The sequence below is a fragment of the Gymnoscopelus microlampas genome, assembly GCF_963454915.1.
Source record: "Gymnoscopelus microlampas genome assembly, chromosome: 6".
NCBI lineage: Eukaryota > Metazoa > Chordata > Actinopteri > Myctophiformes > Myctophidae > Gymnoscopelus > Gymnoscopelus microlampas.
Window position 1 is genome coordinate 37333653 of NC_139943.1, and position 72089 is coordinate 37405741.

Consider the following 72089-nt stretch of genomic DNA (forward strand, 5'->3'; position numbering starts at 1 on the left):
AAAAAATAACAAGAAATAACAAATCAAACTGTGCCTTCTGTTGCTCATCACACAGTGTCTTATCACTGAGCCTTTAGTACAGGTGAACTACAATGTTTTTAATTTGGAACCCAGTAGTTTGTGTCTTGACTAGCCTGGACATCGCTGTGATTCCTTATTATGTCTAAAAGCACTATAATTGACTGATTGACCATATTCACACGATGGCCTCTTACCTCATACTCGGGGGTAGGAAACCCCTCCCCATCGGGGTGCGAAATGGCCACCATGTTAACATAATCAATGCAGTGCTGTATGTGCACATGTATGCTGGAAAATAATTCTGTAATATAATAATTGTGTCTGCACATATTCACAAATATTTACCCTGAGAGAGGAGAGTGCCGGTTGATAACAGTTAACTGTCCAAGTTCTAATACGGCTAGTTGACCAATCAAGCAGAAGTTTGATTGGCCAACCCGACCTGTTGGCTTAAATGAATGGCCGAGCTTCGCGTAAAGTTTGTGCCGCATAGCCAATATAAGTGACAGTGAATGCAATGGAACAGAAAGTGGACAAAAGCCATAATATGGAAGTATGTGATAGAATTGCAGTAATGTTGGGATGGAGGAGGAGAAGAAAGGTATTTATTTACTTTTCTTCATCAAATTCAAAGAAAAGTGGGAGAGAACAGAAAGCACAGTTTGGGAAGTTTGAGAAAGGAGGTTATCATAACATGGATGATGACCATACTGTGTTACCGCCTTCCATCGTTGAATGAATATAACTAGTTATAGTAATACAGATAGATACATATACATACCTCTCTTTCTCTCTCTCTTTCTATCACTCACTCAATCACACACACTCACTCTTTTCTCCACAGATACTAGCAGAGCTGAGGAAGAACAGGAAGAGCTTCCAGATGCCACCTCAGGCCAACATGCTTAGAGGGTCCAGCACGGAGTCTCAGTAGAAACCACACTGGGTATTTACCCAGACACAAAACCCACAATCACAGATCATTACTTTGCGAGGGGCCAGCCTATCTGCATTTTCAAAAAGTGCCTTTTCTTTAGCACAACTTTGCCTTATTTGAGAAAGCAGTGCTTTTATTGACTAGAGCTCGACCGATACCAGATTTTTGGATCAGACACTGATCATCTGACCACCAATTACCAATGCTTTGTCAAAAATGCAACAATTTGATTAAAGTTTATATTTGACAATATTGAACTTGTAGGCAAACAAATAAATACAATAACTTTTGTGAATTGTAAATTAAGTCATCTTCAATATGTGAAAATAGCATTTAACTTTAATTATATAATTAAAAATGAATTACACAAATTAACTGAACATTTTATTTAAAAAAAAAATACATTTTTTTTTAACTTCTCCATGATTACCAATACTGATGGCTGATATATCGGCCAGACCGATATGGCCTATCGGTCTGGAATCTATAATAAACTTACCTATCTCAAGGTTATGTTGTTTAGTTTTGGTTGTCTGTCACCATATAATAATGGCAGTTAAGTAAACAAATAAGATCAGGTATTTTCATCAGGTATTTTCGGTGTTGGCACATGGTCGTGCGACACAGTATTAATCAGAGAGCTAATAAATGCATATCCTTTAAATGGAAGGAAGAGAACCCAGCACTGTGCTCTCTCTGGCTCAGCCAACTAACTTCCTGTTATCCCAATGAGAGAATACAATCTGAGATTCAGGGCTCTATTAAAGACTTCTTATTGAAGACCTGGTCTTATTACTTAATTTAAGACGTGGAGGCGTGACCAATGCCATTTTGCTATTATGTGTGCGGTAATCTGCGCACTGCACCAAGGCGCTATGCGGTAAAATGGCCCTGAATTAGTCATGGGTATGTTTGGGCGTTACTTTAATCAATCCAATCAGAGTACCCGCTGCCATTCCCTTTAAGATCAGCGCAAGACGCAGTGCTATTTTCCGTGCACTAAGTGGTGAGAGCAATGCTCACATTGAAAGGACCAAAGAGACTGAAATATCTGATCTCCAAGCAGTGGTGTAATTTGCCTAGGGTTGCTGGGTTATGAGAACTCATACACGGGACTTCCACGCAAGGGGGCCCTCCAGGAGAGGATTAATTAATTAATTTAAGTTTATTAATTTATGTTTTTAATAAATAAAAATAGCCGCTCATATTACACAGTGAAGGCATCTACTATTATAATTATTTTGGTCATTTCCAATATATTATGTAGCCTATAGGATTATATCACCATAATAGTATTCATATTATTTCCGAGATGAGACGAGAAGAGCACCATTCCGCCGGTGGTAACTGGAACGCTAGCCCCATTTTTTTTTGCGGACCGAGGCCGCCGGATTAGACCCGGGGCGAGGGTGTTTTAGGACGCGCGTTCTTCTATTCCATTCCGGAATGGAGAGAGGCGCATGAAAGAAAAAGGCGGAGAACACGATCCACTTCTCAGCTAAAAACAGCTGTAAAGACCTTTATTTTATTTTATTTCATTGGATTAATGGAGGAGGAATAAACCTTTGAGATGCCACCTAGAGTGGAACTGGAACACGAGTCAGATCGGATGGATTGAAACGTGCGAGTAGGGCTGTCTGTCCATACTGTACATGCGTAATACGTGCCCTGTCCCTGTCCCGTGCTCCATGTTTCCTTTTCGCTTGATATTGTTTGATGGAGAGACAAGAAAATCATGATTCATACACCTAATAAAAATAGACCCTTCACAGATTATAGAGAACTTGACATTTTAACAATCGGATCTGAATTGAATGAGTACGGCTATAGACGAATCCACAGAGCGCTGCGGTGTCAGACTCCTGCTGCGGTGTGCATTCTGACACTCTATAGTTAAATGTGAAGCTCTTGCTGACTATATATATATCCACGCTCTGTGCGCCCAATGTTTCCATTTCGCTTGATATTGTTTGATGGAGAGACAATAAAATCATGATCCATACACCCAATGAAAATAGACCCTTCACAGATTATAGAGAACTTTAAATTTTAAAAATCAGATCTGAATTGACTGAGTACGGCTATAGTTAAATGTGAAGCTAAACGACTATATATATATATCCACACGCTCTGTGCGCCCGATGTTTTCTTTTCGCTTGATATTGTTTGATGGAGAGACAATAAAATCATGATCCATACACCTAATGAAAATAGAGACTTCACAGATTATAGAGAACTTTAAATTATAACGGTTCAGAATTGAATGAGCACGGATTAGTTAAACTGCCGGCTTACAACCAAACATTTCTTTTTGCACTTGAAACGTGGTCTGACCACGTCTTAGCGGTATGCGGTGAATATGTTTAAGTCAAGGTGCATAATAGCAGATACCGCATTGCGCCCTTAATTAACATATGAACACTCCCCCATGCGTAAAATATGCTGGCGAGTCTTATTACTTAAGTGTTTGCGTTCAGCGCAACTTGCATAATAAGGATTGCACATAAGATGGTGGGGTTATAATTATCACCTAAGACGTGGATTTAAGACTTGCATAATAGGGCCCTCAGAGGTCTAATGTAATTGAGGGAATCTGGCGTAACTTGATTGACTTTGTACTGCATCTACTGTAGATGATTGAGGAGTCACGGGAAGACAAAATGCTGTTGCATTCCAGTCCATTTTTAAATTAGTAATGTATGCATTTTAATATTTTTTTTTATATATGTATACAGTCTATTTTTCTGGAGCAGTTATTGTGACCTTTAATACTTTGCATACTGATTATCTTTGTATTTATTTCTGTATGTCTTTGTATTTTCTTGTTTGCTAATGTGGCTTAATGTTACTTAACAGCCACATGAAGACAATTACAAATTGAGGATACTATCACCTTAAAGGTAGGATAGGTGATGTGTTTTGCTATAGAGTGTCTTCTCTCTCCTGGTTGGATGAAATTGGTATCCCGACCTGAAAATGTATTTTAACAAAAACATTTAACTTTAAATACCCTACCTTTAAGAATATATGAAGGATTAAAAAAATGTCTCAGCTGGATTTGGAAAATCTTGGATGCATTAATCTTCAGTAGACATGGTGTCTCCCTAAAAATCAATGAGACAGCTGTTGTTGATTCAGAACACTGATGCTCGAGTCCTTACTAATTCTGAGGAAGTAGATCATATCACTCCAGTTCTTAGATCTTTACACTGGATTCCTTTCCCAAATTATGTTGTTGGTCTATAAAGCACTGAATGGTTTCAGGCCAAAATACTGTACATCTCTGATCTTGTGCTACACCATTAAATGTCCAGGCCTCTCAGCTTGTCTGGGACATGTCTACTTTCTGAACCCAGAGTCAAAACTAAACATAGTGAAGTAGCGTTCAGCTTTTACGCATCACATATATCTGGGACAAACTCACAGAAAACTGAAGGTCTGCTACAAATCTCTTTTTTTCCTCTCTTTTCTTTTCTTTTCTTTTCTTATCAAAGCTGAATACATATCTGTTTGACGCTGCCTTTTACTGAGGTTTTTGTCCTGCATTGTAATTGTTTTCTCTTTTTTCAATGAAATTGTATTCTCTAATGTTTTGTGATAAGCATTTTGAATTGCCTTGTTGAAATGTGCTATGCAAATAAAGTTGCTTTGCTTTGACTTTGATTGATTGATTGATTGATTGATTTGATTGGACATGACATGACACTGACATGATACTGATAATGTCAGTTATGGTCAGTATCATGATCAGTATCAGGGTCTGACATCCCTGTGGCAGAGCTGGTAACATTCTACATGCTACCAGGCCAAGGAAGAAATGCCACCCTACATTTTTCAAGTCAGCCTCATGGTGGCCCTGTAACAGGCAGATTCACGTTTTGGCTTATACAGTTCAACAGTTATAAGTAGTGGGGATGTGCGTACAAAGTTTCACAGAAATCGGAGGCTGCGTTCATGACTATTTACCAATGGACAGAATGCCCCCGTCCCCCTAGTTAAAAATCACTAAAATCACTATAACGATAGAAAGGAATACATGTTTTTTTCATCTTTTAATTATTATCATTACAAACTAATAAAATAACCCTTGTTGTAAAAAAACAAAGTTGTCCTTTAATGTTAAATCTGATATTTGTAAATTGATGAGATGTTTTCTAATTTATATAAGTGACACAATTAGGGGGCACTGGCACAAAAAAGGTTGAGAAACACTAGCTTAGGCCATGCCCCTAATTTTTGTCCTTAAAGCCTACTCAGTGAGTTATCTCTTGTGAATGATTTGCCAGACATGACAGACATGTGCCAGTGTTGTGTGAGTATGCCGCAGAGGTGCAGAGAAAGGTGAAGTTAAGGTAAATGGATTTAATCAAATTCTTGGTAGTCCACAGTGAGTCATGTGATGATCCCAGTGCTGACTGTGTCTGTATCAGAGGGTGAGACCAGGTCATCCCCACAGTTCAGTTATTGGTTGTGCCTGATTTGTCAGGGTGGTACGTTCATCCGTTCCTGATTGGTCCAGTTTAACTCTCCCTCTGTTTTGAAACTGCTGCGAGGGGAGAAGGGAATGTCAGTTGATTGTCAGCTGTGTTCACCTGTGTCTGGTTATTATATATTATATTATATCTCTGCTGCCTGGCATAAACCAGCCAGAATGTGGAGGTAGGAGGTTTTGTTCATCATTGATAAGAACAGCTAAATGGACCTCCAAGCTCACAATTAGGTTGGAGGTCAAAAGGGGGCCTGCAAAACCAGCCCACTCCACCCCCCTTTGAAGGAGTTAGCTGGTTTAGCAGAACGTTTGAGGATCCAATGGAGTTAGCTGGTGTTGTCAGAAGCGCTTTTTAATACATTTCATTGGTTCAATATTTTTTTTTACCAACACACAGACGTAAAGGGTGTTCAATAGCACTGATTAATGGAAAACTAGAAAAAGTGCTCCTCGGAGCAAAGGTCTCCGCCAGGTCGGGTAGGTTATTGTGGGCCAGCAATGTTTGGAATTCGCTAACCAGGATGGAATATGAAAAATCGGACAGAACCATCTTGATCCCTTGACTACATGACTCACATCACATGACTATAGACATCATGTGTACCGATTTGCGTGAAATTTGCATAAAATCTGAAGGCTTAATATCAAAAAGATTGTTTTACATAAGTCGGCCTCCTGGTGATGCTATAAAAGGCAAATGTGAAAAATGCAGGGCAAAGGTTTTTTCTTGGCCTCTAGAGTGTGCATACAAAGTTTTACACAGATCGGTGAAGTTATAGGTAAGAACACGAATCGGCCTGCTATAGCGCCACCATGAGGCTGATTTGAAACATTTCAAGAGGCATTTCTTTCTCAGCCTAGTGGGAATGGGTGTGGAAAATGTCACGGAAATTGCAAGCTTTGTTCATGATTTGAGAATAATTCCTTTTGGAGTTAGGAGAGATTGAAGTTATACTTAACGTTTAACCACTTGAACCCCAGCATTCCTATTCTGGGGTGGAAATTAGCCAAACATAACTGATCTACAAGCTCACAACGTGTCGCAAGGTCCGTTTTACTAATTCAATCCAGAGGGTCTAAGTGGTTAAACTGAAGTGATATTGATGAATTCAAAATATTAGTATCCTGCTGTGGCACCCCTGGACTTGTGTCACGGCACCCTAGGGTGCCACCGTCTGCCACGGGGCACTTTGAGAAACCCTGCCCTGGAAGGTAGTTAGTTATTGCTCCACACTCCCTAGGAGCAGGGAGAGAGGGGCGGGCTTTTTAAGTCCTCCAATTGTCGGGCTCCCCCCCCCCTTCACACACACACACACACACACACACACACACACACACACACAGTCTCTGCAATGTTTTGGAAGTAAAAGATCAAAATAAACAACTCATAATATAACGTTACTCCAGATGAACGTTGAGTAGAGTTGTCAGTGTTTACCAGAGTGGTGAAAGCTGCAAAGACACACGTGTGACAAGACTGTTTCTCCATCTGACCAACCTGAGGTGAGTTTCTGCAGGTGACTTAGCTTAGCTAATTAGCTGCTTTACTGCTTAGCATTAAAGGAATTGATGGAATTGTGTGTAATTTCACTTTTATTTTACTTGGTAAAGCAACAACTAGTCAGGATGCAGCATTGTTGTGTTGTGTGATGTGATGTGATGTGATGTGATGTGATGTGATGTGATGTGATGTGATGTGATGTGAAGTGAATATGTTATATTGTTGAGCTGTGTTTGATTGTGATGCTAAGACAGGCTACAGTATGCAGGCCTAGTCAGTGGTGTTGTAAACCAGGGGTTCTCAACCTTTTCAGGCCGCGACCCCCAAAATAATGATATTATTTCCCGCGACCCCCCGCGTGCACGCGCGCGGTCCCGTTCGCGCGCGCGAAGGTTATTTAATTATAATAGGTTATTTGATAATTGCTTATTATCAAAACATTTTTGCAAAAAGTGGGTAAATTCAGTACATTAACTGATAAAACATGAATTAATGATAACATAAAAAAATATTTTGTTAAAAAAAAAGTTTTTTTTTTTTTTTTTTTTTTTCAAATTCACCAAAAAATCTGGTGACCCCCCCAAATTATTTGGCGACCCCCCTGGGGGTCGCGACCCCCAGGTTGAGAACCACTGTTGTAAACTAAAGTAGTACAGAAGTACATGTACTCAAGTACTATACAATTTTGAGGAGCTTTTACTTCACTGGAGTATTTTAAAATACTTTTACTTCTCCACTACATTCCAGAGACAAATATTTTACTTCTATTCCACTACAATTATTTGAAAACTTTAGTTACTAGTTACTTTGTAGATTTGGATTATTAATACAAAACATACCACTTCAGCCCTATAGCCTATATAGTTTGTCTATTTGAAAATAGCCGATCTACAAGATCACAACGTGTCACATCGTAACACGTTGTGCATAATGAGTACTTTTACTTTTGGCACTTTAAGTATATTTTGATGCCAATACTTTTGTACTTTTACTCAAGTACATTTTGAATACCAGACTTGTACTTGTAATAGAGTATTTCTAAACTGTTGTTGGTACTTTTACTCAAGTAAAGAATTTGAGTACTTTTTACACCACTGCTCCTAGGCTAGTAAACCACTTTACACATTCACCAGGATTCTGGATGGCTTGGTTCCAGGCTTAACATAATTTATAAAAAATATTTCGGAAATCTAAAATGAATTGGTTTGACACCACAACATGGGCGCCACTGCTATGCCCTGTATAAGTGTATACAGGGTATTTGCACATTCTAAAGTTACAATTTAATGACTTTAATACTAAATTGGCCAAATGGTCAAATATTATGTAAGAAAGAGGCAAACATTGTGATATTGGCAGATCTACAAGCTCATGTATACGTATACTAGGCTGTGTATGCTGTGACAGGATACAGTATACGTATACTAGGCTGTATGTTGTGACAGGATACAGTATACGTTTACTAGACTGTATGTTGTGACAGGATACAGTATACATATGTGGCTCTCGGTTACTTGAATGAATCTTTCTTTCTTTCTTTCAGATACTCAAGGCTGGCAGAGGTGTTGCAGGGGACACACCCCCCTCTTCATTATAAGCCTGGACTATAGACCAATTATTTGTTTACTAACATTGAGCCTGGACGCACAGGTGATTGTTTCACGCAATCAATTCCCAACCTGTTTCGGGGTGCACTGGTTTCAGCACACCCCAACCCCCTCTTGTGTGTGTTGGCTAGTGAGACGCGTCCTAACGAGACCTGATATAATGGGTTTCGTTGCGCGCATACTGGCTGCACGCAGCCAGTATGACGTCGTCTGTTAAGGGGTCTATGCATTAAGACATCAGTGGAGGAGGGGAGCAATAACTGGGCTTCACTACTACAACTAGGAGGTCTAGATGGCTCCCTGATGTAGTCTTTTACATTTTTATAAACACACACACACACACACACACACACACACACACACACACACACACACACACACACACACACACACACACACACACACACACACACACACACACACACATACAGTAAATATGACGATACAGATGACATCTGCATCGTCAATGCCCAGAAGACTGAAGTTCTCACCTGCAGTGTAACAACCTCCCAGACCATCCACTTCTAATGAAGTACTTGTGAAACTAACCAGATGTATGGAGGATGGAGATGGCGGGAGTCGCCGCTGGAAGGCTCATCCAAGGATGCCCTGCCCTAGAGAACGAGATCTGGAGATCTCTCTCTATCCATGGGTTTGTCTGCATGGGGGATTTCTCCAAAGACTTGGTCCGCACAGTCGAACGGCCGAAGACCTCGTCCTTCTCAGGGTTTCCCCTGAAGATGGCTGATGAAGACGGCTCAAAGTAGGAACCTCTCTAGGACAGTCACGATTATGACATTTTACTTGACGATTAATTGTCGCTCAAATAATTGCGATTAACGATTTAAATGTGTATCTGTCGTGCTCTGTCGATCATGTAATAATTGTGACATGCCTAATTTTTCCTTTTCCTTTGCTGGATGCTGCTGCAGTTTGTTGTATGCTGTTTGTGTCATGTGCTGATGTGGTTCAAGATGTAGCTCTGTTGGGGCCCGGTGTGGCAGTGAAACATGTTCAGTGACTGTTTGTTTGTGGCTCTGGAATTGAAGGCTGATTGGCTGTGTTGTGGCTGTGTGTGTGCGTGTGTGTGACAGAGAAAATTTGCATTAAATACTTTTTAGACATAGGCCTCTGTAAATCCGGGCCTGGACCTGGTCATTTGAAAGGTCACTTTTTGGTAGGTACCAAAAGGTCAAGGGGACTGTGTAAATCCGGGCCTGGACTTGGTCATTTGACCTTTCACACTAGTCACTGCAGCTACATTCATCAAGACATCAAGACAATCTACTTTTTCATTTAAAAGTTTAATAGACCAATTTTTTGTTTACAAACATTGAGACTGGACGCACAGGTGACTGTTTCATGTAATCAATTCCTAACAGATCCCCAAACCTGCTCTTTTGGGGTGCGCTGGTTTCACTTCATTCAACCTCCTCTTGTGTGTTGGCTAGTGGGGTGCGCCCCAGCGAGACATATACTTCATCGCACAACGGTATTGTGCGGCGAGAACAGCTGACATACAAGCTCACAACTGCGTCGCGGATGTCTGGTCTGCTATTCTCGGCTGTTCTCTGCGCGCGGGACGGAGCATAAATTAGGCTCAGCTGCGCGAGCCAAGCAGGTTCTGGTGCCATGATCATAGAGCGCTCCCTCCGTTCTTATGACAGCCACTGGAGGTGGGGTTTGGGGGACAACTGCTTTGAATTGTTATTGTTTACACACAACAGAAACCAAGGATTATGTATTTCAAGAGCATGATCATATGACTATTGAGATCATGTGTACCGATTTGCGTGAAATTTGGATAAAATCTGAAGGAGTAATATCCAAAAAATAGTTTTACATAAGTCGGCCTCCTGGTGGCGCTATAAAAGGCAGATGTGAGAAATGCAGGGCAAAGGTTGTTCCTTGGCCTCTAGGGAGTGCACATACAAAATAGAGTTCTAGGTAAAAACACAAATCGGCCTGATATAGGGCCACCATGAGGATGATTACAAATAATTCAAGTGGCATTTCTTCCTCGGCCTAGTGGGAATGTCCGTGCAAAATTTCACGGAAGTTGCACGCTGTGTTCAGCGGCATTTTGTTTGAAACTGAGTACTCCTGCAAACTTTGGAAGCCATTCCTAGCCAATCAGGATAGAATATGATCTATGAACAGAAAAATCTGTTTTGTTTAATGACTATAGAGATACTGTATACCGATTTGCGTGATGTTTGGACAACATCTGTAGGAGTATGGTCAAAAAATGTGTTTTGCAAAAAGTGGCCTCCTGGTGGCCCATGTGAAAAATGTGGGGCAGAGGTTCTGAATTGGCATCCAGGGAGTGTGTGTGCACAGTTTCACTGAGATCAAGCCAACGGTGCCGGCCTGGCGGAGAAAAAATGCAAAAGCGTCAAAGTGGAGTTGGCTGATTTCTACCCGACAGCAACGATATTATATATCCCTGTGTGTATCCTCAGTTCCTTATGTACTCTGCCATTTTTTAAATGTTGTTGCGGTGTGCTGTTCTACCTCTTGTTCTCCTAATCCTTGTGCATTTGACCCTCTCAGTCTGTTCTGCATTTGTCTCGCACCCTGACAATTCTGTATCTAGTATGCCTAGAGTTAATGATCTTGGGCTAAAATGAATATTCTCTGGACTCACAATCACACATGGATGCGTGTGTTTATTCTTTGTGTGTGTGTGTGTGTGTGTGTGTGTGTGTGCACGCGCGCGCGCGCACACACACACACACACACACACACACACACACACACACACACACACACACACACACACACACACACACACACACACACACACACCATCTATATGACACTTGTACAGTGACCACCCATAAAGAGAGCAGGAGTCTGACCCAGGAAAAGACCCCCTGTTTACCAGCACTGAATTGCATAGGATCGTATTTCAGTTATGGGACAGGGGTCCCAGGGGCTCACCAACACATGTTGTATTATTGTTATCACCACCCAACCGTTCTTTATTTTCTGTTGCCAGTCAAAAAGTTCATTAATGATACGTAGAGACAAGAGGCCGGTGTACTCTGGCTTCATTATTTATGTCACCATGCTTCTAATGAGATTTGGCACTAATTGTGTTCTTTACATTGTTAAAATAAGAGAGACTGTTCTGGCAAAAATAGGAAAGCAGTTATTGTTGTTGAGTAGGCTACTAGTCATGTACGTGAACACCAGGAATGTCCTAATAAGTTATTAAGAAGATAATTGGACTTTTTTTGTCTAAACCTGTGTTTTGGTACTCCATTCATCCATCTTCATCCACTTTGGGGCGTGGAGGTATCAGATCCAACAGAATCTCACCAGACTTCCATTTCCTGGGCCACATTAGCCACTTCTAACTGGGGGATCCTCAGGAATTCCAAGGCCAGCGTGGAGATATTGCATTTAATTAAATAGCTGAATTAATGAAAGTTCATATTTGTTTCTAATTCTCTTATAAACGCCCCACCCTCCCCCTCTTGGATGGGCTTTACAATAGTTATTCTACTGTAGCTGTTTACGCTGGCAGGGCTGCGTTTGTTCACGCTGCCTGTGGCAATCATTAAAATTAGCTCCACAGGGTCATAATATTGTACAGCTGTCACTGCAGAAGCAGGAAGGGGAAAGTTCAACATTACTCGAATGTTTGGCTTCAGACAGGGTGGAGGGGAAGACGATAGTGACACCAATGCCAACGTCTCTGTGGCATGGTGCACTGACAAACAAACACCCACTGCCCTGCATTTCATGGGAGGTTGTACAGGAAATAAATTCACCCCCTCTTTTACACCTGTAAACTTGTGATGTGACAATAAACTTGAAGTTAAAGGTGAATTTGGTAACCATAGTATCTTCTTGAATTATTATTATTATATAGTTATAACCTGTTATATCTGACATGTATAAATTAGGCTTTTAAGCCCGTTTTGATATGTCATGAGAACATATTTGTAAGGTTATTGTAGGAGGGGAGTTTAAAAAGAAAATACTTTTTTTTTGTGGTTGTTTTATGACAGTGACCGCGCTTTATACACATGAGTAGTGTATTGTTGTTGATACGCAACCTTAGACACCAGGGCCGGACTGGGACCAAAATTCAGCCCTGGCATTTTGGTCCGGACCGGCCCCCCCCCCCCCCCCCCCCCATTTTGCGAAACGGGGGGGGGGGGGGGGGCGTTTCACTGTTTCAGCCCAGCCCTGCACATGAACTCTGCGGCCGCACTGAGGCGCCTGCTGGAAAGCATCCCAGCCCAAACATTAACGTAACTAATAATTGGGCTGCGCGACTCGGATATGACCGTAATAAAACATTTTTAAAAATATATTTTTCAATTTTTCAAATATTTTTTGTTTGGCCCAGTGGCCCAGCGGCCCACCGGGCATTTGCCCGGTACGCCAAATGGCCAGTCCGCCGCTGTTAGACACATTTAGATGAGGGCCATTTAGGAAGTCACGTGTTAGGGCTGTGTGAATTCAGTTATGGTCAGAATGTGTGTACACACTCCAAGGACAGAGGGCTGTAAGAGTCCTGCCACCTCACTGGCTGAACTCTTATCACAACCTGTGCTTCATTATTTGCGAGAGACAGGTGTGCTGGCTTTAAAACACTTACAGGATGTGTTTTGTTATTATTAACAAAGAAAATGTTTTGGTCATGTTAAATTATAGTAATGTCAAAATATTAGTTGGCTGAATAAGTAACCTATAGTGGATCTGAAATGAAAGTCACTAAACGCAATCCCCAAACTTTCTAAGTTGCTGTGTGAGAATTGATCTGACTTGTGTCAATACAGATATTGATCTTCCACAGTCAATCGATACAATCTTGGCCAGTCTTCTTTCTTCTCAAGGGCTAAAAATTGTGATGCTGAGTTCCTGGCTTGACTGATGAATAAACCCACCCTCTAGTGGGAGGGGAAATAGTAAACAAATCAGTTTACTGTTATTTATGTATATGAATAAACTTTGTGAAGACTGGCATATGACTGGCATGTGACTTCCTATGTCATGCTGAGAAGTTCAGAGTTATGGTCACATGGTTATATCAGACCACAACACCCCACAAGCATCAGCATACCATGAATAGCCCTCAATGACACATAGCTACAGTATCTACACGTTTGTTTGCTATTATTGTGTTGTCTTATGCATGCAAAATGGGTAAAGTATGATTTGTTTAGTGAAGATGTACGATAAACTCATAAGAAATTGCCATCATTAGAATGTCTATGCAATATTAACTATTTTCTCCAAATTATGCACTTAAACTCAACATGCTCACAAATTAGTCTTTGTTCTCTGGTTCCTTGCTTTACTTTGGAAAATATTCATCAATTGTCTTCCAAGCTCATAGAAATAATCAATATACTGTATATTTTGTGTCATGGCTGTTTTACATGACTGTGTCAGCTGTCAATTTTTCCATAATGTTAATGTGATAACCTGCAGGCAATAATTATGTGTTTGCATAAGCAGGGTTAGTTTGGGTTTTGGATTCTGTCTTTTCATCTATTTAAATGTGAGGTGGGAGAGCCGAAAAAAAGGAGGAAAAAAGGAAATTATTGTCATGTGCGACACTGACACAAAGAATTGTATTCATAAAAATAAACTGTATGACAATAATGAAAGCTTTAGAAAATGCACATGCGGGTGTTCAAAACATCTTCTGAATCCACCATCGAGCACTTTCCTTTGTCATTATCCTCTATTTAATGTTGCACTCCTACACTACAAGTTAAATCGCATTTCCAACAATGACAGCCCATTTTACCTTTTACCACTCTGTTCTACATTCAGGTCATAGGTCAATACAGTCGACACTTAACCACTTTCAACCTGGCGTCCCTATTTTTGTCATGATGTCATTATAGGTGAACATAAAAGAAAGAAAAAAATAGGGTTTACTGTAAGAGGTTAATGAGAACAACACAAACAAAGGCGGCTCTCAGAGATTACTGTTTTAATAGTGGTAGTTTATGCAACTTCTGATTTTAGAATAGTTTCATTGACCTTTTATTTATTAGTTCTTCCTAAAGGAAACTTGTAAAAACAAGTACAATGAACTTGAGTAGAAAAGTCAGACTGCCTGTCTGAATACCCCTTGTTCCACCCTGACCCGTTCCCCCTCCCTTTGTGGCAGCAGCAGTTTGATTCCTACTGGCTCTTTGAGTCATGGCTTAAGCATACTTCGGCATACAACAGTGTCCCGTGCCGAAAATAGACGATCTACAAGCCCACAACGCGTTGTGTGAGCTCGATAGGCTATTTTCGGTGCTTGAATAAAAAATAAAAAAGTATAAAGGCTTTAGTGGTCAGGAGGGGCAGCCACGTGTCCACACATGCCTCAGCCCCCAACTGGATGGGCGCCAGTCTGAATCCAACGTCAGCGCTCAATGCCGCTCATAAAGTATAGTCCACCCAGGGTCATGTTACAGCTGTCAAGCCCAGGCGGTCAGTTTTTTTAAGCCTGTGATGTTGTAGTATTTGTTTACTTAATAGAAAAATGTCAAATAAAATAATTAAAGGCACCAAAGTATTTATACAAAATGTTTAGTGACATTTGCATATGACTGCACATCAACAAAACAAAGTTTGATCATGGAAACTTGCTAGCTCATTGCTTTTAGCCTACCACTGATGTGAAAATGTGCAGTATTGCTACACAGTTGTATAGATCAGGGGTATTTTCAGGCCAAGGAGAGAGATGAAGCAGGGACCCCCACTACTGTCTATCGTAGTATCATGGTCATGATATTGACATGATACTGACCATGATACTGACATAATACTGACATAATACTGACATGATACTGACCATGATATTAACATGATACTGACCATGATACTGACCATGATACTGACCATGATACTGACCATGATACTGACCATGATACAAACCATAATATTAACATACTGACCATGATACTGACCAGATACTGACATGATACTGACCATGATACTGACCATGATACAGACCATAATATTAACATACTGACCATGATACTGACCAGATACTGACATGATACTGACCATGATACTGACCATGATACTGACATGATACTAACATGATACTGACCATGATACTGACCATGAGTATCCAGTCGGATATTTGGAAATCGATTAAATGTTTTAGAAATGATATAAGCAACCCAAAATACAATAAAAATAAAGCTTTCATTTTAATCCGGTGTGGGGCGACAGTAAGGGACCTGGATAGGGGGCACTGGCCCAAAAAAGGTTGAGAAACCCTGGTACAGATTATTGTATTGTAGCATCAGAACAGATGAGATCAGATTAAATGAAAACAGATTAGATGTTTGCTTTGATTGCAACATTGCTAAATGTTATCAAATGTTAAGCTACTGAATTATATCTGAACTCTATAAGCAAAAACTAAAAAGATAAGCATGAGCATGAAGAAAGATTTTTGCTGCTGCATTCTGTCCTTCAGACGTCTACTTGCTTCACTTTTATTGTGAGACTGAAAAGCTCTACTTGCACAGAAAATTACATAAAGCCGCTTATGAACTTGATGCCTGTTTTCCAAATAGGGTCCTTCAGAGGATGTTGCCAAATGGCAATGCTATTTTTCATTAACATAACGAAAGGATTCAGCGTCCTCCTTAGAGTATGATTTATACTTTGTTGTGAGAAAGAGCATACTGTACATTGTGCATTAGAGAATCACACTCATTAACTCTCATTTACTCTCATACTGAATGAATCAAGCCAGTCTCCAGTTTTGGGATATGTGTGAGATGAATAACACAAATCAAATCCATTTTGCTTCCAGTGAAGTGGTTTAGTCTAGTTAGTATTTGTACTGTACATACAGTAGACTGTTTGTCACTGCAAGGTCACCGCTAGGTATTTCAGAGAAAATACCAAGACTAGAAAAATAGATTGTAGAAATTATCATTCATATAAAGTATTCAAAGTTGTTAATATTGTATATAAAAATTGTGCATTTTAAGTCATTATAATACCCCCTCCAAAAAAACAAAAAAGAGAGACAAAAGAAGAGAGGGAAACGGTCAATATGAATTGCGAACAACACTTATCCAAACCACAAAGCAGTGCTATAAGTGTTCCTCTTCTGTCCATAAGTGTGTAAAAAAACAGCAGGCTGCATTAGCTACTCTACCCTCCATCCCACAGTGACCACCGTCACAATGTCAACACCTTGTTGTGATGTTACACCTTCTGCCACTGCTTCGAGGAGGGAGAGCCAATCTGCAGGCCGACAAAGAAGACCTGGTATCGGTGCTTCCACATGATAAAGGCCCCGACAGCGCACACACACGCCTGGGCCAGATTCAGCACGATCTGCACCAGGAAGTACATGCTGAGCGTCTGGGTGATCACTTCACAGTCGCTGACCTCCTTGTAGGTGAATGTGCGGGCAATGGGGTCATCCGGGTCCAGTGTGCACATGCAGTCCTCCCCTGCTTTCTCACATGCCTTGAAGTTACTGGTCTGTGAGTAGTGGTGTCCAGCGAATGCCATTACCAAGACTGAGATAACTAGGCCTATTGTACACAGGACAAAGTAAAGGAGCTGTAGAGGGAAACAGAAGACAAGACAAGGGCAGAGGGTTAGCATTATAGGAATGACTGTTTCTAGTACGTCAGTGGTTCCCAAGCTGTGTGCCGAGGCACACTGGTGTGTCATGAGTTCATGTGTGCCTTGGGATTTTGTGAAAACCACACATTATTATTGCTATATCAGTACTTTGTGTGCACTCATTTCCCAATACAGAGGCAGATTGTATGCCGTAAAAATATATTTATAACTTTTTATTTTGCACTAGTAAATAAAATTAAATGTTTACAGTGATAGTCAAGTGATAAAATGTTACTGGTTTTATTTTGCACAGATGTGAATACACAGGTGTGCCTTGAGATGTTTACTTGCCCTTTGGTGTGCCTTTTAAACCAATAATGATTCACATTGTAAGCATTTACATCGACAATGTGAGCTCTAGGTCGGGTTGTATCATGATTCATTCAGATCCCAGTAAAGTAAAGTAATATAGGTTTCGAGATAGGTTGGTATACATTGCTTGCTGCCCATGGCAGTGTTTATTTCCACACAAAGCAGACAATACAGTAAATGCCTGCAGAACATGGCTATTGACTACAGTCTGAACCTAAGACTAAGAGTCAGGGCCTTAACACAATGCTGATGTGATGTACCTGGATTTGAACCCGGGTCTCCCACATGGGGAATAAAACATCTACTGCTCATACAAAGGGGAGTCCTCTCTGCCCAAGTGCGATCTTAGGCTGCTGGGCTACAAGGCAGTGCTACTCTGCAACACACACGTGACACTGTTCATATGTGAACCTTTGCAGCTATGGATACGTCCAACCTTTTTCCACATGCTGTGTGAGTGCCTTTTTGTAGTTTATGTAATTGTACAATCTCAATAATACTAGCCCTTCATCTAAATCCATTGCTTATATAACAGCAGCTCTCATTCCCAGTTACACGCTACTTATGGAATTATGCAAGCAGTCAATGTTGCTTGAAACAGCATTTATGTTGATTTCAAAACAGCTGTGAAATCTGGAGAATTCTTGTTTACCAGGAGATAAATGTGAATTGGGATTTGTCAGGCATTGGCCAAACACCTACAGTTGGGCAACTCTAAAAGGAAATATTCTGAAAACCCCCAAAACTGGAAGGAGTCCATTCTCATATTGCAGTTGTTTACAGACCACTAAAAGAAAAACAGTTTTGAACATGTTTTGAAACACAAAGGATGGCTTTAGGCAAATCATCTGAACACATCGAACACCATGATTATCAACAATTATACCCACCAAACTTGGCTTTCATTTGCTTCTTGAAAGATTTTGCCACAGGGACAATTTTATGAATCAGTGACCTGACTGTGGATTAAATTCACCAACTCTAAATATATAGAAGAATTATTGAACCAGGTGGCCAATGAGCTGGATTATTATTTTTTCTGCTTTATATAAATAGACAGGAAAGGAGGATGGAGGAAGGCGGATGGCATGCAGCAAAGAGTTGGTTTCGAACCCAGGCCGGCTGCGGGAAGGTCTAAACGTTAAACCTACCCGCAGCTGGCCTGGGGATAAATAAGGCTTTAGACTCTAAAGCCTTATTTATATGGTATGTGCCCTTACCAGTCACTGGTTCATCCAGGATAAAGTCATATTTTTGGCTTCAGGTAGCATATGGGAAACAGGAAATAAATTATATAACATCCTAGCACAAGCTAGATTTGAACCCCTATAAGTAGTATGGTGCATGTCAAAACTAAGCATGACCAAAATATCATAAATGTAAAATACAAATGTGATAGTTTGATAGTTGATTGTTAAGACCACTTAAGCAAATCTTAAGATATTGGTGCACATAAAACCTGAAAGACTTATTTAAAAAAACTAAAACTGGCATTTAGTGCATTTAAATTGCATTTAGAGTATATTTTGGGTCTTATCTTTATGCCCCTGCAAACACCACTTTGTCTGCAATGCTTCTCCGTACAGTATGTATTCAAGAATTCAATTCAAGAATATTAGATGGTGTTATCGAGTTCAGGGTATTGTGGTTCTATGGACCTGGGCTATATTCTATTCTATATTATATCTAGTCTATTGTCAATTATGTTATGAAATAAGTTACATTCAGTGAACATTCTCATTCACCCTTTGGAATCCTACAAAGCTCTTAAAATCTGGAATGCATCTGATGTCTGCGATCCTATTCACAGTTGTGAAATAAAGCCATCAAGTAGTGCTGGCCTTGCAGTGTCAGTGTATAAACCATGACTCTCTGCTGAGGCCTTTGTTTGGTAAAAGCCGTGCATACTTTTATTGCAAATAAGACTGTGACTGTCTCTGTGATTCCAACCTCTATAGTTGAATGAGAGAGACAGGCTTGCATTTGATAAAGAACCCAATTTGGCACCATACAATGTGACAGATTGCCCATTAGAGAGGGTTTTGTTTCTATCCTTTCACCTCTACAGGAAAGATGTGAGAATGCATCTGAACTCACCTTAAAAATGAACTGCATAAAATTCCTCTCATCAGGATGATAGGTGATGCAATACAAGATGAAGCCCACGACAGAAACCAAACACAGCTATAACAAGACAGCAGAAAACATATCATATAAGCTTGGTTACCTTCACTAATATCATACTCGACATTTTGAGTTAGCAAAAATAATCTTCTTAATCCATGTACAAATTGCACATTAATTCACAAATTTAATGCTGTCATAAATAATTGTGCTACACTGCACACAACCTATACTAAAGAATATTGCTTCATGCAAATTCTGTTTTGCCCCAATCATCATGACTGCTTCTGTTAATATGGCACTATTCAGCATTAAGATGTCATCTGTTTACATTATCACAGCAATAGCAAATTAGATTGTTTTCCTCCTCTTTGGGATAACACACACCCACACTCATGCTCTCTCTGTGCAATTGGAGTCTTGTGACTAACATTCAGCATCTAATTTAAATGTTTTTCCCAGGTTCTTAAGCGGTCAGGATTCTCTGGAAAGTTCCTGGTGACCTCAGTGTTTTTCACTCAGAAAACACTGAATCTCGTGAGGAGCTAACTCGGGATGTTGAAGTGTCCAGAGATGTTATTTGATCTGTGATAGGCTAGCATGGTGGACTGACCAAGCAAAAAACAAACATGTTGTTCTTAGACTAATTTGTGACCTTAAAGCAGTTGGATCATGAGGGATATTAACAATGTTCAATACTGTTAACTAATTATTTGTTTTCTTAGAAATTGTATATGGACATATAGTCATAAGAATGAGATGTTGTTGTCTTTGTTGTGTAATCAACTATAGGTTTGTGGCAGTATACATGTTTGGAGCTTGCAGTATCTCTTGTAGCCTATGTGAAAATATGAGTCCCACAATGAGAGAAATTACATCAGAAATCAAATGGTAAATGGCATGTTGACAATATTCTCTCTTGCACAAACATTACATTGTTCACTTACAGTACTTGTACAGAACAGGCCATTGTGATTGTTTGCTGCAGTGTTATTTTAATGTCAGTTCAACACTGATGAAATGATTAACTGGAGCTATATTTAATACAGTAGATCATTTGACGTGTCTTTAAGATTGTTTGTGTAAAAGGGCTCTCTGTTCATGAGGGACTCGAAAATGGTCATGACTCATAATGTCCATGTGCAGTGCACTGTATATGGCTGAGTCATACTGCTCAGGGGGAACTTTGTTTTTAAGAGCTAAATCACAATCTCCTTTTAACTAGTTTTAAAAAGTTGAGACAGGTTAGATTAATGACATCTCTTCGTCTCTTTTGGTTTCCCCATCTGTATGTGTTTATTGATAGGATAGGACAGATGGCAGAGATGACAACGAGGGGAATCTATGTATGCGTTACATATTTACAGGTGATAAGGTATTCAGTAGCTTCATGCATCAAGGGGCAGGCTGGGATTGAGGCATGCTGGGACAGGGTTGAAACAGGGACAGGCGTAGGGGTGGTTGGTTTGTCACACCAGATATTCTTTATTCCCTACACATACCAGCACAGACAAGAGTAGGTGCAAGCGGGATTGGAAAATGGAGATGGATGTGAAGATCAAGTCGATGATTGTGTTTGTGGGTGAAGTCCTGCGATTTATAGAGCAGGACAATACCACAGGGTTTTCCTCGCTTACACTTACAGTGCTGCCTGTACAGTACCCAGACAAGTCTAACCTACAGTATGTGCCAATGCTGACATGCGGTGAGCTGAGGTGAGATGATAGACACAAGTGGGGAGGGCATACACACAGTAAAATCTGAAGTGGGACCATTTTCACACGTTCAGAGTTAAATGAACACTCCAGATTTGACTGTGAAGCCGCTGAGGGTCATGCAGCAGGGTGAGGTTCCATGCGGAATACGTTGACTGTTGTGTGGAGATGGTGTTAGTAGTGCATAAGGACGAGGCTTACAATGATCCCGGCCCAGTGAGGCGTCTCCCTCGCCATCAGCGAGGGGCTGACGGCCAGCATGAGGAAGGCCACAACTGCGACGGCGACCCCCAGCAGCAGCTGGAGGGGGGCGACGAGCACGGGGACGCGGCAGCCCCAACACTTGTGGGCGTCCTCTGGCGCCGGGCCTTCATCATTCTTATCCTCCTTCATCTTCTTCTTCTCCCCCTGTCCCATATTGCTTTAGAACCGCCTTGCCTTGTTAGCTCTCCAAATGGCTGATGTTTTGTTTTCTCTCTCTCTCTTTCTTTCTTACTTTCTTTCTTTCTTTCTTTCTTTCTTTCTTTCTCTCTCTCTCTGTTAGTCTCTCTTCCTGCTCTTTGCTCTCGACTCTACTGTTGTGCTGTTTAGGGTGGACTTGCTGGCAGCCGCTCCCCCCTCTTTCCCCTCCCCTCCGCTCCCTGCCGAGGTCTCCTCTCACCAGAAGCCCATAGCTTGGCTGCTATTTGGAATCAGAGAAGGCTCTGAACTAATATGGAAAACATTTGGAGTGGATTCCTCGAGCGGTTCCATTGCCACATATAGAGCAGCGGCATACTCTGGAGGGAAGGAAGAGGAGGGAATGGGGGGGGGGGGGGGGGGGGGGGGGGGGGCGGGCGGGGGTGGAGGAAAGGGGGACTCCAACGTACGACTGGAAGTGCTGTTATGGGAAGTTACCTCTTGCAGGGGAGGAAGGAGATCATGCCAGGGTGGGTGAAATCACCTGGTTAAATAAAGACTGGCAGGGAGACATTCTAACGTGGGGGGGGGGGGGTGGCTGGTTGGATCATTCTTTGTCAACACTGTTACACAAAAGGGCCATATGCTGCAGGCCAGAACGAGTCACATGATTAGGAGGAAGAAGAAATGTGATCATGAGACATGTGAGAGGGCATTACGTGTCTCTGATCCACTATGAAAATGATGTGAACATGTGTGATAACTGGTGGAAACACACCGAGACGTCATTGTGTAAGGAATGTAAGACACAATCAATTTTACCAATTATGAATAGGGGGATATTCATCAGAATAAAACGACTTATGTTCACTCGAATAGTGATAAAATTAATAGTGATAAAATAGTGATAGAATAGTGATAAAACACTTTTGTGGTCATAATGATTCATCATTATCAGACAATAGACTTTCAAATCCTGCTGAAGACTTTAACATGACACTTTTTCTCTGTCTTAAATGTAATTTCTTTAACCATGTCACTTTAATGATGCATATGATACAGTGATATACCTACAGTTGTTGTTTTATGATGTTCTACCTGCACAGAAACATGTCTTCATTCTGTGCAGTGCCAGCTATCCATTGCAAAAATGTTAAATCATGCACTTATGTACTCTATACTAGACTTTGTATATTAGATTGGTCTGTGCCTTCCTGTTATTTTGTTCTGTATTCTCTGTTACTTTCTTCTCTATTCCCTAGATATTCTAACTCTTCCTGTAACTGCATGTTGAGAGCTTGTACAGAAAAATATTTCGCCCACTCTTTTACACCTGTAATAGTGTGATGATCACGTGACAACAAAGTCGATTCTGATATGTAACCTATTCAACCATATCCAAAACACTGACTCTTTGTTTCCATTTTTGTTCATCAACCATTTTGAATTTGAAAACTAATAATGTGGTTTCTTCATTCATTTGTTCACCAAGTGATCTTAAAGATATTACTTAAAATGGCACTGATTGTCAATAGTAAATAACAAACAACAACAACATTAGAAAGTGATATTCAGAAGTTTTACTCTTAAAATCACGAGGCTTCGATGGTTGTTTATTGGCACTGGAGTGCCAAAACGCACAAGTGTGGGCGGGAAAGAGCACACACACACACACACACACACACACACACACACACACACACACACACACACACACACACACACACACACACACACACACACACACACACACACACACACACACACTCTAGGCAGGACAGTTTGATAAGGAACTGCGAGGCACGTGTCTGGGTCTGAGCACACAGCAGCAAAGCCTATAGTGTCATGGGTTACCATGGTTACCGACAATGCACCTCATTATGACGGACGAAGAGGCACCGGCGGGCACACATGCATGAGTAGAATCCGATTACTAGTTATTTTGTAGATTTTGATTATTATTACTAAACACACATTAACAACTTCAACCCTATAGAAGTGTCGGCCATTTAAAAATATCTATAATCTCACAATGCATCACAATGTGATGCATTGTGATCTGCTATTTTATATAAGATTTGAAAACTTGAAATGGGACATTCTGCATAATGAGCACTTTCTACATTTTGATACCAATACTTTTGTACTTTTACATAAACATACAGTACATTTTTAATTCCAGATTTTTACTTGTAACAGAGTATTTCTATATTGCAGTATTGATACTTTTATTTAAGTAAAAAATGGTAGTAGGCTACTTTTCCCACCACTGAGTAGGAGTCAGTGTGCTAGCTCCGGGGACACAACATGCACACGGCAAGTCAACACGCGCAGAAACACCTCGTCGTCTAGTTCAAAGTGGCCGCCCCGCGCTGACGTTCCGCCTTTACTTCACATTTACCTCCATGTGTTCAGTTCAATGGAGAGGAGCCTGCATTATGTTTCCCAAACAGTGGGTCGGGACCAATTTCTATGGTTCGCGAGTAAATACCCCTTTATTTTTTGTTTCCTACATTTTGTTTTAATTAATATTATTTCAAATGATGTTCCAAAAATGCAAAAATGCAAAAGAATGTCATGAATCAAATGCAATGATTTTTAAAAATCCCATAAATTAGAAAATAAATGTTCAAGAAAGTAGTGAAAATAGCAGATCAATGAGCTCACAAGCTTGTAGATCTGCTATTTTCACTATTGGGTCCTAGGGAGACATCACATTTCCATTTTGGGTCTCGAGCTAAAAAGTTTGGGAACCACGTAGGCTACTGCTGTATCGTCGTCTCTCGGACATTTTACGCACGGATCATAATTGCAGTAGGAGTCGACGTGCTATTTGCTATATTGATCAAACAGCCATAGCGTAGGCTAGCCTACTGCACAGAGAAGGTCCAATTAGCGGACTTTGTGCTGCTGCAGGCCAGGCTGCACGTGAGTTGGAAGCTTCCTACCGGGAGGCGGCGCGTGCGCTCTGGCTGACAATGTTGCCAGGTTGTGTGAAAGAAATAAGCAACCAGGTCTATGAAAACAAGCCCAAAAGAAGCGACTACAGGCCACATGAGCGCTCTAACCCTATTGGCTATTTGGAAATAGCCGATCTACAAGATCACAAGCGTATAGAGCTGCTATTTGCAAATATTTTTTTTATTTTCAAATCCACAAAATCTTGTATGGGGGGGGGGTCTCTGGCACAAAATATTTTCAGAAAGTCGGGAGAAAGTCTACAACTAGGCTACATTAATTTGGGGGTCCTTGACATGAAAATGTTTGAGAACCACTGGTTTGTAAACAACATTAGTTAACAAGACCAAATAAGCAACTATAGGTACACTTTAGAAACAAGCCCAAAAAAACCGCAACCACCAATATTTACAAGCAACTTTACAGAAAAACAAGCCCGAAGTACTTATAATAAGCGGACATGGCAACACTACTCGCCACCACAGCAAAGTGGCAGCTCAGGAGGAAACTAGACATCATTCTAAAGGAGGACGATCATTGTGCAACATCTATAATAAACATCCCCCTGTCTGATCCCTGTCTGTGTGGATCTTGGAATAACAAAACATTTCCAAAGAGACTTCAATCAAAAGGGAGAAGAAGTGACAGGAGAAGTTATGGATGAAAGAATACCACATTTGCAGGAGAGACCGTTTATGGATCACGCCGATTTCCTGGGGTGAGTGAGTCGCTGCTTTGGCCAAACTCCCGTCAAACTATTGTAATAAAGCTGTGCACACAACTATATTGAGACTAATCCTATACGTTTTAATTGACTTTATAGGGTGGATTATCCCTCTCTCTACATGTGCAAATCTAAAAGAGGAATGAAGCGTGAGGATGGTGGAAAGGTGCGGACAGTTCATTTGTTTTTTATGATATGGAATTTAATGTGCAGCTACTACTATTCTGATAATGTGGCTTTTATCAGTTCATGGAAGCATAATATGATCAACTGAGGTGAACTAGGCCTACTTTATTTAGAGCTGATGTCTCTGGTGTCGTTATAGGCTAAATGTTTTCTATCTTATCATCAGGACGCATATAAGTTGCCACACCGGTTGATAGAGAAGAAGAGGCGGGACAGAATAAACGAATGTATTGGGCAGCTGAAGGATTTGCTGCCCGAACATCTGAAACTGACGGTGAGATCCTGGCATTAAAGCTACTATTAATTGATTGATTGATTGATTGATTGATTGATTGATTGATTGAATACTTTATTAATAGTTTGCAAAAAAAAGAAAAAGAAAGTAGCTACAGTTCTATACAAGGTCTGCTAAAAGGATGAAACCCAAGAAAGCACTATTTATTGCTTGTTTCCATTGGGGTCCATGTGTATTCAATTCATCGAAACATTTAATGACAGACAAATATACAATACCCTGCAAAAACATCATATAAATGAGTAGTTATCAAAAAGAAAAATATGCTATTAGACCTGCGTTAAACTGTGTGGTTCATCACACAATGATCTTGTCAGTAGCTCATCATGGACCTCTTCTTGTCCCTCTTCTTAGACGCTTGGACATCTGGAGAAGGCAGTTGTCTTGGAGTTGACACTGAAGCATCTCAACGCACTGACAGCTGTCACCGAGCAGCAGCACCAGAAGATCATTGCTCTACAGAATGGTAAGTCGGTGCGTGGATGATAGTTACAGGTTTTCCAACTTTTGTGTGACATTTCAGAATGCACACTTTTTTGTTCAGGTCCGACAGTTACTTTGTACATTTTGATATTACAAAACATACATTACCCACTTCAGCCCTATATACATTTCGGCCATTTGAAAATAGCCGATCTACAAGCTCACAATGTGTTGCGATGCCAGGCATTGTGAGCCAGCTTGTAGAGCTGCTATTTTCAAAATATTCGTTTATACATAATACATTTGAAAACTTCTGAAATGGGACACTCTGCATAAGTAGGCCTATACTTTCTACTTTTGGTAGCCTGCCTTATTTTGACACCAATAGCCGCCTACTGTTGTACTTTTACTTACCTTACTTGACATAACCTTTAGAATAGTCTGTGTGAAAGGACTTTTAATCAAAGAAAAATAACTAGCCTGCCCTAATATATCTATCCTTTATGTGATCTATATAGGAGAGCGGCCGATGAAATCACCCATTCACGCTGATCTGGACGCGTTCCAGTCCGGGTTCCAGGCGTGTGCCAAAGAAGTTCTACAATATCTGAACAAGTTCGAGAACTGGACGACGCGAGAACAGAGGTGCGCCCAGCTGATCGGCCACCTACACAAGGTCTTAACGCAGTTCCAGGCCGGCGCGCCTCTGGGACTCCAGCACCAGCAGTTACCCGCCGGCGGGGACGATGCGCACAAAGCCGACGCTCAGGCCAACTGCGTGCCGGTGATCCAGAGGACCCAAGCCGGGGAGTTTAACGAGAACACAGACACGGACACGGACAGCGGGTACGGGGGCGAAGCCGAGAAGAGCGACGGCAGATCAGAGAAGGACTGCGATCGCAATAATCGGGCGCAACAACAAGGACCCAACAAGGCGGTGAAAGTCAAGCAAGAGTTTGGGGACGACCGCGTTGCCAAGAAACCAAAGATGAACTGGGCTGGAAACGGCATATCATCGGGGATGGATCCGACCAGACCCGATCTGGCGTTCATGAACTCTCTGATGGGAATAAGTGGCGTGGGACAGCATCAGACCCCCTTTTGCATGCCTTTCTACTTCATCAACCCTTCCGTGGCGGCGTCGTACATGCCCTTGTTCGACAAGAGCAACATGGAAAAGTACGTGTACCCGGCGGCTGCTGCGGCCGCCCTCACGTCCCCTTTCCCCTGGTTGTATGCGGCTGGTCTGCCATCGCATCACGCCGCCTCCTCCTCCTCCTCCTCCTCCGCTGCTGCTGCTGCAGCACAGACGGCCTTTGCCGGGTTTTCGGCGGAGAAGAGCAGTAACTTCGAGAGCTCCTGTCATTCAAAAGACTCCCGTCAGTCACCCGACATCAGTGACAATAAGTCAAACGGGGCTGAGTCTGAGGAGAGGGAGGACAGTGACGACGGGGATGGGGATGAGGGCGATGCAGCCCAGGAGAACAGCAATGACGGTACATAATCACATGACATTAATACGGGTTTTATTTTTTATTTTTTGTCTTTGCTTGTAAAACGGGCTCATTTATCTGCACAGTAAAATCCACAGTGTCCATTTAAATCAACACTAAGGACTTCACTGTGTGTAGCCATGTATGTTATCGTCTAGCTCTGGTCCAGAGCGTTAGTGAGTTCTCTCTAACGCCCTGCCAGGCGTGCTACTCTGCTCATAGACCGAAGATTCCACTACCGTGCGAGGTCTTTAGTCAAAAAATAGACACAACTACTTCGCTACTCACCGGAACAAAGGTTGTTTTGTGTTGTTGAAAGTCTATTCTCCAGGGTGGGAAGCCTCTCAGGACCCCACCTTCTCTGTATAATACACCTTTTTGGTCAGAAAATTAAATATGTCCGCCAGACGGAAATTGTTGTATTTACTCCACTGCGCCCTCTACAGATCAGGTCAATATAAATTACCATTGACCAGATCTGTAGAGGGCGCAGTGGAGTAAATCAAATAATTTCCGTCTGGCGGACATAATTTATTTTCTGCCCCAAAAGTGTATTATACAGAGAAGGTGCGGTCCTGAGAGGCTTCCTGGAGAATAGACTTTCAACAACACAAAACTGCCTTTGTTTTGGTGAGTAGCGAAATAGTTTTTTTTTATTTATTTTTTACTAAAGACGGAGACCTCGCACGGCAGTGGAATGTTCTGTCTATGAGCAGAGCAGCGCGCCTAGAAGGGCGTTAGAGAGAACTCACTAACGCTCTGGACCAGAGCTAGTTATCGTCGTCGTCGTTGTTGTTGTTGTTGTTGTTTTTTGTGCATTCTGCTAAGGAATTTATGGTAATCTCGTTTTTTATAAGCTAGTTTTAAGACGAACTTTTCCAGTAGAGATTCTGTGTATACTGTAATATATCTTGGTGGGAGGGAACAGTTGTGACAGCACGTGCCTTTTGCACTTGTAAGAGATTAATTAATTGATTGTCGACAATGATTGACAGACACACTACCACACGTTTGTACGTGTGTCCACAAGGCCACATATTGTGCTGGAGTTAGTTTTTCTTTTCTTTTCTTTTTTTAACCTTTGATGAAATATTTTAAAGTGGCAGTATCGGTGCCAAATGTTTGGCGTAATGGAACTTATTTATAAGTTATACATCATTTGATGTAGGCTATAATGTTGCAACTGACCTCTGCCAAGGTTATTATTATCAGCTTGGCTGACTGACTGTAAATATGATCACCTACAACAAGATAATAATTTGACTTCATGTAAATGTGCTTAAATAATAAGTGCTCAATGAAGTACAGTATAGCCAGTGGTGGAAAAAGTACTCAAATGTTTTACTTAAGTAAAAGTATCAATACTGCAATGTAAAACATATTTTGTTACAAGTAAAAGTCCAAAAGTATTGGTATCAGAATGTACTTAAAGTACCAGAAGTAGAAAGTACTCATTATGCAGAATGTGCCATTTCACAATTTTCAAATGTATAAAATGTATAAAAATCTTTTGAAAATAGTCGGGGGCTATTTTCAAATGGCCAAAATGTATATAGGGCTGAAGTGGATAATGTATGTTTTGTAATGATAATCAAAATCTACAAAGTAACTAAAGTTTTAAAATAATTGTAGTGGAGTAAAAGTACAATATTTGCCTCTGAGATGTAGTGGAGTAAAAGTAAAAGTATTGAAAATTGGAAATACTCCAGTAAAAATACCTCAAAATTACTTAAGTACAGTACTTGAGTGAATGTACTTAGTTACTTTCCACCACTGAGTATAGCCTACAGTAAGTACCTCTCCCTTTTGGTAGGCTGATTATATGGTTCCTATGGAAATTAATGGTACCACTACCACTTCCTCCCCTTCCCCAAATGAACAAACCATTGCAAAATTGTAGTGCTCAATTTATACCCCACCCCAAGACGGTGTTGCGTGCCGAAAATGGCAGATCTACACGCACACAACTTGTTGCAATGTGTGATGCATTGTTTGTGAGCTTGTTGGCTATTTTTGGCGCACAACACTGGCGTGCAAGGAAGTATATAATATACAAAAATCAGGCTCACGTTATGGGTGATGTGATGTTATGTCTGTTCTCCCACTTCAAGACTACTGAGTTTACTCTGGGTTTATGTTATTTGCTTATCATTTTCAAAGAAAGAAATTCCACTTCAGCAGTGAAAATATGATTAAATGCTAATATGTTAAACAATATAAAAAACTTTTTTTTAAAGGAAAGAAAAGGGGGAGAGCATATTGGTTTCTCCTGGTCCTGAATAACATTTCTGCACTGTTGAGTTACAGTGAAATGTACCTCTAACATCTTATGGTAGGATAGCACCTTAGATCTTTGATAGGCCTATTGAATGTACCTGAAGTTTCCCAGCTGTTGAAAAGTGTATGTGGGATGGTAAAAGCATACTCTTTGAGAAGTGCACTTTTTTCTGCCCATTGGAAATCATGCCCCCGCACACGCACGCACGCACACACACACACACACACACACACACACACACACACACACACACACACACACACACACACACACACACACACACACACACACACACACACACACACACACACACACACACACACACACACACACACACACAAAAAGAAGTCACCTTACAGCTATGCTAGTCAATCACTGTAGTTATATCTCCTATTTTCTTTATTTTGACAAATCTCAAGACAATCCTGCTTGTGCTGTGTGTATTTAGGATTACACAGACACAACACGGTGTTGTGGTGATTCCCTGCAGTAAAGGAGCAATGGATTTATCCCTCTGATTTCATAAGCCACTGCTAATTTAAGCCCTTCTAAGTCAAGGTAGATGATTCAAATGCTAATCAGCTTTGGGAAAGACTGCACATCATATGCCACAGTGAATATTTTTCCTTTTTCTTTTGTGAATATACAATGAGATATACATGTCTATGTAGTAAAATATGTATTTTTAAGACAAAGTTTTAACTGAGCAACTGTTGCACATTTCGTTAATGCTTTACACATACGCTGTTCTAAATTATTGCTGACTTGTAAAATAAATATCAGAAGAAAACTCAACAGGTTTATCTTTCTTTTATAGAACATTTGGTATACATGCTTATAATCCTCTAATGTGTTTATTAGGTGCAGCTCTATAAAGACTCTCGCATGTGATGTACAAATCTAATTTGTCATAGGACAACACATCCAGACTACACAGTGAAATGCTCAATTTATCCATTTGTATAAATGTAACCAAATACACCTTTCCAGGTACATTTGGTTGCATTTGTACACTGGGAGTTAAATTGACGCTGAGGATTTTACATATAGTGCATAAAGTCTGTCCACACCAAGTACTGCAACTATAGAACTATAAATGTATTGTTCACCACTGTTGTCATTATAGTGGTGGTGCTTGGTGTGCAAGGCCTTTAAGATACAGTAATTTCTCAAACTTACATAATGTCTAGCTTTCACTAATCAGTGACTATCCTGCACAGCTAAGATGCACGGTTCTAATCAGGTGACAAGTTATTGCAGTGGAATGTACAGTAAGTCAAGGCTTAAGACCGAGTAAATGTCATGTGATGAAGGGGTGATGAAGTGAGCTTACTCTCACTCTCATACTGTACACAGGCTGATGCAAAAGCCACAAGTTGGCTTTCAACTTAATCCGGATCAACCCCAAGTGCTAGTTGTTAACACTAACTGGTTTATCATGATATTTGAATCTTGGTACTTTAATGCAAGTCTAGTTGGCTTTATGCCTTTTCAACTACTTAGGAGTTCAAACTCGTGTCTTTCAAGGCCATTAATGGAGCTGACATTGCCCTGAGCTTGCTTCATCAACAATAAATCTCCTGTTCAACTTTGGAACGTGGTCGGCACCGTTATCCTATACTGTACATTCACTAAAAATGTGCTTTTTGGACAGACAATGTTTCTATAGGCTCCATGCAATGGGGTGTATATATACACAGCATAGAGTTTACGATGCTTGTCAAGAGTTTGTTTTCTGTTTAATTAAAACAACAACTTGCTGATGATCTCATGATGACACTAGCCCTGTTCTACACATTACTGATGGTTCTGTGATTGATGGACAAAAGTCTCCCTCTACTGGTGAAATGCTTGAAACGAAACCCTACTGCATCAAGCCACATACTGTGTACAGCACACAAAACACTATAAAACGCTTATTTTTCAATCTCGGGATTTTTCAGTGTAAATTCCTTCCCAAACCATACACAGTGCAGCCTCAACGTACTTCATCACACTTAACACCCGTGAGGCATAACATTTTTATTAATTGGTTTATTGAATCATGCAATCCATGTCATACCAGCAGCCAGATCTAGCAAGACATCTCTCAATACTTTGCTGTAAATTAAGGCAGGAAAGAAACAAACAAACAGGTATGTACAGTGGACATCTTTAAGGAGTGCACAGGACACATACAGTTGTAAACACTGACCACAGATATTTCTCATCCCAGGGTGGAAACGAGTGATTACTTACTAATATAGCAACCACCCATTTCATCCTGGGTGCTTCAAAATAGCAACTATATGTGCTGTGTGACAATGAAATCAGTCTGCAATAAATGTCACTAATAAAAGCACTTCACAGCACATATTATGGCAACAATAATACAGTAACAAAGTGAAAGGTGCTATTAATAATAATCTTTTTTGTACAAATCTACTGTAGTATCAGATAAGGAGTTTTTGAAAAGACAATTACAAATAGGTTCCTCTTTGTTGCCATGCTATCTCCATTTCTCTCTCTGCAAAGTGAAATGGTGACATCTACCAACATACCTCACTCACACTCTAAACCAGTGTTTCCCAAACGAGTAAATACCCCCACCCCTTTCTTATTGTTTTACTTTCTTACAAAAACATTTCCCCCCCATTTTCCCACTATTTAAAAACATTTTTAAATAGTTAAAATAGCAGTTCTACAAGCTCATAATGCATAGTGATGTGACGTGTGTAGTATTTAAACTATTCTTAAAATAGGGCATAATTGGTTAATCCATAATGCATTTTTGTAAGTTTGGGTCACAGTTCTCTTTTGGGTCTGGAGCTGAAAACGTTTGGGAAACACTACTCTAAGCTGAGCATGGTCATAACTCCAATGACTCTGGTAAAGCTTTACTGACTGTACATTTGTATACTACACTAACTGTTGTGTACCCACAAGCATGAATACAAGGCACTTATTAATGTGATTAGCAGCTGAATTACAGACATCAATTGATTTATTAGAACCAAAGAGGGGTTTCACTGAGACTCTGTACACATGAAGTCCCTTTTATCGATTTCTCTAAAACTAAAAAGGTTTTCCCCTCACATACGCAGTATAGCTGAGGTTATCAAAGAAGTGATAGCACCCATGTCTTCAGCACTAACAAACAACTAATCTACTGCTGTGTAGCTGCCCTGAACATCCAGATATGGCTATATCACTGATACAAACATGCAACAAGACCCTATACATTCTTTGGCCGCCTATCCATACAGGTGAACAAGCAAAAAACCATTTCGCAAAAATATACTGTATTATCATCTTTAAAAACAACCAAGATAATAGAGAAAAATAGCACGGTTTCATTGCGTGGGTGATACTGCTGGATCGAAGACACCACATTCTTGTAATTGCGAATGGCGTGCTTCGTAATAAAATAGCAAAATAATTCAGTAAATAAAAACAAAAGAGTAAGAAAACATATTTACAATATGACACCATTTCAATACTTGTAGACAGCGGATATAACATTCTTCGGTAACAAAACTATTAAACATTTTGTGCATAGTTTATAACGTGTAGGGAGGAGAAAGAGCTAAAAGAATACGACGCGAGATAAATCTAGTTCATAGGAACAAGCACAGCATTCACTGCCGACATACAATCTAGTCATTAAGCTGGATAAAAATGTATTCATGAGAGAATCGCTTGAGATTTTCTGAGATTCAGTTCATAGCTTCACTGAGCGACATTCTAATGAGGAGTATCGTTCAAAATGCAACTGTTTTCGATCATGATGCTACTGATAAAACCGATACCAATCATTCAGCAGTTACAGAAGAGTGGGAATAAAAATACAGTGAGTGGATACGCAGTAAAATCCTTAATTTGATCCATTCGTAACTCAAGAGTGAACAAATGTAACCAAATGAACCCTTACGGGTCCATTTGGTTACATTTGTACACTCTCATGAGTTAAATGAACACTTAGGATTTTACTGGGTATGTTTGAAAGGCATGTCAAAGACTGCGGGATGACTCTGTAGGTCCCAACATTTCCAAAGACTTACCACCCATGCTGTGGCAAATGATGCTGCTGTGCACAAGATGCTGCTGTGGGTGCAGTTTGGTCACAGTAAAAAAAAAAGAACAGTCCTAGCTACCGCCGCCGTCTGACCGCCCACCAAGTGCTCTGTGTGGCTTCCAGCCAAAAGGCCGGAGAGAAAGTTCCTTCCTTTGTGTGTTTGCCCGCCCACGCTCAGGGCTGTCTGAACCGCTGGTTTAACATAGGCTGCTGCTACCGTTTATAAAAAATCTCCCGTAACAGATCAAAGCTAAGTGAGGAAAAACAGTGCATAGGATAGAAGTGCTACTGAGGTATCCTGTGTCGCTGGAGAGTCCAGACAGACAAAGGGAAGTAAGAAGGAAGGAAGGAGGGAAGGGAACCCAGATTAGGGCTGCAACAATCAATTATTTTCTTAGCAATCATTCTGTCAACTACTTTGAGTCTGACTAAATCATTGAGTCTGATTACCGACTTAAGCCCTACTTTCTACTTTGTAGTACAACGGTGTTGTGCAAAAATACAGAAAATAGCCGATCGACAAGCTCACTTTGGTATATATTCTTTTTAACGATTAAATTGATTGATTGATTGATTAGCTCGATTTACTGTTGCACCTCTAACCTAATTAACAGAAGTTCCCTCCCCTCCGCCAACTGCTGTGGTGTGGTTGTTCTTCAGACGTAGATCCCCTCTGGGTTTAGGCCGGAGGTCAGAGGGCTATGGAGGACCCGCAGGTGACCAGGCATCGGGTGTGATGAGACTGGACGTTTCAGGGAGCCGGAGAGGGGAACTAATTCTGCAAAAAAGGAAATTGTATAAATAATCACCACAACGTTGCATGGTTCTCCCTTCCTAATTGTCTGTATTCTGTATCTATATTGTTTCTATGTTATTTGTCTCTTTTATAGAATGAGTTTTCTTTTTAAATCACTCAATAAACGTCCATTAAATTAATATCAATGAATCATCCCTGATTAAACAATAATGCATTTCAGATGTAAATAATAATTCTTGATGAGCGGTGTTATGTGAGCTCAGTCCACCAGGCGTCAGTGTTGAGCCACACAACAGTCAGTAATGGCCAAAGGGAGGTTATTACAAGGACACTAAACACTAAATCCATTACTTTTCATAATGGAAAACCATTACCATGAGGTCTAATAAAGAGACCTGCAACTGTGAATGATGTAATAATGGAACACATGGTCATACAGAAGTCATAAAAATATTTTGGGAAAGATATCTGGACAGGCTTTGTGGGGAAAATGGAATACATTGCAGATTGGTGTGTTAGAAATATTAGCAAAGCCAATTTCAGTCTATAAAACCATTAAGTGCTTTTTCTTTGCACATGCTGCCAGACATAAACTGAGCACATTGAGCACATTTCTCCACTCAGTTTCTCTTTGTTATTCGAAAAGTTTCCATCATCCAACTAGAAGAATGTACAATGGCTTGCCTAATTAATGTATACTTTGTTGTAAGAACACGTTGCTCGATTAGGCATAAATTAGGCATTCAGCGTTCTGTAGAGTATTTAGACAGCTTTCCCAGTGGTCAGTGTTCTGAGCCACAGCTGTCTCGACAGTCACCTCTAAACCGACAGGTCTGTGGTTCACAGGCCTGTCAGGCAGAAACTGCTGAGCATGTGGCGGACAGAGAATGAAGGGGGGAATGGAATGATGGACAGAGAGAGCTAGGCTGACTGAATGACGCTGAGGCCGCCTGTATCCAGGCAGCGGTTGGCATGGAGACCATAAGTACCACTAGAAGGGGGCGGGACAGACACTATACTCGTTCAACTATCTTCTCTCACCCTACACCCCCCCCCCCCCTCTCTCTCACTGAGTCATAGTGTCTCTGCAAGGCTGTCGGGCCACAAGGCATAAAAAAATAACTTAAAAAGCTTTGGTGGAACTGGTGGATCTGACTAATGTACAGAAAATGAGTGCAAATAGCCTGTACCTCTTACATACTGGCTAATGTGATTACATTGTAATACCTGTCTGGGCAAGTGAGATTTTACCATTTAAAAGCCTACATATTTCCCTATACACAGTTTGACTTCTCTCCAGCCCTCCTTTTTCCCTCTAAACATAATCTCTTCAGCAGAAATAGCTGATTCATACATATGAGCCATATGTAGGACACCATATATAGGCCCTCTGGTGGGCCAATGCTCTACTACTGCAGCATGGAGGGGCCTGTGACTTTACACTGACTGTAACATCAGTGTTCATTTAACTCATTTAACTTTAAGAGTGTGCTAAGTTATACAGTAGTGATTTTCTTTTTTACCTATACAAAAACATGGGTATACACAGTATAATTAATTAAGGGACAATTTAGAATTGCACTTTTCCGGGGATACTGAGGAAGGATATATAGAAAATATACACCCTACTTAGTTAGCACTTACTATAAAATGAGGAAACCTCTGTCAGTCGTTCTGTCCTCATCCATTTTTCTCCTCAATGGCTTGAACAATCGATCTGAACTTGCACGCAGGCATTGACCCTGGACACTTTTCCCAAATTTAAGCTGTTTATCTGCATTTTTGCCACGGCCTATGGGCTCTGAGTCTGTTACGTGTGTCTACAAAATAAAGAGCAGAAGCGGTCGCAGTCCCATAGCCTGGACGGACGGTTGGTTGCCCTGACGACAGTCTCCACACACCGGCAGAGAGAATGCCAGCAGAGAGAGATAGCTGGCTCAATGGTACAAAGTTGTAGTCACGGTTGTAGTCGTAAAGTTTGTATATAGTAGAATACAAGAATACAAGGTAAAATAGGCTCTCTCCCTCCCTCAGCTCTGGTGTCACGCATAACAGAAACAATTGCCTAACAACAGTGATTTGCGCCGATGTGTCAACCGTAGCCTAGATTTGCGCTGACGTCGGGCATGTCCATATTTGGAATCCAGGCTCACTGACAAGCACACACCGCCACAGACAACTTGAACTTTATATAGAACATATACAGAGAAAAAGATTATGTATGATTAATTTGCAACAGAGGAAATATATAGAACAGAGCTTCTCAAACTTTTTCCAGTCAGGGATTTGGTTGCGGACCCCCATCTGAAAATACTTTGTGCCAGGGACACCCATGCAAGATATGTTGTTAAAATTTCAACTTTAAAAAATAAAAGATTGTGAGAGTTGTGAGCTTGTAGATCGGCTATTTCCAAATAGTATGTAGGGTAAAGTGGTTAAACTGATTTTGATGCTATATGAACTAATCTAGCTGTGGACCCCCTGGAACAGCCTAAAGGTAGTTTTCCACCGCACCGATTTTGGCCCGACGCAGCGTCGGGAAGCGTTGGATATCGTTGTTCAGTCGGTTAGGGGTCCGTCGGGTGGTCCGTCGGGACCTTTTCGGCCGACTCGGGGGAACCCCACATGTTCAGTTCTTGCACCGACTGTTAGAACCGTCGGATAGAAAAGAGGGGGGAGAGCTAGGGGTAAAGGTTTGATCAACGCTGCAGAGCCACTCTGCAACGCTGCCTTTGAGGTTGCCAGATTGTGTGAGTGAAATCAGCGACCAGGTCTACGAAAACCTATGTTTGCGTAATGTGATGTAATTCATTATTTGGGAGCAGGTGTGTAAGATTCCAATAGTATAAACATTTTGAATGGCTTTCATATACTCTTAATATATTTTTCAAATTAGATTTGGCCTTATAGATCGAAATGTGCTCAGTTTTGGCTATTTTCTGGTTGTTAATTTCATTTAAAAAAATGGCGTGTACACGTCAGCAGTGATGGAAAAAGTACTCAAATGTTTTACTTAAGTAAAAGTATCAATACTGCAATGTAGATATACTCTTGAGTCTGTTACAATTAAAAGTCCGGAATTCAAAAAAAGTCAAAGTACTAAAGTATTGTTATCAAAATGTGCTTAAAGTACCAAAAGTAATGGTACCAAAATGTTTGAAAATAGCAGATCTACAAGCAACGTGTCGATATGCGACACATTGTGAGATTGTAGATCGGCTATTTTCAAATGGCCTTGGTATAAAATATGGCTAAAGTGGTTAATGTACAGTATGTTTTATAATGTAATGATTTATATCTGCAAAGTAACTAGTAAGTAAAATGTTCAAATAATTGTAGTGGAGTAAAAGTACAATATTTGCCTCTGAGATGTAGTGGAGTAGAGCAGTAAAAGTATAGACAATTGGAAATACTGCAGTAAAGTAAAAGTACCTCAAAATTGTACTTAAGTACAGTACTTGAGTAAATGTACTTAGTTACTTTACACCACTGCACATCAGTGAAGACAAAACGCTGGGAACATCCCTATTTACCAGCGACTTTGCAGGGAAACAAGCCCAAAGTCGCTTATAATACGCAGACCTGGCAACACTGGCAGTCCAGCCTGCCAGTTCTAAACACATTAGCACAACAATGTGCGCATCGGCCGACTGCTTATGCTGAACTAAATGCCAACTTTTGCCAACCGACTACCAGTCTGTTGCAGTCTGAAGTAGTCTGAACTAGTCTGTTTGATGGAGAGTCACCTTAAAGGACCCCTGGGGGTCTCCACACCCCACTTTGAGAATCACTGATACAGAATATACAGTTTAGAATTTCACCTTCCCTGAATTATTGAGGTAGGATACATGTCAATATTAAAAACATGTAAAAAGACAGTACCTATGGTCTGACTAGCGTGGGTGCTGTCATCCTCAGAGGGTTCAGCTGGCAGCACTGTGACCTTGGTGCCAGTCTGCTGGATGAATTGCTGCAGATTCACCTGCCTCAGCTCCTTGGTCAGTTGTTCCAAGTCATGCTGCATGTCCTTCACACAGACAGAAGCCATTACGGATCAGCAGAACCAACAACAACTGACTGCAGATTTAAAAGGGATTTACACAGTAAAATCCTCAGTGTAGAAATGAAAACCTTTTTTTGCAAGGATTTTACGGCATTGTACTTGCATTGTTGTGGATTATGTAACAGAGCATTGGTTTGTTAAAGCTGCGTTGTTTTGTGTTTGTGTGACTCGTTTAGTTTTTTTCATCTTCTTTATTTTATTTTATGCAAAGCATCATGAACTTGGCTTTCTCTCACTAGCCGTCCAAAAATGTTGTGAGTGCCACTAAAAATAGACGCTGTTGTGAGATGATAAATACTTTGTTTTTAAATATATCTTTAATGTACAACCTCCTGATATTCTTTGACTTGGTAGCTATTGCCTATGCGGTTCATTCGGTGTAGGAGTTGACACTAGAAGCCCGCATCGAGAGAGTTGCAAGCTATGGTGTGTCAGCTTTAATGTTACAATCCTGGACATATTTTATTGAATAAAACTTTATTTTAACCAATCTGTATGGTCGGGTATGTTGATATAACATAACTAACTGCAGTGGTTGGAGTTGGACTCCCTTCTCTTCCATTTGAACATTTAGACCCTGTTGTTGGGTAGGACACCTACTGGTTGACCATATCAATAAAGGTATTTAAAGTACAGTATGTGCCATTAAACATCTATGACACCGTCCAAGTTGAGAATGAGTCAAAATATTCCAGTCTGTCTTCCCTCTGTTATTAACCTTGAGTGTTGAAAGGTTGTTTTTTTTTGCCATGGTTATTAAAAACTGATTTCTTGACAGTGATGTGCATGCAACACACAGAATGACAAATGGGAAACACACGAGGGCAAATCAAAATGGAAGCTGGGAAAATCAATGAGGCACAAAGTGATCATTTTGTGTTTTATTGATTTTTCCTAGATGTACAGGTAGTCTTGACCTTTAAGATTAAATATCACATCAAAAGAGCTGCTTGCTCTATCACCATGTTTACAAAGTCACTTGAGAGCAGCAGGATTTTCACTATATCATTATTTGAGATAAAATAAAACACATCTGGCATTTATAATACTTTTATGTTGTAAACGTATGAGGAAAAACTGTGTGTGTGCATTAGGGATAAAAAAAAAAGCAAGTCTTCTGCACACCTACAAAGGTGACAGGTGCGAAGGAGAAGACCAGACAAGGGCCCCAACGTACTGATAGAAAAAACTCTGGCATACTGTCTTCAAATGCAAGAAAAAGATTGAATGGGAATACAACAACGTTTTGGTTTATTAGACCTTCATCAGGTTATCTTAAGATAAAATATTTTTCTGGCATTTGAAGACAGTGTACGGGAGTCTTTTCTTTCTGTGCATTAGGGATGCAACGGTATGAAATGTCACAGTGTATAGTACGGTATCTAGCGAATTACCATGGTTTACGGTATTACACTGTATTAATCCCCTCCCTTTCAATTAAATGTACTGTGGCCCATCGAAAAAACTAATTTTGCTTTGAAGAAAAATATTGCTCAAATGTGTCTGTGTCTGTATGTATTTAACTGAAATTCTCATACATTAGCATTGTAACATTTACAAACATTTAACACAAGGGTTAAAGCTGCACTATGTAACTTTCCTCTTCTACCCTGGATTAGAACCCGGTTTCCTACGCAAGTGCTGACATTTTGCTATGACATTGAGCTAATAGAGTCAGATCCTGTGTCTAGGTGAGACATGACCTTTGACACGATCTAAATGTCTCAATAGAAGAGCAGGGAGACAAAATACAGCCACTCATCAGCAGTTCGTTCCCCTTCAGCCAATCAGCAGTTCGTTTCCCCGACCACCAGACAACGTGAGGTGCAAGGGGACTTTTGAAAGGGCCATGCCGAAAATAGGTTGCTTTATTCGGATACATGCGTGTCACTGCCCAGTGCCCACCCCTGCCGGTTCTCTGATTTTTTATTTTTAAATAGGCTCTGTCATGATTAATTGACCACATACATGAAGTTAAACAACTAAATTCTATCCGAACGATATCTTAAAAGTAAATTCCGTGCCTCAAAAAAGACATTTGAGAACGTTTTGAAAGAGAGATGAAAACAGTGGACAGAATGTCAATGGCGGCTGGTTCCATTTTTGTCGGCTGCACTCGGCCCCATTCGGGTTCACTCGGGTTCCACCTGATTGGCCAACCTACACTGTCAATCACAGAACAATGAGCGAGGACGCTGATAAACAGTAACTTCCATTATTTTATACTTAGGCTATTCAAAAATAGCAGATATACAAACTCTATGAGCTTGTAGATCTGCTATTTTTGAAAAATCTTTGAAAATGTGCGCAAATCTTTGAATATATATATATTTTAAAGCAATTTTTTTTAACTCGAATCTTTGCTTCTGGGGGGTCCCTGGATCAACACATTTTGAGATGGGGGTCCGCGGCCAAATACATATCATTTTGGGGGCCCTTGAGATGAAAAAGTTTGAGAACCTAACCCTATAGCAACATACGTTTTTCAGAAACCTGTTAGGATTTAGTGTGTGTGTGTGTGTGTGTGTGTGCATGTGTGCGTGCGTCTCTCACCTGCAATCTCTTGCTACTTTGTCCCAGTGATCGGTCCACTGCTCTGCAGCTGCTCTCCAGCTGGACGGCCTGTCTCTCCTGGGCTTTGAGCTCTGCCTTCACCCTGAGGACCTGGGCTCTGGCCTCTGCCTCGCTGACCCACTGGGTCTCCTGCCTCTCCCTCTGGAGCCTCTCCTCCTGTAGGCCTGCCTCCACGCCCTGAGAAGACACACAGACAAACAGCGTCTATCAAATTATTTGTCATTTGGTCTGTGTGTGACAACAAGCATAGACAGGTTTCCAGTCCCTGCTTTGTCTCCTCCTCTTATCTAAGGCTACATTATGTGACACTACAACATTATTTCACCCACAAGTCACTGGCAGACATTGTTATGGGTGCAGATGGTTAAATGTAAGCCGTTCTGCTCATCTCTATTTATTTTAATTCCCCTTTTATCCAACTTTTAGTTAAATGAATTCTTCTGTCGATGGGTGAGGAGCAAGCAATGTCCCAGGCACAGAGGAGAAATTGGTTAGAAAGGGCTTATAGTACTTATAGTACTGTACAGTAGGGTAAAATACGTAAAAACCCCTTATATAATCCTCATCTTTCACTGCCACCATCAAAAACTTCCATGAAGAAATTAGAATTTTTATTTTCCCTTTTTGTGTGGCCTGACATGACTGTGTGTTGCATTCCTTTGTTGATAAGTTTAGTTATTAAGTTTTAGTATTTATGATATCTCTGCTGTCCAGCAGGAACCAGCTAACTCCAAAATGTTCATTTTTCAGGAAATGAAAAAAACTAAACAAAAAAGGAGTTAGGAGGTTTTGTTCATCATTGATAAGAACAGCTGAATGGACCTCTAAGCTCACAATGAGGTTGGAGGTCAAAAGGGGGTGGAGCCTGGAGTCACCAAAACCAGCTAACTCCACCCCCTTTGCTGGAGTAAGCTGGTTTAGCAGAAAGTTTGAGGATCCAATGGAGTTAGCTGCTTTTGCCAGAAGCACTTTTTAACACTTTTCATTGGTTCAATATTTTTTTTACCAACACAGACGTAAGTAAAGGGTGTTCAATACCACTGATTTATGGGGAAAATGCAGTTAGCTGGTTCCTGCCGGACAGCAACGATATACAGTTATCTCTCCAGATAATGACCTCCCTAATAAAGATGCAGTCACTGATTTTAAGTTAACTTAAAATTGTCAGGGATGGGGGTGCTTAAGTCTAGCAACACTCTTGGTAAAGTATGCTTCCCATACAGGAGCAAAGTTGCTACTCATGGCCTTGCAGCCATCAATAAACCAAATGTGGTGTCCTGTGTTTACATGAATCCATGCCCTCCCCAGATTGGATTCCACAGACAGGGCTCATCCTGGACACCATAAATAACCAAAAATATCTATATCTATCTATATATCTGTCTTAAGTGAGGAACATTTCCAAGACATTCTACAAAAATACACTTATCCGAGCACATAAATACACAAGTATCCGAGCTCCTGATCTCATGCCAAAGAGCCTTCCAGCTCAAATAACGAATTGAACTCAACAAACAAACAGCACACCTGCACCAGCGCGATTTTCTCCTCCATCTCCAGCTCGCAGCCCTGCAGGCGTCCATGTAGCTCCTGCAGTCTTTCCTCCAGCTGTCTCTCACTCTCCAGCTCAATCTGCAGCTCGCTGGCCCAGAACTCCTCCTCCTCCATCTCCACCTCGTTCTTCCGCAGACGTCTCTCCAGCCGAAGGATCTCCTCCATCAGACCTCCTCCTCCGCCCGCGTCCCCTCCGCCCAAAGCGGCTCCGCCTCGTCCAACGCGTAACTCTGCCCAGGCCTGCAGCTCCGCCTCATAGTCCTCCAGCCTCTTCTCCAGCACGTTGAGGGTCTCCCGCTGCAGGCCCACCAGTCTGACCAGGTCTTCCATGCGACAGGCCCACATGGTGGGGGACACGGGCACCGAGGACGCCCCTCCCGCATGGTACTGGCCGCCGCCGTTCCCCAGGAGGAGCCTCCGTTTTGCCTCGGCCTCTCCGAGCCTACCTCCACTCAAGATGTCCCTGAGGCCCCGCGGCCCTCCGGTGAAGGTGAGGGACTTGCGGCGGGGCTCGCGGCGACGAAGGGAGTGGTCACTGGGGTGTCGGAGCTTCGCCAGAGGTGGGAGACTCTGCCGATGCAGTCCGCGCTCGGGGCCCCTCATGATGGGGGGGCCCTCTGATGGGGGGCGCTCGGTCAGGGAGGGGCCCGTGCGGTGCAGTATCAGCTGTACGTCGCCCGCATATTGGCCCCAGGTGTTGAGAGAAGCCACGGGGCTCTCGTGCGGGGCCAGGTGGCGCTCCGAGTCTCGCCATTTCTCTACCAGAGTGTATCTCCCAGTGCGGCCTGGAAAGAATACACCAGGATGAATATGAAAATTATAAACTACAAATTCAACTTTTATTCTGAGGTTATGGATAACGATTTTCTTTTGGAAAGAATCCAAAATGCACCCCACATACATATATATATATATATATATATATATATAGGAGAATTATGAACAGAAACACTTGTTGCCATTTATTGGTATAAACACAGGCTTTGAAGTACCCAACTGGTACCGGATGCCTCATTGTCAGACATCTTGTACATTTTCCCTAAAGACAAAATGAAAGGCAGGAGAGGAAGGGGCTCGGTGGCTCTGATTTCTCCGCTTGGCAAGAAGAAGGATGAGTCAGACTTTCCCTCCTCCTGCCCTACGCTTTGTGGGATGTGATGTCAATTCAGTCTGCTCTACTGCTCCCTTTACTGCATATACGGAATAGGGCTTTAGATTCTATGCAGGCACCGAAGGCAGCTTCTGACTACGACCTTCTCTTTTTTTTGGTTATAAACGCAGTATGCAGATTTTTGAGTTTAAGTTCATATTCGTATTGTTTAATGGAGGTCAGCTGACTCAGACACAATAAGTACTGTATTTCTTGGTGAGTGATTCCACCTTCCTTGCCATATTTGGCATTGTTCAATGTGAAAAGTAACATATAAATATCTGTGTCAAAACATTTCAGTAATATGTGTGATGATCAAAACAGAACCAACCAATTACAGAGAGCAGGGGAATGACACACAGTCTATTTGGCCGGGAGTCACCAGGGACACGCTGAAGAAGGCATTTTGTGCCCATGTGGTATGCCCCCAACCACTCAGCTATCGGATCGCCCAGAGTGTATGTGTTCTGTGTTTACATAACTAAACAATAAATAACATTTTTACCCATTATTTCCTCCTATACCAGCAGCTATCAGCCACTGGAGTATGTGTGTGGTGGTGTTGACCTGCAGAAACACATTGCCCTCTGACTGTATTTTGGTATTTTCACTGTTTGTTTTGCTAGACATCTCTAGCATCTCTATTCTCTCTCACGACAGATTTCTTTTTTTTACCGAATGGGTTCCCAGATTGAACAGTGAAAACACCAAAATACAGCAAGAGAGCAATGTGTTTCGGCATGTAAACACCACCATACTACTTCAGTGGCTGATGACTGCTGGTATAGAGGGGAACATTTGGTAAAAAAAGAAAATATTGTCTGTACATACTATGCCTTTAAAAAAGGTATTTATCTTTCATGTCGGTTTTGGTGAAGAATTTTCTAGCATGAAAAATGTTGGGACCCTTTGATTTGCGACACAAATTATAGGAATGAGCATGCACAAGAAAGAACATTTTGCAGGTTGCTCGTAGCAAGCATGCTTCTCTCACCCACACAAGATAAACAAGATACAGGATATACTGCGAAAGACCCATTATACAAAGTAAAATCGCCAGTGCATATGGATTTCACTGTGTAGTAAGTCTGTCGGTTTATTATAGATTCCTTAGTGATCAGACAATAGATCCAGTCCTTTTGGTCTGTTATTACAGAAAAGTGACAGCTTGTGTCTCCAGGTGCTGCTTGCAACTTCCTCATGGAGGATGAACTTACCTATTGCCTGGGCCAGAGCGATCACCACTTCCTGGCAGGTGGTTGCCTCGGTGACCCCGCACACGACCCTTTGGACCCCATCCACCCAGACTTTGAGCTCCATGTCGGGTCAGGTGCGAGGTGGCCAGCAGTCACGGTGTGTTGCCTCCGTCATTCCTGGAGGCTCCGGTGGCGCAGGGCAGATGGGGCCCCCTCTTGATTAGCAGATGAGGATGAGCACTGGGAAAACAGGAAAAGAGCTGGTCAGGAGGGGCATGTGCTCCGAGGACAGAGTTTACATGGTTCACTTGCCAAGGCCAATGATGATTGTCTTTATATACACAGACGGTCCTGCATTGATGCCTACTAGTAAAACTATTAGCAGCCAGAACAGGAACTGGTAGGTTTATTACAAGGGCTTGAAAACAAGCCTATGCTAGACAAAATGAACAGTGGGAATTACTAAAAATATTACTTTTGTTGGAGAAAAGAGGATGGTTCAAACAGTCGGGAATAGATTGCACATGCCAGGACCAGCTGGCCATGGTCTCTGTGAAGAATAGGCACGTGTGTGTGAGCGTGCGAGTGTGTGTTTGCGTGCGTGTGGAAGGGGGTGGCAGGAAGAGTCTGCCAACAACATTCCCGAGCCAGGTTCCTGCTTTTGTAAGCAGAAACGCAAGGAAACGGTGACGAGAGAAGCAGGAAACTTTGGTTATGTGAAATAGAGAGGAAGAGCACAGGAAGAGAAGTGAGTGAAAAAGAGGGGGCAGGAGAAGTCTTTTTTTTTTTAAAGGGAGAGAGAGATGAGAACAGAAGTGGTCACAACAAAGGGGCGGGGACTGCATTGGCCTTGCTTTTGATGTCTGGTTTATTTCTTTTGTTCTGTGGTAGATTCTGGAAAGCTCTTCTGGAAACTCAAAAGAAAATAATTTCATAACCAAGAGACCACGTTGTGCCCATGGTCATATAGACATATAGAGCTGATCATTTATGAACCACTCAAGCTCCATTTTATACTTGTGCAGCAAAAATATTCGCTATTTTGGCAAGTTTTCACAAGTAATAGCATGCCCAAAATAGGTAAGCCAGGTTGAAAGTGGTTAACCTGAAAACATATATACTTGTAGACCTGCTTCAGTTTGATGTAACAAAAGGTTTAAAAGAAAATAATAATACTCCTGGGTAAAAACACAATTCAGTGCAGAAGCTCTTGCAGTGCAGTAATGAATCCCAATGCAGTGTAGAAGCTCTTGCAGTGCAGTAATGAATCATAATGCAGTGTAGAAGCTCTTGCAGTGCAGTAATGAATCATAATGCAGTGTAGAAGCTCTTGCAGTGCAGTAATGAATCCCAATGCAGTGTAGAAGCTCTTGCAGTGCAGTAATGAATCCCAATGCAGTGTAGAAGCTCTTGCAGTGCAGTAATGAATCATAATGCAGCGTAGAAGCTCTTGCAGTGCAGTAATGAATCACAATGCAGTTTAGAAGCTCTTGCAGTGCAGTAATGATTCCCAATGCCGTGTAGAAGCTCTTGCATTGCAGTAACAGAAAAAATGCATTCAGTTTAGAACTCTTGCAGTGCGGTAATTTTTGCACTGCAACATTAAACTTCATCTCAGCAGGTCACCTCACCCCCATCCCACCTGGAACAAAGAATGAATGGATGCTTTTGTGAGAGCAGATAACCAATGTGGGCAAAGAAATAGATGACCCAGCAACCTTCAGTGCAGTCTCACTAGCACAGAAACACAAAGATTATCTACAGCTACAGCTGTGTAGTGTGTGTGTGTGTGTGTGTGTGTGTGTGTGTGTGTGTGTGTGTGTGTGTGTGTGTGTGTGTGTGTGTGTGTGTGTGTGTGTGTGTGTGTGTGACTTTATTTTCAACATTCCATGTGCACTCTATTGGGAGCGTGTGAATGGCCTCTGTCCAGATATGTAAAGCCTTCTAGGGGGCTAACCTTCACACCACAGTGCTGAGGCAGGAGGTCTTAATGATGTCCACTTAACCCCCCTCCTCCCCATATTCCCTGTCCACATTCTCAATGTCATCCTCTACAGCCCAGCATGTCCTGTGATGCACCGAAAGATTTGCTAAATAGTGTAGATGGAGGAACATTAATAAGCAGAGCTCCAAGCGAGACACTTCAGAGACAAAGCAGAACCCCATGCCAGGCTTCTATTCCAGAGAACAACCTGTCCGTTTCACTGTTATGCAGTATTATTTATACCAGTGTTTGCTTATCTGAGTGCACCTATATGTCTAATGCAAAGCAAAATCCCTAGTGGAGTTTAGCGGAGTTAGACAAACACTGCAGATTTTATTGTGAGTGTGGACTGACCTACGAAACACACACACCTGGTTGTATGTATGTATATATATATATATATATATATATATATACACACACACATATTGTATGCTATATTTAACACACACACACACACACACACACACACACACACACACACACACACACACACACACACACACACACACACACACACACTTCACCTAGCTTGCCCTTAAATGGCAGTAAGGGATGGAGGGGAACAGACGACGAGTCACACACACTCCAGGAGATTTTTCTGCAGTGACCCAAAACACAGTCACCATTTTGTTAACCTTTTTTTTTAAGGGACTGTGGAAAGAATAGCAGGGCCTGGATGGGTTCTGAATGATGCAAAACAGACACAGCAGATCAGCCAAGAGGAAGGTTGGGGGTGGAGGTGGGGGCTTATATAATTGATACATTACTGCATTACTGGAGGACTACAGGCTAATACTCCAGGAGTAGTCATTGGTGTACAGGAAGTAGAGGAGAAGGCTCAGCACGCGTCCATGGGGTGCTCCAGTGCTGATGGTCAGGGTGTCAGACGTAATGCTGCCCATTCTCACCACCTGGTGTCGGTTCGACAGGAAGTCTAGTATCCAGGCGCACATGCTTGGTGTATCTCTACATCTCTAAGCTTTGTGTCAAGTCTTGCTGGGACAATGGTGTTGAAAGCTGTAGTGCACAAACAACATACGCAGATTACGCACATACTTGTCCTTCAGCTTCTTGTCATCCATGTGCAACAGGACGGTGTGAAGAGCCGTGGCAATTGCATCGTCGGTGGATCCGTTTTGACGGTATGCAAACTGCCATGGGTCCAGTGAGGCAGGTAGTATGGAGCAGATGTATTCTCTCACCAGCTTCTCAAAGCATTTACTGACTATTGGGGTGAGAGCGACAGGTCTCCAGTCATTCAGACATATCACCTTGGATTTCTTGGGGACGGGCACAATGGTGGACATTTTGAAACCCTGCAGGGACCACAGCCTGGGCGAGGGAGAGGCTGAAGATGTATGTAGTGCGACGCATACCTCGCTGTCAAGCCACTGTTTCTGGTTGGGGTAGATCCGAACTGTCTTTGTAGGGACTATAATGTGATTGATGCACTTACTGATAAAACCAGTGACAGAGTCAGAGAGCTCGTTGACATTGTTCCCAGTGGCCTCCTTAAACATCAAAACACTTTAGCACAGAGTCTTTATACTCCTACCAGATTCGGACCTTCTTCTCAACGACCAGCTCTCTTTTAGGCCTCTGCTTGTATGACGGTATCAGTTCGATGGAGCAGTGGTTAGAGTTTCCAAACAGTGCACAGCAAAGAGTTTTGTATCCATCTTGGAAAGGTATGTAATGATCAAGAGTGTGGTCACCCTGGATACTGCAACTGCACGTGACATGTTGGTAATATTTTGCACTCTGTGGGTGACAGTTCTCCTGGTCACTGATAGCTTGGTGTTATTCCTTCAGTGCTGTGTCTTTGTCGGTCCCTGGTCTAATATAGACAGCGAAGATAATCACCAAACTGAATTCATGGGGGATCCAGAACGGATGACACCCATTCACAATATATTCCAGGTCCAGTGAACACAGACTGTCCTGTATTTTTTACATATGTACACCAGGAATTGTTAACCATGGCACAGACTCCGCCTCCTCTCTGCATACCACTGTTTACATTCCGGTCCATTCTATATACTGTGAAGCCAGGTGGTGTTACGGAGGACATCAGATGCTAGCTCTGTTAAAACACATGTAAAAAAAAACTAAACAAAAAAACAAGAACTCACAAGGCCAGTTCAGGATTCACCGAGGGCGCTTAAGGCAACCTTGATATTTATTAAGATTAACCTAACAAACAAAAACACCAGCAGCTCCTATCCATTGTGTATAAATGATGATGCAGGTCATTGCGAGCACAGTGGTATGAGAGCGTGGCAGAGAGCCATAGTTCGCTGTGCCAGCTCCTCTCCTGATCTCGTGTAGCTCATTTTATGCCAGAAAGTGGTCCGTAACATAGGGAAGTGCTGAAATCGTTGAGTATTCTATTTTGGCTGAAAGATATTGAAATGCAGTAAAATATGGCCTTTAAACCCAAATTACTTAATAGTTAAGACATGTTTGCTTCAATTTGAGCTTGGTATAGCAATAGGGCAGAGTTTACTAATCCATCCCCCACCAGGATGATGACGGTTTCTCTAAACAGTGGGTTCCACAACAACAATGAGTAACCTGGCTGCTGTCTGGGGAGATTCAGGACTACTGGTGAAGCTGTTCCTGTCATCCAGAGCCAAAGAACCAAGCCTCCAGGAGCCCAGTGCGTTGGCAGGGACAGGGTGCTGTAAACAACCTACCATATGCTTCACTGGGGCATTCTACACATAGGTGAACACAGTGATCCCTCACACACACACACACACACACACACACACACACACACACACACACACACACACACACACACACACACACACACACACACACACACACACACACACACACACACACACACACACACACACACACACACACACACACACACACACACACACACACACACACACACCTTGTGAAATAAATGGCATTATTAATGGAGCTGTGCGAAGTGTGTGCAAAATGATTTTAGTGATGCTTTTTTTCCTTTATTCTTACTGTTTGTGAATTGTCTTTATGTATTTTTTTATCCATGTTGAGGAACCTCTATGTTCAACAACTCCATTGCCTGCTATGTTGCATCGGGTGTATTGTAAGCATGTGACAATAACAACATAGAAGTTGCTGCACACTTTGTTCAAATATTTTCCTTGAATAAAATAATTTATAGTCTCAGCTAAATAAAACTCCCCCAGTACTTACTGAAATCTTTCTTCGCTGTGAACTGGCAGGGTCATCATGTTGTTTTACAATTTGAAGAGAAAACAATGGGCATTTATTACATTAAAAGAAAAACAATGTGAGGCTTTCTCAGGAGAAGGCCCCCATGGGGAATCACTGGACAATTATCTAGCAGGAAAACACTAATGTTCTAACCACTACCTCCATAAATAGATGTTGTTACCCCCTGGATCATCTTGCAATCTGCTGACCATTGTTCACTCAGGTGGAACACAACAGATAGACAATTGGCAAGAGTGAATTTGGGTCATAGCGCTGGCTGGGCGACTTTAAAGCAATATCATGATATTCTTGAGATTTTCATCCTTGGGGGAGATGTATTTTTACAATCAATGCACCTCCACTGTACCTCCATGTCAAGTATGTCTGACTAGAAACAAATGTATGCATAATGCAAGTTAGAGGGGGAGTGAGGAGAAAGAGAGGAAATGTTTTTGGTGACTAATCTTTCCTTACATTGTTGAGAGATGCATTACAAATAGAAGTTCTAGAACATTCTTGAATTAATTATTACTTACATCTTTCACATCACATCATACTTTAAAATATATCTGTCATATTAAGAAGTAAATACAGCTCAAATGTTGGGCACTGAAAGCTGTACAACACTAACACAACATGAAGTATCCAAGATAAAGTAAGATTGTGACATGCACAACTATCAGTGAGTGCCCCTCTCAACTGAATAAAAAGGGGGACTTTTTACAGACTTGTGAATGCCTGGAGTGCTGCACTGCTTCTTAAAGCCCCCCTTGTCTATTTCTATCCAAAATGTTAATTCAAATTGCACTTCCTGTGGAGTAACATGTAATTACTAGCAATTTATACTCGGCTGTAATTGGTACCAGACCTCTTGTGAAATACATCTATGTCAGCAGCCAAACACAGACGCTAGTTTATTGTGGTGGTGGTAGCTTGGTGGTGGTGGTAACTCTTGGAACAAACTACAGATTTTTTTTTCATCTTTAAATCTCCCATCAAGTGTTGTCCCTACACAAGAACCTAGGGTAATCGTTGGGCCTCAGGCGCCTTGAGGCTGTTGAGGTAGGGGCCTACCATAAAGGCTCATTTACTTATATATAAATACTTTTTTTTAATCATTCAACAGTGGTATAAATGACTAAATTAGCCTTAACGCAAAACAGCCAGGTATGTTGGACCCCTGTGGTTGAGCTTACAGGGGGCTATGGTGGTTGAGCTGACAGGGCTCTGAGGTAGGAAGGTAGACTACTTATAGAAGTTCCTCAGTCAGTCTAGTCTGTATGCAATGTCCTTTCTCAAGTGTTAATGTTCCAGTGCATGGCAATGGCTATAATCACCACAGATGGGCCTTGATCCTGTAGTGTGGAAACTGATAACATCCAGGGGACGCATTCCTGGCCAGTGAGAAGGCAATGGGCTGTGACTTGGAAGATAAGGAAGTTAAGGTTCCCGCCACCATCTGATCTTGTCGGGCTCTTGCTCAATTCACACTTCGTCGTACGACGGTGTCACACTCACCAACTAAATCGGTTTTGAAAAATAGTCACTCCGAATTTAGTATTCAATGACAATTATATTAGTAATGTGTGAGAAATGTCAAAATATACTGTAAACTACAAATGTTTTTCAAAAGTCACTAACAAATAAATTAGTAAATAAACAACATCCAATTACAGAATATTTCTCAAAAAGAAAAAGTACCAGCATGTCCTGTGATCATCTACTGAATTCCATTGTGTAATCAAAGCAGGCCTCTGTCCTTTTACAATGACAGCATCCTCTCGGGACACAGTGCCTCAATTACATTAGCCTCCACAAAATGACAAGACCTACTACCCTCCAATATAGATAATTGCTAATGAATGACAAATTAAAGTTGTCATTTTGTGACCCCCCTGAACTATTACTTCTAGTGAGACTTACAATGGACGCTGCTACTGAGCCCTTTGACACATCTCATCTGCCCTGAATCCTGGCCTCTGAGGGTCCCCTAAAACATGCAGAGGGCAGAGAAGTGCCTGCAAACAGCCAAGCACTTGCTCACATTTTAGGCAACCTCTCAATCTGAAGATCTGGATAAATCCATGTCCAGTCACGCTACAGGCAGCACCATCATCGGTCTCTGTAAACTCTGCAGTGGCCCCTGGAGCCAGCCTCACTCTGTCTGGCTGATGTTAAACTATTAGACTCCGGAGCAGACTCCCCCCAGTCGGGAGGTCAGTGCTGGCAGGATCTCGAACATCTGGCCGGCACGTTTAGCCAGCAATAATGCCGCCTTTGTTCTCCTGCCATATTCGCTGCTCACAGGCCAGCTTTGAAGAGCCAACAGGACGGGCAGCAGCCTCCTGCAGCAGTGCAGAGGCACGGCAGCACCACTTAATGGGCCAACAGAGGCCTCTGGCCACAGGCCTGGACATGACATTACTTTGTTGGACACCAATCTACTGGTCACTAACAGTGTTTCATTAAATATAGAATCCAATATGTCTTACAGCAGCTGGGACTCAAAGTTGTCAACTAAATGAAGCTTTGGAAGTATTTCCAGGGCAAGTTTCTGAGTTCTCCATTATGTAAGCAGCAGTTTGCAGTGGTTTATAGTAGGCCTATAGTACAAGCATGAAATCAGGTGGTCTTTTCCAGTGCAGCAAATGCTTCTGACTTGCATAATTTGATTTCCAAACAGCCAGTAGCCCTGTAGCCTACTGGGTATAATAATGTAGACCTTATTAATCCCGCCGGGTATAAGACAGAGACATTTGACCAATGTTCTTTTAACAGATGAGAGTCACCATGAATAAATCTGTCTACAGGTTGACCCTCACGCTGCATAGTATGAGTATCAGATTCTACAAATGTCTTCTAAATCCTAACAGTTTTCTGAAACACTTATGTTGCTATAATATCAGTGGTTCTCAAACTTTTTCATGTCAAGGACCACCCAAAATGATATGTATTTGGCCGCGGACCCCCATCTCAAAGTTTAGTTCCAGGGACCCCCAAAGATTTGAGTTAAAGTTAAAGTTTTAAGAATATGTATATTCAAAGATTGCTGTAGGTGCCGCGCTATGAGCTTGTATATCTGCCATTTTTGAATAGCCAAAGACAAAGTATAAAATAATGGTTAAAGTGGTTCAAATCGAAAATGACCGATGCTTTCCGGTCTTAATGGGTTTTAAATGCAGGTATTAAAACGCAGCCTAGGTCTTGTTTTGTTGATGGCGAGTGGAGAAGGCAACAGAAATGGCGATAATAATAGGTTATACCGTTAGTAGTGGTTTCCGTTAGGTTAGCCCAAGTTAACTGCTCTCTAGCAACAATGTGTCCGTTATCTCGCTGCCTGTTAGTATTAGTATGATCCCAACTACAACAATGTACAACTATAGTGTCTGTCTCTTACCTTTACGTCCTTTATGTTACCTCTGATCAGATGCAACTCACCGAAGTGAACTTAGGGGAAATTTCACATAAAGCCAAAATTGTCCTTCTTGCAGCTTTATGCCCCGGGGTAAATCAGTTAAACGAATTGCGGCAAAGTAACGTCGGACAATACCGTAAGATTAAGAATGAGAACAAAGGACAAACAACGTAAAGAAAAAGAAAAGAAAAGATGATCGGTTCTTTCGGTCCGCTCGCTGAAAGTTTGTGTTGTCCTGGCTGATGTGCGCTAGTCGTTGCGGTCGGACCAATAAGCTGCGGAAAATGACCCTCTCCCCGTTTCATTACTCTCTGCTAGTAAATACATTGCATCGGAACCAGTGTTGCCAGGTTTTGTGAGGGAAATAAGCAGCCGGGTCTATGAAAATAAGCCCAAAAGAAGCGACTAATAGCCGATCTACAGGCTCACAAGAGCTTGTAGATCTTCTTCTTTTAAAAAAAAGAAAAGAAAATAAACAAAAGATTTTGGGCAAAAAAACTTAAATTTTTTACATTTTTGAAACATTTTAACGGCACACATCTTATATGGGCGGGGGGGGGGCTGGCACAAATTATTATTTTCAGATGGGGGGGTATGTGGATTTGGGGGGGTCCTTGACATGAAAGTGTTTGAGAAACACTGGTTTAAACGACATTAGCTAACAAGCCCAAATAAGCAACTACACATAGAAACAAGCCACAAAAAAACGCAACCCGCAAACTACCAACACCAGCAACTTTACAGAAAAGGAAGCCCAAAGTCGCTTATAATAAGCGGACATGGCAACACTGAATTCGGAACTAGGACAGCGCAAGGCATTGTGGACTATTTTAAAGCTGCATTACACTGAGAGGGTTGGACGTGAAGGAGGTCTTCCTAGAGGAGATATACAACTCTCAGGGGACTCAAGTCTTTGTCCTAGAGTGGTACTTTGGTAAACAATTAAAACAAAGGACATCGTTTCTATTGGTGTAGTCAGCGAAAGTTTTTTTTTCCTTCAGTAAAAGTAATCCAAGGGGGGAGAGGAATAGATAGACAAACAGAAAACGGACATTGCTCCAAATAATTTGATTTAACAAATGTTTCCTTACAGAAATGTTCATAAGATGTTCACACACACACACACACACACACACACACACACACACACACACACACACACACACACACACACACACACGGAAACATGCACAGGGAACCAACCTGGCCAGTTTTGTAGTTTGTTGTTGCCCTGTAAAGATTAACAAGACTATGAGTCTAAAAGCCCGCTAGTGGCCCCTAAAGGCCATGCTACTCCTTACACCCAACTGGACCAAGGCCATGGGATCACAGAATTCTGTAGGTTTCATCCCCGGAGAGCATAAGCACAAAACATAGCCTAGAGATAATAAGATTCACAGAAAAGATCCTCATGGCAATCCAAAAGTCATTTTCTTTTGGATATCTTGTTTGGGACTAAATCATTGGATGGACCGACTGAAAGATCAATCGACACCTGGATGTGACAAATAAAACTGATTCTGATTCTGAAATCAAGGTGAGCGACAGAGCGGTTGGGAGCATAGCAGCAGGGAATCTTCGTGAGCGGTTGGCGGAGCATTAAGACTGCTTTGTGAGCGCACGCAGAGCGGGATTTCTCCCCTGCTCAACTCCACTCACATACAATGGCATTCAGCACCACCCTGTGTCTGTAGCATAGTGAAACTTAGCTCGGCGTGGAAGATTGATTGACAGGTGAATGTCATGATATTGGATTGAGAGCCGATCGAGAGTGTTAATGCTGCTCTGGTGAACGATTTGGTTCGAGGCTAACAGTGCGAGTGCTAGCTTGGTAGCTGGCACGGTGTGTTCCACTCCTTCAGCAGCAATCACGCTTGTCCTCTCTGACAAGGACATGAGGAAGGTGCAGGAAAAGGGTGAACGTCAGGAAAGCAGCCAGCTCAGACGGCATCTCCGGGCGGGTCATGAAGACCTGTGCTGATCTCCTGGTGCCAGGGTTTACCACCATATTGAACCTCTTCCTGGCCCACCTTTAAGAGGTCCACCATTGTCCTCGTACCCAAGAATGCCTCCCCAGCCGGCCTGAAGGACTGTAACTGTCCGGTTGTGCTGCTGAGTCAGCAAAACCAAATCAAAGCACTTCATGACTGCGAAGGTCAGCACTGCTGACCTCAGTGGTCATGAAGTGCTTTGATATGCTAGTAAAAGACCAAATCTGCTTCTCTCTCCCCAGCACCTTGAACCCACTGCAGTTTGCCTACCCTCCCGACAGATCCATCGACGACGACATCTCCCATGTTCTGCATGCTACTCTTTCGCACCTTGACAGGGAAGGTGGGTATGTTAAGCTGTTATTAACTGATTACAGCTCTGCCTTTAACACCATAATGATCAGGGTGGGCAGTCACACCTCTACCACCCTCACCCTAAATACAGGTACTGAGTGGTCTCCTCAGCTTTACTCCCTGTACACCCATGCCTGTGTGGCCAGACTCAGCTCAAACACCATCATCAAGTTTGCTGACAGCAAACTCAAATGACCTATGAAGGGGCCTATCTGGAGGAGGTGGCAGTCGCGTCGCAATGGTGCAGGAAAACAGCCCCTTCCTGAACATCAGTAAGACCAAAGAGATAATTGTGGATTTCTGTACACAAAGGCAGAGGTCTTACCCTCCTGATCACCAGGGAACCAGTGGAGAGGGTGAGCAGTTTCCTTGGGATGCACACCACAAAGGGGCCAACACTGTACGGTATGGGAATTGCCATTCCCAGGATCTGTGAGTCCTGCAGAAGGTGGTGAGGTCATCCGAGCACATCACAGGGAGCTCACTCTTGTTCCTGCAGGATGCTGACAGCATATGACAGCCTTGAGTGGGCACCTCGATGTTAAATTGGCAATTATTTCCAAAATGTTGAATGTGTTGAATTGTTGAATTGCCTAATATTTCTACAATTGCTGCAAATTGCAACAAAACCTGTATATCCAGTCATTTTGGGCTTAAACAATAAGTTGAAGGGTACATTTTGGTCTGAAAATTATGTACTGTGCATGTTCAAATCATGTATACTTTACATTACTCAAGACCATTTTCCAAATTCTGTATTCTTTACATTTTGGATAAAATAGCCAATTTAACATTGAGGTGCCCTTTCTTCCTAGGTGCCAACTCTTCCTGTATCCAGCCGTGCCTCCTAATGCAATATGCCCCATGTACAGTATGTCTACTGAAGCAGGAGCATCATTAAAATCATAACTTGCTGAATTCTCAACCGATTGTCAAGCGTTTCAAGGTTTGGTTTGTTACAAATGTCAAACATAGGATACTGTTATGACATAGGTTACTTTAAATAAAACATGTGGGATTTCATACCAGTAATGATTATAAAACAGAAAAGGGTTTTTGTCTCAGGTGCTTATATACAACTCAGGCATATTTCCACAGTGGAGTTCCCCATGCCAATATGGAAGTGACATTACAGTACAATCCACCAGCCAATGCGTTGTCTTTGTATGTCTCTGGGCATGCGTCTGGTGTTTCGAAGCCTAAGGCTCGACACTCAGGAACAGTTTTTAGCGGTGCCAACCGCTCTACGTTTGACTTTGGTGAGTCCGTCCGTCCGTATGTTATGTCCGTCCATATGTTTGAACACGGCAAGGTAGCAACACATGCGCCACTTCAACACACACACACACACACACACACACACACACACACACAAAAGCCAATACTGCACACATGCGCACACACGAACACACGCACACACACACACACACACACACACACACACACACACACACTTGGCGTCCGTATGTCCGTTTGTATGTTATGCACGGGGCTTAAAACAGCTATAACTCCAGTTTGCAGCATGCCACCAAGTCCAAATTTGGTATGTGGACTTAGACCACCAATAGGGACGAGCACTAAATTGCTGAGGCCCCGCCCCCTCTGTCTTCCCATTGGCTGGCCTTTAAACAGCCATAACTCAAGTTCGCAGCATGCTACGGAGTACAAAATTTGTACATGGACTAAAACCACCAATAGGGACGAACTGTAATTACTTAAGCCCCGCCCCCTCTGTCTGCCCATTGGCTGGGCACACAGGCATTATTCCAGTTTGCAGCATGTTACCAAGTACACATTTGGTAAGTGGACTCAGACCACCAATAGGGACGAACTGACATTAGTTAAGCCCCGCCCCAAAGGCACCGCTTCCTTCACACAGGGTGTGATTTTTTTTCCTGAGGCTGTCAGACCCCTGAACAAAGAACAAACAATAAATCAAAACTAAACAAACTGCATTAAATCTGTAAATAGTTGTTTTTGCACACACTGTTACTTGCACTAATGCACATATACTGTAAGTGTGTGTATCTACAGTATGCATACTGTATGTATACCTTACTTACTGCCCTACTACTCCCATATACTGTAGGCTACTCTGCACATTTTCCCACTGCTACTAAAAGTGTTTTTACCTTTTACCTCTACTATTGGCAAAAACATGTTTTATCTTTATTCTTCTCTTTTTATTTTTAGTATTATAATATTTATTATCTTGTTATATTGTATTATTGTTTTTAGCACAGTCTTGCGTAACATGCCACGGTGAGGAGCCCCGACCAGGAGGACGTTGAGCATGTGGAGAATCACACTATTCTTCATCGTTCAACACCAGGTGCCACTCCAGTGTCACTGGTACAGCGCCAAAGATTGCCCTCCTCCTGGCATGGCCAGACTAATATCACTGCATTTTGCACTGGCAGATTCGTCTGGTTTACAGGATATCCCCGCCCGGCTTCTGTCCCAAACACGGCCAACCGTGTCCGTATGGACACTCAGCCAAGCTGGAGACACTGCAGAGGATTCAAACCTCTAGTCTCTGCGGTGGTGGGCAGGAACTTTACCCCTGTAGTAGGTTAAATGAGCACCCATTTCCAACATTTCATATAATTGGTTCTCACTAATGCTCATAAGAAGGCACCAATGCTGTCTACTCGCCCTATGTGCCCTCGGTGGGCTATGGACAGTTCTGAAACATGCCAACCAATGACTCCAAGCTAATAGAAACTACATCTTTTCTCTCACACTGAAATAGAAGCCATTATTGCTGCATGCATCAATACAAAAGAAAGTGTGAAATCTTGTTTGAAATGACCAAACCTGCCTACCGATGACGTCAATGGTATACACGTTTCTGAGCTGTCCACAGCCCACCTCTGAGACACACAGAGCGAGTGGACCGAAATTATACCTCATTTTATAATGAGCATTACTGAGGGCCAATTGTGAAGACAAGGTTGAAAATGGATAACATGCTCCTTTAAATGTAGGTATGGATTTGGTAAGCTTAAATGTTCTATGTACGATGAATGGCCAAGCAGTGAATAGACAATGACCTGTTATGGGATTCAAGTTTTTAGAGTAAAGATCTGGGCAGGGGCATGCCTGCCCAGTGGCAGCGGTGGCCTAGTGGTTAGAGGGGCGGCCTTGATACCGGAAGGTCCTTAGTTCGATTCCCCAATTCATCACATCAATCATGAATCACCGCTGAATAGCCCTTGAGCAAGGCTTCCATGCAGGGTCCGGCTGGAAACAAGTTTCGTACTTAGTCAGACACCCTGGGTAAACAACAAACTTTGCTTTGCTTTGCATTCCATGCTTACATTTCATGGGATTAGCACTAATTTACCCCTGACCAGTACAACCACAGTCTACTGTAGGTAGCCTGTGTGTGTGTGTGTGTGTGTGTGTGTGTGTGTGTGTGTGTGTGTGTGTGTCTGTGGGAGTGTGAAAGCAGGGAATTGCTGAAAAAGAGCATTCGTGCTCAGCAACCTCCCCTGGATAAATAAAGATTTTTGGGCAGGCTGAATGTACACTGTGATGTAAGCAACACAGCTGCAGTTTATTACATTTATATTGGTGTTCAGGTGTGCCAGTGTGCAAACATTTGCACACTTGGCTTGCACACCTAAATCAACTAATTTAAACAAATTCAAGATTCTCAAAGTTTTGATCTACAAGCTTTTAGACCTGCTATTCTCGTAGAAGGGCCGAAATTATACCTCAAACAAATTCAAGATTCTCAAAGTTTTGATCTACAAGCTTTTAGACCTGCTATTCTCGTAGAAGGGCTTAGTGGCTTGTTTCTAAAGTATACTTGCTTATTTACGCTTGTTCCACATGGTTTATTATCATTAATTGTAATACAATAGGCTACATGTAATTGTATTGCCATACATATGTTGCTGTACACAATTCCCCAACCCAATTGACATCTCCAACGACCCAAGTTTTGTTCCCGGCTCACATTCTGTGCACCAATGGCTTACATCAGTGGTTCTCAACCTGTGGGTCATATTTTCACAATATTTATCTGTGGAACCGAGTCAAATTAAATTGAATTCCTCAACTCCTACATTCCAAGTGCTTGTCAGGATGGGGGGTCCCCAGTTCAAATATGATTATTTTGGGGGGTCGCTGCCTAAAAAGGTAGAGAACCACTGGCTTACATCAGTGTACTAAGGCCAACATGCCATGTTTAGCCCTATACCCTTAACATTTATTTTAGAGGGCAGCAAACTCATAAAATTGGCCTTGGCTTGGGTTTCATACATCTGGACCACAATGAATGAGCCACATCTAGCCCTCATATTAAGGTCAAGGTGAGGTGCAAGACTAGTTGAAGCTGATGGCTTGTTGTATACAGCACTCTCCAAATGTATGATCTGAAAAAGGTCTGCTTATGAAAAAGACATGTCTAAGAGAGAAGCAATGGTACACTTTTAACCAGACATAATATTTATTTGATTTGAATTGGTGTGTTTGAGTCATCAAACATGCTGCTGAAAACATCTGACATACTTCAAGGGGAAACATATAATGAAAAATGGACACTTACCGCCCCCTTGTGACTTATCTATGCACTACAAGACTGTCTTGATAAACATGTGACTTTAAAAGTTGGATATTCTAATGTTTATTTGTTACAGATAACCAATATTCGTATAATTATGGTCGAAATGTATTGTAAGTCGCTTTGGATAAAAGCGTCTGCTAAATGACCGTAATGTAATGTAATGTAATGTAATTATTACAAAACACACTAGCCACTTCAGCCCTATATTTCAGCCATTTGAAAATAGCAGATCTACAAGCTCACAATGCCTTGCATCGTGATGCATCGTGAGCTTGTAGATTGGCTGTTTTCAATTATTTTTAAAAACATTTTGAACTTGTGAAATGGGACATTCTGCACAATGAATGTGTACTTTTACTTTTGGTAGCCTACTTTAAGTATATTTTGATGCCGATACTTTTGTAGTTTTACTCAAGTACATTTTGAATAGAGGTATCATAACAGACATTGCAGTATTGATACTTTTACTTAAGTAAAGAATTTGAGTACTTTTCCCACCACTGCATATATTAAGAACATCATTGTGTTACTTGAGGCCATAATTAGAAGTAGCAAGCAGTGCAGTAGAAGTTCATAGAACTGTCAATTAGGACCAGCTATTTGCAGCCGTTCTCATGCACAAAGCACCTGCAAGCTGGCGAAAGGAAAAACCGATGCGTGCGCGAGTGCATATGATGAGAGGTAATAATGGAAAATAAAGTAAAAATAAAACAGTTCACTGAACTTCACTCACTAAAGTATACATAACATAAGGGTTACTTTTCCCAAAGTAACGCTTATGTTATGTATAAGTACAATGTAAGTACAATTCCAATAAGGCAGATTTAATGAGTGGTTTCCAAACTTTTTAGCTCGAGAACCAAAAGAGAAAATGTCTCCCGGGACCCAAACTAGTGAAAATAATGTGTTGCTTGTAGATTGGCTATTTTCACTACTTCTTTAAACATTTGTTTTCTAATTTGTGGAATTTCTTTGATTTTATTATTTCATTTTTATTTAATGAGCCGGAACCTTTTGTTTTTTTTTGAAAAAAACATTGAATTTGTTTATAATTCATCACACATTTAGCTTTTTTTTTTTTTTTTTTATGTTTTGAAATAGAAACACTAATAATAAAAAACTATGTGTAGGAAACAAAACAAAAAAGGGATTTTTATTTACTCGTGACCCATAAAAATGTGTCCCCGACCCACTATTTTGGGTGGGTCTAGACTGGAGGATTGGTTTTATCTGTGGTATTGGTACCACAGCATATTGGTTTATCTGTGGTATTGGTATCTCTGTCCCCCTTGTCTTCCTTCCAGTGAAAAGCTTTGTGTTTGTCAGCACAGCCTAGCTACTGCACATTAAAGGCGCAGCACTACGCTAGTGAAAGCCTAGGAAAACTGTTGCCAAATCATTTCCTTGCTTGGGAATGACGTCTCCACGGCACATTCCAGTTATATTTAGAGCCTATATATAGTGGAGTCGCCCCCTATGCGTTGTGTGACTTTGCAGCAGCAGCCAGGGAGAAGAGATGTGTCCTGAAATTGACATCATGTGACCTACATAGCGTACTTACAACAATACCGGCAACGGGCATAGATAAATTATAATTTCATAATCATAACAGACTTCCAGATGTATGTAAATGTTGGAAATGTTTTCAACTAAATAGCCAAACAACACGTAAACTACACTGTGTACGACAGATAATGTGACAGAGTAATATTTCCGACCCAAACGGAACCTTACAAAATAAGATTAATTAAATTAAATCATTATTATTAAATAAGAAGACGAAAATACAATAAAGTGGATCACCACATCGAGGTGGATCAAATAAAAATATGATTATATTACAACATTTTGTCAAGAAGTGATAGCCGGCTGAAATCCCCAGCTATGGTTTCTGGGTAGCTTGGTTTTGATACTCGCACAGCGGTGTGGCTGGCCCCAAAAGAACAGATCTATAAACTAACAACGCATCGCATTGCATCGCGTCGTTAGCAGAGTTGCCAGGTTATGCGAGAGAAACAAGCAACCAGGTCTATGAAATCATAGCCCCAAAGAAGCGACTATTATGCCACATGAGACCTTTAAACCTGCATGCATCGGCTATTTGAATATTGACGAAAATGTGAAATTTGGATTTAGAAACAAAAACATTTTTTTTAACAACACAAATCTTGTATGGGGTTCTTGGTATAACATATTTTCAGATGGGGGTCTGCAGACACATAGGCTACATATTAATTTGAGGGTCCTTGACATGAAAATGTAAAGAAGAACCACTGTTTTTTAAACAACATTACGCAACAAGCCCAAAATAATTACCGTAGCTGCACTTTAGGAACAAGCCCAAAAAAGCCCAATATGTACAAGCGAAAAACAAGGCCAAACTCGCTTATAATAAGCGGACCTGGCAACACTGGTTGTATAGCTTGTAGATCTGCTCTTTTTTTGCCAGCGACACCGTCGTACGGTCGGAGTATAAAGCGGGCTGTGTGTGCTACGCTGCCACCCGGTATCCGCCCATATTATTCGCGTACAGGCCGACCTGAGCAGCTAGGCCAGAACGCCGGATCAAATGGAAAGTTCTAGCGATTAATTTGTACAGTTTCGCGTTGTTGTTCCTATTTTTGCTTTTGAAACAAACTTATAAACAACTTAAATGCTGAGGCGTTTCGGTGTGAAATAGGAAATGCAGAGATCGAGTGAAAAGGGAGGATTATCATCAGCTTGACTTCTTTAGGGTCGCTACTTTCGGACACGGAACTCCACACGCTAAAAGGTAAAACAAATGGATCGGATCGTTACATTTGTGTCCATATTTTGGGGGGAATGACATCTATCGATCTAGTAGATCTAAATAGGTTAATTAGCCCACTTTGGATCTTCTCACTCGGATCACTTGAGAGATATTCGCCGGCGAAAGTCTCGTTGTTTAATACAAACTACGCCCCAATTGTTAACCTACTGTCTGGCCCTGCAATGCAGACCTTTTGCAGTTAGCCTGTTTTATGGCGGCTTAAACAATCTGGGTTGTTCTTTAAAGCAGCGATTGTGCTTTAAAACGTTTGTTTTTTTCACGCACTAGTACCAGCCATGTTTGCATTAAAGTGAACTATTGAGATAATGACTCCTATAAAGGGGTATTTTAGCTTCTTGGAGGCTGTGTGTGGAATGGATCTCCTTGGAAGGCTAGGCTAACAATGCTCACAACCCTCTTCTGTTGGGAAGTCGATTGCTTTTAGGTACACTTATCGTCAAGCCAGGTTAAGTTGTGTACAGCAAAGCCATTAGAGGCATCCTTTTTTTGCCATGGTCATTGGACCTAAAGCAGGGGTCTTCATCAACGTTTTTCAGGCCAAGGACCTTTGAGCTGAGAGAGAGATGAAGCAGGGACCCTCACTACATATTGTATACACTTGTCTTGCAGATTAAATGTTTTCACAGATTTCATAGATGGCTTCATAGACTTGTTTGACAGCACTGTCATGTTGTATTCATGTTAATGTGTATTTTCAGACATTTAACCACTTAACCCCTCAATACTTACTAGTAAAATTGACCTTTTACTCTGTACTTGGTTTGCTCTTTTTCCCCCTACACTAAACCTCAGTCTTTACCGAAAATAGCCGATCTACAAGCTCACAGGAGGTGTTTGGGCTTATAGATCTGCTAGTTTGGGCTAAAGTTACCCTCAGAATAGGGATGCTAGGATTCAAGTGGTTAATGTAAAAAATAATAATCCTATATCACATTTAGATTTGGAGGACTAATAGTAGCCTAGGATCCCCTAGGGGTCCCGGACCCCCTGTTGAAGACCCCTGACCTAAAGGCAATTTACAACTGCAAGACTTGACCATAACATGTATTTCCTTGGACTCAGTGAAAAGTTGAAAGGCCTAATCAAAATAGAATCCGATTAATATAAACTGCACTGTGGTAGCTATTGAAATGGTAGTGGTTGCTTACAGCTCACATATTTATAATCACCATAGCTGGATCTAATGATTAGCCTGTTAATTTCAGTGACTAGACATACATCATCATCAGTGATGGACGCAGAGTCCCTCTTATTACATGCTCGACTGTCAGTGTTGCCAGGTTTTGCGAGAGAAACAAGCAACCAGGCTTATGAAAAAAGCCCAAAAGAAGCGAGCCCTTTGCCCTTTTAAACACATCCATTGGCTATTTGAAAATAGCCGATCTACAAGCTCACAAATCTTGAAGAAAATGTGGAATAATTGTGTAACATTTTAACAACTCATCTTGTATGGGGGTCCCTGGCATAAAATATTTTCAGATGGGGGGGGGGGTCTGTGGACAAATCCATATTCATTTGGGGGTCCTTGATATGAACATGTTTGAGAAACACTGGTTTAAACAACATAAAAAAGCCCCCAAAAAACGCAACCACCAATATTTACAATCAACTTTACAGAAAAAACAGCCCAAAGTCGCTTATGATAAGCGCACATGGCAACACTGTTGACTGTACATGAGAGCTCGCTGTACAGGTGTCACGGCCAGCCAACCAATCGATGCCTACTTTTGCAATGCAATTGGATGGAAACGTGTGGCAATATTTGTATCGAATATGTGGCCTGTGATATAAGGTCCGTGCTGTTATGGTAAAGACGTGTGACACTGGCACTAACTCTAATCTATCTTCAGGTAAAGATAAGGCCATTTACGATAACATTATATGTTTTGCTTAATAGTCGCACAAGGCATGTTAAACCTTTACTGCTGCAATCTAATGCATGATCCTGTTGAGTGTGCAATGTCACATACAAGTTCAACTGATCATTGAAAGCAGTGGTTCTCAACCATTTTCAGGTCGTGACCCCCCCTAAATAATCATATTTGAACTGGGGACCTCCCACCCTGATAAGCACTTGGAATGTAGGAGTTGAGGCATTACATTTTTGTTTGACTCTGTTCCACAGATAAATATTGTGAAAATGGCAGACCTACAAGCTCGCGAGGCGTTGTGAGTTTGTAGATCTGCTATTTTCACAATGTTTTCCTCTTTCTTATAATATTAGACAATTTGACCAGTTTTTATAGTATAGTTTGTTGATTACTTTTGATGCAGTAATGGCCTTTTTTCTTCTTTCTTTTTTTTTAGGTATTAAAAAGATCTTAACAGTCCTTAAATTGTTACGTCACTGTCATCTGTGGACCCCCTTAAAATCATGTGGGGACCCCCCTGGGGGTCCTGGTCCACATGTTGAGAACCACAGATTTAAAGGAGTTAAAAAGCTAAATAGTTTTTTTTTTTCCCTCTTTACAGTAACTACTTCTATACACGTATAGTTTTGTTATACAGATCGTACCTGCCAAACCATGGTGTCTTTTTGTTGTCTTCTCTAGACTAGACAATGTGCTCCTCCCTGACCCCAGGGCTGTGCTGTAGAGTACTTAGAATGCCATATGTACTGCAAAGGGTGGCTAAAACGCTATTGATCATTACACTGCTGGCCCAGAGAAGAAGCCTCCAGTTCCTTGTCAATTTTGGAACGTTAATGAAATGTCATAGATTTCTGCCTGGGATTAGTTGTCATTGCTCAGTCCACTTTCTAGGATTTAACATGGCAACTGTTTTGTGTGTTTTTATCCTCTTTGCAGTCATCATTTTCAGAAAACTGAATTAAAACAAAACTCCTTCCGTTTCTTATGACATGGAAACAGATATAATTTGACATGTAAATAAACAATTGGGACTTGCTTAATTCTCGTGTACAGTATACAGATGAGTTGTGTGCATGAAGTTTTGGTTTGCTCCCTAATGTCATTCCTTGACACTACCCACCAGGGGTTCACCTTGCTCATGTCCTTGGAAATGCCTCATGTACTGTACTTCCAAATGTTTTTTAATTCTGTTCTTGTATTTGTTTCTTTCCTGTCCTATAGGTGAATCATGACAGAATATAAGCTGGTGGTGGTGGGAGCTGGTGGCGTGGGCAAGAGCGCACTTACGATCCAGCTCATCCAGAATCATTTTGTTGATGAATATGACCCCACCATAGAGGTAAGTGCAATATGTGTGTGTCGGAGAGACTTTCTCCATGTGTATTTATGTCTGGGGGGGGAGTAGAAACTTTTTATCGTGTTATAGCAGGTTTTTCTTGTTTTAAGTGCTGAAAAGACACCAAACAGGTTTTTTATAATTTTCAGTGCATGCCTCCCTGTCTTCCTCAGTGGTCCAGTTAGACCCGTGCAAATCATTCATTACAGCATTCAGATAATAATTGTAATCAATTATTTATTTACAGTTGCAAGTTGATGCTCTAGTGTGCTTTATTTGAATGCCTGATAATATTTGAAATAGCCTGTTTAACCACATGAACCCTAGCGTCCCTAATCTGGGGTGAAAATGGCAGATCTGCAAGACGCAACGCATTGTGAGCTTGTAGATCAACTATTTTCGGCAGATTTGGTGTAGAGGGCGAAAAAAGGAGGCGGCCTAGTATAGACCCCTGCGGGACTATGGTCAATGAAGTGTATATAGCGTTCAAGTCACGGTTAATCCACCAACAGAGTAATGATGCACCTTCAGTTAAACAGATGATGGATATCTGAGATTAAGTGCTTGGATGATCTGACACATTAGAAATTACGACCCCATTATATTTTCTGAGTGCTATAAACTCGGGAAGATGGAGTGTCCTACCACAACAGCAAAGTTGATGTTTTATGCTGAGTCTGAGAGAATGCATTCTGCAGCTTTGCCTTGTAGCTCAAATTCTTTCAACATGATGTACTGCATTTAATACTTAATTTAATGAGCTCTAAATGTATGGGGGTGATCACACCAAGATGCATCACCAATAAAATTATTGTATTCCTGTGCTATTGTGTGCCTGGTGTGTGCTTGTCTTGTGCTGCACATCATGTTTTTGTAATGGTAGAGTCGCATGAAAGTGAAAATTCTCAACTTTTAAGCACAAGGCACGGGGTCGCACTGCTCATCAGTGCCTTGTTAATAGCCAAGAGCGCCAATACAGCGCTAGCGCTGGCAGCTCAAAAGCGCTTTCTGTGCACAGACCCAAGTTTACCAAGGTGTTTCTGAACCTGTAGTGATGGATCTTGGTGGGATCACCCCCTTAGACCCACAATTGTTACTTTATTATTGAACTGTAAGTGGCTACTTGAGTCCTGATGAATGCTCAACCTCTCCCTCCTCCAGGACTCTTACAGAAAGCAGGTGGTGATTGACGGGGAGACGTGTCTCCTGGACATCCTAGACACTGCAGGTCAGGAGGAGTACAGCGCTATGAGGGACCAGTATATGAGGACAGGGGAGGGCTTTCTCTGTGTCTTCGCCATCAACAACACCAAGTCCTTTGAGGACATTCACCACTATAGGTGAGCCAATGGCTAGGGTAGGGAGAGTGTTTACCAGACCACTGGCCCCATAAATGCCTCTGCAAGGTCAAGTTGTAAGGTCCTTATAATGGCTATACTGTAGGTGGTGATGCATGCTAACAGTGTAGGGGGGGGGAGGGGGGTCCATAAAGACATGTTTCCGTTTATTTTGTTCATGTTTTTGTCTTGGTACATCAATTAATATGAAATGTTGAAATAAGTTGTCACTTGGAATTCATGAGGGAGTTGTTCAATAAATGACAAGTGTCCATTGTGTTGACATGTAACTTTGACAACTCATGTGGCATTATGAATTCAATTAAAAAGGGAGTTTAATTAAATGGATAGTTCACCCAAATTTAATATTCCCTAATAGTTATATCAAATGTGAAATAAGGCATAACCATGTTTACAAATACATTGAGCAATATCGGTTTGCACAATCTGCAGATCTACAGTACAAGCTCACACCATGTCGCATAGCTTGTAGAATGGCAATTTTTTAAAACTTTGAAAATGGCTTTGTTTGTGTATTTTATATTTACTTGTTCATTGTATTAGTAAAGTTAAATGTTCCTAATTTATTTATATTTTATATATATTTTTAATTTATATATTTATTAGAACTGTCAGAATTGGCCAGAACCCTAATAAAAAATGTACTTCAGGTTGCGCTGGTAGTGAGCCATCTCTTAAGGGAGGACTTAAAACTAGCCATGGAGCCAATGGTTGTGGGCAGCTCGTTCCATGCATCTGTTGCAGTGTACAGGAATGAACTTTGGTCCATACAGCTGCTGATACGTGAGGCACAAAATTAGTGGAGCTTCCACTGGTTGAGTACCTTATGTACTGGGCTGACCTTGAGAAAATATTCATGCAGTTATTTAGATGCAGCATTATTTATGATCCTGTGAAACATACATATTTTTATTTGAATAACACTTTCCTTTTTTTTATTTTTTTTATTTAACCTTTATTTCACCAGAGAAATCACATTGAGACTAGTGTCTCTTTTACAAGTGTGCCCTGGCCAAGAGAAGAGGCAAATAAAATGTTACACAGCTCTGCCAGTAACGACAATACAGGACATAACAAAACAAAGACAAACATGACATCCGTAATACCAAAGACCTACTACCAATAGCACCAATACAGACTATTTAAAATACTAATAACAACAATACATCATAAAACTAATAAACTAATATAAGACTAAGATCACAGCAATTGCTACTTGTCAAAGCAGGAGCAATGGTTGGAGAATGTGCCCATGGCAATCCTCTTAAAAGACACTAGAGGGATCAATGAAGCCAATTTTAATCTGGTCTGTAGATCGTTCCATGACCAAGGCCCAAAAAACGCAAGGGTTTTTTTCCCTGCCTCAGATTTAGTAGTGGGTACGACATAGCGCATCCAGGCATTCGATCTGAGGTTAAGCGAATTTTGGACAAGATTAAATTTTGAACAAATGTACGAGGGGGAATTTCCAAGAATGGCTTTATATATAAAAGTGTACCAATGTAGCAACCTGCGAGATGCTAAGGAGGACCACCCTACTAGGGAATACAGAATACAATGATGTGTCCTATAGGTGGAGCTGGTAATGAACCTCAACGCAGCATGATAAAGGGGATCAAGTCTACCCAATATTGAGGGACAGGCGAATCGATACACAATGTCGCCATAGTCGAGTTGCGACATAAACAGGCCAGTGACCAGCCTTTTCCTTGAAGCAAAAGAAAAACAGGACTTCATTCTATAAAAGAAGCTTACTGTGAATTTTAACTTCTTAATCAACGCTTCAATGTGATGATTGAAGTTTAACTTGTTATCCAACCAAATTCCCAGATATTTGTAAAGCACCACCCATTCGATGGTTACTCCTTCCAAGGTGGTGATATTTGGGGGGATAATGTCAGCTCTATTTGGAGTAAATAGCATGGCCTTGGTTTTTTGGCCGTTTAATAGCAATTTGCTATTTACCAATTCATGCTGCAATGAGACAAAATCTGAGGCCAAGTTTGAAACTGCTACATCAAAAGAAGGAGCACAAGAGTACAGAATTGTGTCATCGGCATACATATGATACTTACAATGCTTAGATTGACTACAAATATGATTGACATACAAGAGAAAAAGCAATGGGCCAAGAATGGAACCTTGGGGTTCCATTCTTGGAACCCCAAGGGGCTCAACTTTGAGCCACATTGTACCAATGCCCCTGCCAGTATTATTAGCGCATTTCTGTCTAGCAAGAAATGTTATCCTCTGGTTTACCTTCATGATAACTTTCAGTGTCATGCTCTCTCCAGATAAAGAGTTATTGTATGCATCCCAAATGGGTTACTTCTTCCTTATCTTTAATTGTCGAGTTACCAACAACTACTGTGAGCCCCTGGGATTTATTTTGTTTGGCTCTGGACCCAAACAGGATTGTCCTGGCTTAGATTGAGTCCTGTTGTGTGAACTGTCTACCATCATTACCAACTGGATCGCCTGTTTCGGCTTGACCTGCTGTGTTATTTTGAATCAATTAAACTGACACATGATTCAACGTGCTGTGTACGTTCAGTAGTATGTTCTACTGAGTCAGGGTTTGTCTGTCTGGTCGACTTTGTGTGTATGTATATGTATATATGTATATGTATGTTGACTATTTTATGTTCTCAAATATGTAATCAATCAAATATAAGTATGTCAAATTAATAATTATAAGATTTTTTTTTCTTTTTACAATTATCAGTTCAAACATTTGTAAATGGTGGGCTAGGACATTGCAATATCGAGAATCAAAAATCTCCATTGTTTGGGCTCTAAACATGGGTTCTTATTCCTGACATTCCTGTCCCTGTCCAGAGAACAGATCAAGCGAGTAAAGGACTCGGAGGATGTCCCCATGGTGCTGGTGGGGAACAAGTGTGACCTTCCGTCTCGGACAGTGGACACCAAGCAGGCTCAGGACTTAGCACGTAGCTACGGCATCCCCTTCATCGAGACCTCAGCCAAAACCAGACAGGTGAGAGTCCAGGCAGCGATGAACCACACCTGAACACTCGGATACTTGAGGGGCATTTATACTTAGTTACGCGGTGGTGTCACACCGAAAATGGCAGATCTAGCTGATCATGTAGATCAGCTATTTTTGCTGCGCAACCACATATAAATCAGCTATTTCTTTTCTTTTGAAGTAGTCAGTTTGGCACACAACTTCTCACATAAGCTTCCCATTGGTTGAATCTGGGGTGTCACACCATTAACAATCCAGCAGTTCTACAACCATTTTTTTTTGTCACAGCATAATCAATTAGAATTATTCTGCGAGATAAGCTCATAGCAGCTGTTTTCAGGTGTACGTGCACTGGTTCGCTAATCTTAGTGCTTGAGTCACATGAAATGCTAAGGTCATTTGACTCTTATGGGGGTTTGATCTTTATGTTGAATAACAGGGCTTGGAAATGTCTCCGGCAATGTGTTGTGCATCCTTAAAGACTCTTTGGTTAATTGATTAATGCTTTTCATGGGTGCTAATGGAATTAGTGCATGTTGTGGATATGTGAAAATATTTCATCATCAGGGCCTTCTCTAATGGATCCTATATCGCAAGGAATCAACGATCAGTGGATATGTGTCATGAAATCCGCATGGCTGGGAAATGTCTATAATTACTTGAAGGGGTAAATGATTCTGGCTAATGTCTACTGTTGTTGTGACCTGGTGCTGGAGGAGGTACCATGCTGCAGGGTGACATCCACTTGT

The 72089-nt window shown here is 41.5% G+C and overlaps 5 protein-coding genes across 8 annotated transcripts in view; 3 read left to right on the plus strand and 2 right to left on the minus strand.

Annotated features, from left to right (window-relative positions):
- The window catches only part of LOC311047594 (inositol 1,4,5-trisphosphate-gated calcium channel ITPR2-like), a 93771-nt gene extending 89156 nt beyond the window's left edge, over positions 1-4615 (plus strand). The window contains exon 58 of the mRNA XM_084060356.1: positions 866-4615. Coding sequence (XP_083916482.1) covers positions 866-955 — 90 coding nt within the window. The 3' untranslated portion in view covers positions 956-4615. The remainder of the gene's footprint in view (positions 1-865) is intronic.
- An 11743-nt stretch (positions 4616-16358) lies between these two features.
- On the minus strand, positions 16359-21943 carry sspn (sarcospan (Kras oncogene-associated gene)). Its single transcript, XM_084059711.1, has 3 exons — positions 21533-21943; positions 19590-19676; positions 16359-17114 (listed from the first exon to the last, which is right to left on the minus strand). The coding sequence occupies exons 1-3, from the start codon at positions 21746-21748 to the stop codon at positions 16752-16754; spliced, it is 666 nt and encodes a 221-aa protein (XP_083915837.1). The 5' UTR covers positions 21749-21943; the 3' UTR covers positions 16359-16751.
- Positions 21944-25223: 3280 nt separating this feature from the next.
- bhlhe41 (basic helix-loop-helix family, member e41) lies at positions 25224-28209 on the plus strand. 2 transcript variants are annotated; one of them, XM_084060066.1, is made up of 5 exons: positions 25224-25406; positions 25512-25578; positions 25738-25872; positions 26248-26359; positions 26835-28209. In XM_084060066.1, the coding sequence occupies exons 1-5, from the start codon at positions 25345-25347 to the stop codon at positions 27818-27820; spliced, it is 1362 nt and encodes a 453-aa protein (XP_083916192.1). In that variant the 5' UTR covers positions 25224-25344; the 3' UTR covers positions 27821-28209. The 2 variants fall into 2 exon arrangements, with proteins under 2 accessions (XP_083916192.1, XP_083916193.1); XM_084060067.1 differs by having other exon boundaries at positions 25765-25872.
- Positions 28210-32124: 3915 nt separating this feature from the next.
- On the minus strand, positions 32125-54365 carry rassf8a (Ras association domain family member 8a). 2 transcript variants are annotated; one of them, XM_084061039.1, is made up of 6 exons: positions 54039-54365; positions 45457-45650; positions 43063-43874; positions 41515-41712; positions 38781-38925; positions 32125-34919 (listed from the first exon to the last, which is right to left on the minus strand). In XM_084061039.1, the coding sequence occupies exons 2-6, from the start codon at positions 45557-45559 to the stop codon at positions 34798-34800; spliced, it is 1380 nt and encodes a 459-aa protein (XP_083917165.1). In that variant the 5' UTR covers positions 45560-45650; positions 54039-54365; the 3' UTR covers positions 32125-34797. The 2 variants fall into 2 exon arrangements, with proteins under 2 accessions (XP_083917165.1, XP_083917164.1); XM_084061038.1 differs by having other exon boundaries at positions 45457-45675.
- A 9116-nt stretch (positions 54366-63481) lies between these two features.
- kras (v-Ki-ras2 Kirsten rat sarcoma viral oncogene homolog) overlaps positions 63482-72089 on the plus strand; it is a 13536-nt gene continuing 4928 nt past the window's right edge. The window contains exons 1-4 of one of the 2 annotated variants that reach the window (XM_084059314.1): positions 63482-63747; positions 66879-66996; positions 68155-68333; positions 71190-71349. In XM_084059314.1, the coding sequence (XP_083915440.1) occupies positions 66886-66996; positions 68155-68333; positions 71190-71349 (450 nt within the window). In that variant the 5' untranslated portion in view covers positions 63482-63747; positions 66879-66885. The remainder of the gene's footprint in view (positions 63748-66878; positions 66997-68154; positions 68334-71189; positions 71350-72089) is intronic. The other variant, XM_084059315.1, reaches the window with a different exon arrangement.

Excerpts from the sequence above, each read along its gene's own strand:
- sspn (XM_084059711.1), bottom strand. The coding sequence starts at position 21,748 with ATGGGACAGGGGGAGAAGAAGAAGATGAAGGAGGATAAGAATGATGAA. Across the intron at positions 19,677-21,532 it reads CTCACTGGGCCGGGATCATT|CTGTGTTTGGTTTCTGTCGT; the intron begins GTAAGCCTCGTC and ends GTCTTGTTATAG. Across the intron at positions 17,115-19,589 it reads TTATGCAGTTCATTTTTAAG|CTCCTTTACTTTGTCCTGTG; the intron begins GTGAGTTCAGAT and ends TTCCCTCTACAG.
- bhlhe41 (XM_084060066.1), top strand. The coding sequence starts at position 25,345 with ATGGATGAAAGAATACCACATTTGCAGGAGAGACCGTTTATGGATCAC. Across the intron at positions 25,873-26,247 it reads CCGAACATCTGAAACTGACG|ACGCTTGGACATCTGGAGAA; the intron begins GTGAGATCCTGG and ends CCCTCTTCTTAG. Across the intron at positions 26,360-26,834 it reads GATCATTGCTCTACAGAATG|GAGAGCGGCCGATGAAATCA; the intron begins GTAAGTCGGTGC and ends TGATCTATATAG.
- rassf8a (XM_084061039.1), bottom strand. The coding sequence starts at position 45,559 with ATGGAGCTCAAAGTCTGGGTGGATGGGGTCCAAAGGGTCGTGTGCGGG. Across the intron at positions 43,875-45,456 it reads CGCTCTGGCCCAGGCAATAG|GCCGCACTGGGAGATACACT; the intron begins GTAAGTTCATCC and ends TATTCTTTCCAG. Across the intron at positions 38,926-41,514 it reads AAAGTAGCAAGAGATTGCAG|GACATGCAGCATGACTTGGA; the intron begins GTGAGAGACGCA and ends GTCTGTGTGAAG.